At 44.8% G+C, this 66052-nt stretch overlaps 4 protein-coding genes across 5 annotated transcripts in view; all 4 read right to left on the bottom strand.

Moving 5' to 3' along the window:
* Positions 1-18339: 18339 nt before the first annotated feature.
* On the bottom strand, positions 18340-27783 carry FAM161A (FAM161 centrosomal protein A). Its single transcript, XM_041417274.1, has 7 exons — positions 27613-27783; positions 26208-26455; positions 24027-25205; positions 23411-23578; positions 20848-20947; positions 20271-20422; positions 18340-19676 (listed from the first exon to the last, which is right to left on the bottom strand). Exons 1-7 carry the CDS (start codon positions 27730-27732, stop codon positions 19082-19084), a joined length of 2562 nt encoding a protein of 853 aa, XP_041273208.1. The 5' UTR covers positions 27733-27783; the 3' UTR covers positions 18340-19081.
* A 2300-nt stretch (positions 27784-30083) lies between these two features.
* On the bottom strand, positions 30084-36066 carry CCT4 (chaperonin containing TCP1 subunit 4). Its single transcript, XM_041417254.1, has 14 exons — positions 35868-36066; positions 35398-35450; positions 35068-35157; positions 34386-34494; positions 33716-33858; positions 33318-33439; positions 33102-33234; positions 32619-32758; positions 32335-32431; positions 31914-32024; positions 31519-31649; positions 31201-31435; positions 30578-30691; positions 30084-30296 (listed from the first exon to the last, which is right to left on the bottom strand). The coding sequence occupies exons 1-14, from the start codon at positions 35983-35985 to the stop codon at positions 30279-30281; spliced, it is 1614 nt and encodes a 537-aa protein (XP_041273188.1). The 5' UTR covers positions 35986-36066; the 3' UTR covers positions 30084-30278.
* A 6843-nt stretch (positions 36067-42909) lies between these two features.
* On the bottom strand, positions 42910-51779 carry LRRN4 (leucine rich repeat neuronal 4). The gene is made up of 5 exons (XM_041417280.1): positions 51651-51779; positions 49468-50184; positions 48118-48322; positions 46895-47032; positions 42910-45792 (listed from the first exon to the last, which is right to left on the bottom strand). The coding sequence occupies exons 2-5, from the start codon at positions 50144-50146 to the stop codon at positions 44175-44177; spliced, it is 2640 nt and encodes an 879-aa protein (XP_041273214.1). The 5' UTR covers positions 50147-50184; positions 51651-51779; the 3' UTR covers positions 42910-44174.
* Positions 51780-57025: 5246 nt separating this feature from the next.
* FERMT1 (FERM domain containing kindlin 1) overlaps positions 57026-66052 on the bottom strand; it is a 19155-nt gene continuing 10128 nt past the window's right edge. For both annotated transcript variants that reach the window (XM_041417195.1, XM_041417194.1), the window contains 8 exons: positions 65715-65846; positions 65526-65575; positions 63308-63432; positions 62158-62264; positions 61366-61587; positions 60576-60700; positions 58734-58875; positions 57026-57627 (listed from right to left, as the gene is read on the bottom strand). In XM_041417195.1, coding sequence (XP_041273129.1) covers positions 57454-57627; positions 58734-58875; positions 60576-60700; positions 61366-61587; positions 62158-62264; positions 63308-63432; positions 65526-65575; positions 65715-65846 — 1077 coding nt within the window. In that variant the 3' untranslated portion in view covers positions 57026-57453. The remainder of the gene's footprint in view (positions 57628-58733; positions 58876-60575; positions 60701-61365; positions 61588-62157; positions 62265-63307; positions 63433-65525; positions 65576-65714; positions 65847-66052) is intronic.

Here is a 66052-nt window from a genome sequence, read left to right as displayed (position 1 = left end):
CAAATATAATATCATATTGGGAAGATTGAGGACAACCTGCAACTAAAGAGGCACAGACACCTTCTGGCCCTCTTCAGGAGGCTCAGTCTTGTCTGGTACAATTTGGCTTTTTGAAACATTTTTTCTGATACTTGTAGGTGAAAGGGATTTTGGTTGCCATATCTGGAAAACACTGGGATGAAAATTACCCTGGAAAGTCCTTCTAAGACCTTTGCAAGCAGAGTTTCCCTTTGTCATATCATCAGAAAATGCTGTGTAAGAGAATGTTTGCACCTGCTGTGTCTCCCATAGCTGTCCTGAGCTCAGCACTGGATTTTGTGTTCCTATTTTTAAAAGCCATCTTGCTAAATAGGTAGAGAGAATGTTCCCTCTGAAGGGGAAGGGAGCAGCAGTGCAGCGTGAGGGGAGCGCCATCGGTGAACTTGGCATGCCTTGTATCAGCTGAGGGAGTGAAAGGAGGCAGATAAGAGAGCTGAATAAATTAGCATGGGTTTTGTGTGCGCCATACTGACTTGCAACTCCGAGGAAAAACTCTTTTTAAGTCTTTCATGTAGCGTGAATCACCTGAGGGAGGGCTGGAATCGTCTCTGAAGGAATTTATCTTACCTGCTGCTTAAGATGGAGCAGATAAACCTAAGGAAAATGCCTGGCTTGGCTGGCAAGCGTTGGAGTTAAGTGTCTGCAGAAAGAGATGGCAAAGCAGGGAGCCTGCAAGCAGCCTTGTGCCTGCTGCCTGCCAGGCTTGGAGTCCCTTTATAGAAACCAGCAGCCTTGCCTGGAAAAGGAGCCAAGGAGTTGTTACAGCTTTCAGGAAGGCAGGGAAAACAAAGAGAAGGGAAAGCCACACAGAGCTCCTGTTTGGACAAACTGTGTGATTAGGCTGAGTGTGTTTGGGGGAAGAAGTGGGGAAAAGCAAAGCTACAGCTTAGTGCTTCCACCCCCTCCCCAGTCTTTTTTTAATATGTGTTTAGCAGCAATTCACTGCAGGGCTTGTCTGTGCTTAAACTTGCCTGCTTTAATTAAACTGATCATTTAAATTGATGTTAATACCTGAGTGTTTGCAAGCATTCAGTATTTTGAATGAGTTCTGTGTGCCTCTGTAAACTACAAAGCAGATTTAACCCGTTTTATGAATATTCCCAAATGTATTTGGAGAGTCTAAATTACCAGCAACCAGTTTTTCCCAATCTTTCACTTTGTGTGTGTGTAAATGTTCTGTTTTGGGAAGCGTGTTGTGCTGACAGTTCATTTGGGATTATTCGTGCTGCAGAGATTAATTCTAAAACTCTGTAAGTAATAGGAAGTCGTTTGGTGACTTGATCTTTGAGTCTTGTCTTGATTTATGGTGACTTCTGGGGACTGGGCAAAGATACAGGACTGGAATTCCAGGGAAAAGTAATTGCTTGCTTACTTTTGTCTGACATTTTGTAGTCTGTGTGCATATGAAGCATCTAGAATCTGTCATTGATTTCTCTTCCAGCATGAGACTGGCAGAACTGCAGCTTGCTGCTTGGCAAAATGCTGATCATGGTGCCAGAGCACACAGCCATCCCATTTATGTATGTATTGAAAAATGGAAGTGGTAGCTGCATTAAATGAAGTGGCTTTTAAGGGAGAAAAGCAATAATGAATCTAAATAAATGATACAGAACTCCTCTAAAAGGATCATAAAAATATAAGAGGGTAGAAGCGTGGGCTGTTTCAGTGGTGTGATTTAAGAGTGAGAATCCATAGGAGATGAAATATTTAGAGAGAGATGGAAACTTGCAGTGGCAGTGAATATTATCAGGTGAGAGCAAATGTGGAGAATGTGAAAAAGTTCTCACCACTTGTATTTGTAATAACCTGGGTGAGTTTTATGCCTGTTTGTACTGACACATGTTCATGTATCCAGTGTTAACTACCAGAAGTACATAAAAGTACTTTATAAAGTTCAGATGCACAACAGAGAAGGAGAAAAGGAGCAGTGGTAGGAAATTCTGGGTGGTATGAGTGGAATCATTCCAAAGTGAGGTGAGAAACATCTTCATCTCCTCTATTAATTTGACTGGAGGCTGTTATTTGCTTTTGTTTGTTGTACATTTAGTGAGCATTTCTGGAGGGAAATTGAGAGGAAGGCAGCTGTGAAAACTATTTTGTTTTTTAATATGAACTAACCTAAGTTGTAGTCTGGGTTAGTCTGCCACCACCATCAAAAATTATTTTTTTTATGACTAAAGAAAATCCCCAGTAGAGCTGTGTCCCACAGGAGCGGTCTCATCCAGTGAAAAAAGCTTTGGAAAAGATCTCCACGTTTTACATCCACACGAGGTGACTCGAACATGCAGGGCTGGGAGCAGACCTCAGCCTGGATCACGGAATGCACAAAGCAGCTGTTTTGCCTATAAATAAACCAAGAGGCTCTTCTCCAGCGAGGCTTTTTTTCCCAGATATGCCATGGAAATGAGATGCCACTTTAACTGTTGGTGTTTAGAGTTAAAGCATGTGGTAGTGGCAGGATTCACATTCTGATGTGTGAAAGTCAGGCTGGCATCAGGTTTCAGCCTTATCGTGGTGGAACCGCTGTGCTGCAGGAGTTAAATCTGTCAGCCCTTCTCTTCCTAACCCCCCCGGTGCCGCAGGTTTGTGTCTTAGCCAGAAAGCAAAACTCCGCTGCACTTGGTCAAAAACATCTCCATGCACCACTGATTATTTTGTTTCCATCTCTCTGTAAATGCCTACATATTTTTAATATTTTAACAGAGAATTTTACTGGGGGAATATCTACTTGATCTCCTGGGCTGGTTGGCTTGCTTGCTTTTTTTTTTTCCCTCCTTGGATTTGTGCCTTGGTTTTGTGGTTTTGTTTTGTGTGGCTTTTTTCCTCTCGTTTTTCATGTGGATCCAGGGAGAAGCAGCAGTAGGAATCGCACGGATCTTGCGGGCTGGCTCAGTGCCTGGGGACAGCATCTCAGTGACCGGCTGGTTGTGCTCCTCTGAGCAGAGCCACTCGCTGTCACCAGGAGCTCAGCTTCTTGTACCAATTACAAATTTACTGTCTGGGAATCAGCCCTTTGCTTACCCCAAAGCAGCAGCGCTCCCCTCTCTCCCATCACCTGTCCCGGGCAGGTAGCAGCCCACAGCTGCTGATCCTGCAGGTGCGAAACCGGCAGCGCTCCCCATCTGGGAATAAAGCTCCGCACGGAAACAGCTTCATCTCCACTGGGCCGAGCCAGCCGGGGCAGGAGGAGAGGCAGGCAAGGCACGGATGGAGCTCGATCCCGCTGGGGGAGAGCAGCAGCTCCCGCTCCCGGCTCCTGCGGGGGAGAGCAGGGCAGGGACGGGCGGCCCCGGCAGCGCTCTCGGCCGGGCTCCCGCTGCCCTCCCCAGGGCCGGCCGGGCTCCCGCTGCCCTCCCCGGGGCCGGCCGGGCTCCCGCTGCCCTTCCCAGGGCCGGCCGGGCCCCGCTGCCCTCCCCGGGGCCGGCCGGGCTCCCGCTGCCCTTCCCAGGGCCGGCCGGGCTCCTGCTGCCTTCCCAGGGCCGGCCGGGCTCCCGCTGCCCTTCCCAGGGCCGGCCGGGCTCCTGCTGCCTTCCCAGGGCCGGCCGGGCTCCCGCTGCCCTTCCCAGGGCCGGCCGGGCTCCTGCTGCCTTCCCAGGGCCGGCCGGGCTCCCGCTGCCCTTCCCAGGGCTGCAGCTCCCAGTGCTCGGCCGGGAGGGAGGGGAAAAACCGGCACCCTTGTCCTGAGTGGACACCAAGGACAGCACAGCGCCTTTGAAAGGGGCTCTTAGCCAGTTTTGGGCACAAGGCACAGCTCTTCCTCAGAGGAGCTCTGTACCCATTCACCCTCTCTTCGTCTCTTCACCCCTCGTCTCAGCAGGATAGCCAATTAAAAAAAAAACAACCAAAAACCCATTAGTTCTACTTAATAGGTCTTATTCTTTTATTTCCTTTGTGGCTTCTGAGATGTTGCACTCACTTGGAGAAAAATTTGAGGGGTTGGCCGTAGGTGGTCTTTGAGGTTCCTTCCAACCCAAAGCATTGTATGATTATATTTCTGTGATTTCTCTATCCAAACTGGTAATCCAGTTCTTCCTTCTCTACCTTAAGAAAACCAACCAAAGAAAAAAAATCCGTAGTTGATGTTTTTCTCGATTAAAAACCCCCAAACAACAACCAAACAAAAATAAAAACACTCTCCCAAACTACATTAAAATACTTTACCCATAGTGGCTGTTCACACAGGCAGTTCTAGCCAGGTATTAGTTCTAAACTGTATTATATTGGCCCAAAGACAGTTCTTTCAGCTTTTCTTCTCAGTTTAGACACTCAGGTCTCAGAGTGCAGCTTCCATGCTGGCAGCCCTGTCCTCAAAGGAGCGATTTGTTAATAGAATATTCAGTCTGTTATTTCTCTGCCACAAGAACCCCCCTTGTCTGCCACAACCTCTTTTGTCAGAGGTGTTACTGTTAATGACAGCACTTTTCCCATTACAGTTCTGCTTTGGTTACAAGGGTCTTTCAAATAAGTCTGATCTCCTCCACAAAGGAAAGGATGCAATGGGCCAGATTTCTGCCAGGGCATTTTGCTGGGAAAAGAGGATTTCTTCATTCTCTGTGTCCGGCCAGGCCCCTCTCCAGGCCAGGTTTGCTGTGGCTTGTCTTGCTGGCCAGGCAGAGGACATGGAATGTTCTCCCTGCAGAGGGTGTGCCCAGGGAAACAGGCAGGGCCCAGCCTGGGGCTCAGGGCAGGAAGGATGCTCTGTGGATAAGGTAATGGGGTCTGCAGCCTCCAGGGAAACCTGCCAAAACCTTTCTCTAGTAGCTGCGGGGATTAGCCAGAAATCAATAATCAAGGCAGTCACCAGGGGAAGGAAAATACATCTTCAAGGGAAGCCAAATTCTGTGAATGCTCCATGAGAGCAATCATGGCAGGATTTAGGGTAATTGTGAGGCAAACCGGATTGGGGGAAGTTGTTTTAAAAAAGACCCTGAGCTGGCAATAAGGACCACATGTTCTTTCTTATCTCTGCAGAAATGGCCATCTTTTTTAGCATAGTGACCCGTGTGAGTGGCTGCCACAGACTTGATTTTTAACTTCTACAAACACACTTGTAGTGAATATAGTAAATTGCCCTAAATGAATATGTTGCATCAGTTTTTGTGGCTTTAGCCTTGTTTCACCTCTACTAGGCTGTGAAGTGTGTTATTGTAATCTGCAATGTGCAGGAACACTGGGATAGATTTCCTGAAGTCAGGGAGCTCTCCTTTTGTGGCAGGAGTGATTTTGGCTCATCTGTTGTTCCATGTTCTTCCTCCCAGGTGGGCTGGAGTGATGATATCTTCTCTTTTAAACACCAATTTGTCTGTGTTTGTCTATGCTTTAACACTTTGTCCTTGCAGAAAAGCAGTGATTGCTCTGAGCACTGAAATCTCCCTTTGGCTGCAGAGCTGTTACAATCAGGAATATCAGCTATTGAAGGGAGCTCCTTAATTATGCCATTTAACACTGCCTTAATATAACTGGACCTGGATAGGCCTTCAGAAACACTGACTTTTGTTTCATTTCCAGGGGCAGGATTTGTACTCAAGTTGCTTCATTGTAGTGTCCAGGAGCATCAGCCTCCAGGCTGCCATGTGTTTGGATTCACCATGAAAATGATAAGAAATAAATCTACCTCATAACTGTGACCTGTCAGGCATTTTTGTGGCTTTTAAAATGTCTGCTTCCACACAATGAGAGGGAATTTGTAGCAAGTTAGGCTTGGTGTTTTGGCAGACATCTACATGCTGTTAAAACCCTGTCAATTCATCTCAGAAGCAGCAAGGAATTGTGGTTTATTTTATTTTGTCATGACTTTGTTCTGGCAACTGTATCAAATCCAGAAGAATTAGCAGCCAGCAGTGTGAAGAGCAGCTGCTGCCATCCAGCTCTGAGTCTTCCCAGGCCTGTGCCATTAGCACTCCTTCTTTCCTTTGCCTTTCCTCCCTCTCTCCAGTGTTCATTTCAAAGGTTATTAAATGAAATCAATTTCAGCCTTCCTTTACCCTAATGCTTTCCAATTTTTCTCTTCCCTGGCTCATGTGTCTCATCCTACAGGGATATTCTTGTCTCCATTTTAACCAGCTCCTCGTTTGGAGTGCTTTCCTGAAGTCCAGACTGATGAGAAAAGTGATTCTTCTAAATACAGGTAATAAAATAAATCTAATCAAAGGCACGTGCCTGGTTAGCTGAGAACTGGCCTTTTACAAATTAGAGTTATATTATATTGGATTAAGATTCAATATTCATTTGCCTGGGACACTTACCTACATTTTTGTTCTGGTTTTTTTGAGGGTGCAAGCTTGAGAGAGTTAGGAATTTTTATTCAAGGAAATTCCAAGCTTTCTACTTCTGACTGTAGGAATTCTTTATGTTATATTATAAATATTAGGTGCATTAATTTCCTTTTTAATTGTGAAACTGTACCTCATGTACCTTAATTTAATTTATTAGGATTACTTAATTTCACATAGGCCTAAATTACACCTGGATCTTGGCAGCCAGACAAAAAATTACTGATACAATTTTAACACCTCAGTGTTTGAAAGAGGATATTGCTGGCCCAAAGGATGTATTTTTTGATTATATTAAAAGAAAATTGAAAATGCTTGTTTGTTTACTCAAAGCCATAAAGGAGACCTGCGGGTAAGGTGTGAATCTGGGCTCTGCCATTTCCCTAATAGCAGCAGTTTTAATAAAACATTAAAGCATTGATTAAGAGGTACTGTTTCTATTGAAAGGGACTGCTCTTAATTCTTTTTCCCTGGAGGAATTAGTCACACTGTAGTATTTTTCTGAAGTAGAAGGTAAAAACACTGATAAAATCAGTTTGAAATCAAGGCTAGGTCATTATTTATGAATATGATTGTGTGCCTATAAGGCTTATTTTTAATAAGATTGTAGTTTTTTCTGCCTTAACCACTTAGATTATCAACTCCTGGGAACTATTTTTGCACTGTAACTCTGAGCACAGCCTCGGGCTCAGTGGTCATGAGGTGCTTCTGCTCTGTGCTGTGATTAATCCTGGTGATTTTATCATATGCATACCTCTTCCATGCAGCAAGGAGAATTTGGATTAAGGTTCCAGAAACCTTTCATGTGGCATCTTTTCTGGACAGAAGTGAGCAGAAGCCTGTCCTGCTCAGGGTGCTGTCAGGAGCAGTCCCATGGAAGTACAGGAACATTTGGGATTTCTTAATTAAGGAAGCAGAACTTGGTGCTTGGGTAATGATCCACTTAATGATCCTGACAAAACACTCTCCTTTATTGAAGTGCTCTATTCCTTGGGCTGCCTAAGGCTTTTCTAGGAAGTGCTGTAGAAATAATAAGATACTTTCTACCTCTCCATATACTGCAGCATTCTCAGCTCCAGGTGGTTTTCCTTGTGTACTAATCCTGGCATTTCTGGTGTGACCACTGCTGCTGACACTGGGGTGTTTTCATGTGAGACAGACCCGTGGAAGGGATGTGAAAAGAGTGCAGGTGTCTCACTCTGTATTCCCTGAAATGATGTTGAACAGCCTTTGTCAGTACCAAAACCCACACCTCTGTTTTTTCAGCTCCCCTGGAACTTTCTTTTTATCACTCCTTCTGGGTGCAAAGGTGTGTCAGTAAAGTGAGGTGCATCAAAAATCAAACTTCCTATTTCAAGGTAGTGCTTGTCAAGCATAATGTTTTGGGGTTATTTCCTGTGGTCCTGGCAATGTTTTTATGGCAAATTGTGAAAACTCAGAGGTTTGTGATGGACAGGTGACTTTTCCAGGTGAGTTCACCCAATTCCCAACTGAAACTTATTCATTAAGAAAGTCTTAGTGACTTTACCAATAGAAAATCACCTCTGTGGAGAGTATAAATTATGGTTCCATGACACAGATTGGATTTTGTTGTTATTATGATGAAAACCTGTATTGATCTTCTGCTATTTCTGTTTCAACTGAAAAAAAGCTATGCACTTTATGCTCAGAAATCTCCAAGAGGAAAAAAAGGGATTACTTGGAAATTCAAATGAAAGAAAGGTAATAAAGTCAAAGTTTTTGCCATTACATTAATTGTAATTGAATTGTGGTTGGAAATTCTGCCTTTAGTTTTTCCTGGAAATAGCAAGCAGGGGCATGTGCTGACATGCAGCTTGTGCTGCATCTGAAGAGTGAAATTCTGTTCATTTCAAACTGCTGTTCCTAACTTTAAATAGTGCAAAATGGGATTTGTAACAGCTCTGTAACCCCAAAGTAAACTTAAGGCTGTTTGTTACTTGTGAGGAACAAGACTACATCAAAATTCACCTTCATTCTTCTGGTGCTTATTATTTTGATTTTGTTTTGCTTCTGGGGCCCATGTTCATCTGTTATAAAAATCCTAATGTTTCCTTCATCTTCTCTTCAAAATTAAGAGTTATATTTCCTTTTCAACTTTTATACCTGCTATCTGTTGATATATAAAACAAAAAAAAAAATCATTGTTTCTTCTGTTACTCTGTGAATGCTTCTCAGAGAAGCAGGTTTACTGCAAAAGTGAAGAGCTGTAAAATTGTGTGTTTAGAAGTTTAACTTTTGATAATATTAGAGAGAGTAAGCTGGAAAAAAACCCCCTAATTAGTTACCCATTTCAAAAATCCCACTTTTAAATTATTTTTGAGATGAGGTGAAGGGCTAAGAGAATATAGTATTGATGGTATGGATTATATCTGCTAGGTATCTTTTGCTTTTTAATAGATGCTCTCAGAGAATTAAACATGGCAGCTTGCCAACATTTTCAATTCTTAATGGCATCAGTGGTAATAAAAGGCTCATGGTTCATTATTTATTTGACCTGCTGAGAAAACTGATTACTTGGAATAATACCACTGAGTTTGTCTCGTGCTGTGAATCCCATCTTAATGAAATATCTCTTCAAGGAATAGGTGAAGTGAAATGTAGGTGTTCCTTCTTGGAATATTTGTGAGCTTTTACATCCTTAAGAAAACATTTTCTCCATCACACCAAGTCTCTCTGCACAGTTGGTGCCACCTTTGGACTTCTCAAAAAAGGGAATAACAAGTAAGCATTTTGATCCCCACTGTGTGTTCCTCTTCAGCACTGTGCTGTGCCTGTTCCCTGCTCCTCCTTCAGTGTGCCAGTCAGGAGAGGGGAGCTCTCAGTGCCACAGGCTCAGGTCTGTCCACTTTTCATGGGATTTACGTTGGAATAGCCCTTTAGTCCTTGGGACCAGCTTCCCCCTAGTGGTTGGGATGCGTCTCTTGGTGGGCTTGATCCCAAAGAAATCCAGTTTGCATTTTTCCAGAGTACTCTGCATGTGCAAGGCCTGTCTGCCCAGCAGCCTCAGTGAGTATTGGGAATGTGGATGGATATTATTTCTACTTTAGGATGGAGAAGCACAAGGTCACTGACCTGCTACCCGACAGAGGGTCAGAAAGGGAAGCCTGAATCCTGTTTTCCTGCTCAATGGATTCTGAGTAGCCACTGTATCCACCACCTAAACTGTGTATACCAGTCCCCTGCTCATTATAGAGGAAATTCCTAACTCTTTTCCATGTCTCCTCTTTCCCCCATAGAGGTTAGACCCATTCTTGAGAAGGAATCAGCAAAATAAAGGAATGTTTAAAATCCTAAACACTCTAGATGTCTGGCAGTGAGACAATATCAATTACACATAGCTGTGTGTTTAGAAACTCAATAAAACTCTGCCATTTCTCAATGATCCAGAAGAACAGCTTGTTCTAACTATAGACAGGTATCAATTCCTTTATTGACTGGATTGATTCCTTCCTCTGCTAATGCATCTGCTGTCCTGATAAGGTGACTCTGACCTGTAATTTCCCTTCTTTGCTGGAAGGGGTGAAGGAAAGAGGTGTTTGTTCCCAGTGCTGTCAGTGCACAGCCCCTGCTCGTGTGTGCTTTGAAACACCAGTTGTGAGAGCAGCTGATCATCCCCAAAGTGCCCTCACTTCTGGTCACTTAAGCAGCACACCACTCTATTCTGATTTCTTCCATCACCCAAATGCATTAAAATAATGAAAGCAGTCACTCTTGGGTACTCCCTGATGTTATTTTTGTCCCTGACCACAAATGCCATTTGTTCAAAAGCTGATGAGTTTTATGTCTTTGTAGGGATCCCCATGCTGGAATGAACTCCAGGCTCCCCTGCCTGGGAAGCATTTGCCAGAGCTGCTGATGTGATTAAGCAGCTGGGAAGAACTCCAGTGCAGGTGAATTCCAACCTTTGGAATTCCTTAAGGGAGTGGTTGGAGTGAGTGTGAAGTCAGTCTTGGGTTTTTTAAACATAGCTTTAAGTTTTTTTAATTTTAAAGGATTCCAGAGGTTTGAAGATGCTTGTAAATCATCCCAGCAGATAGACCAAGCATCATAGTCTTCAGAGCATTCTCCTGGCCAGAATATTCCCCTACAGCTCTGGGGAAGAGGGAATCTGGGAAGGAATCCTAATGCAGAGACCAGAAGTGAAGAGCTACAGTCTCCTCAGCTGAGAGGTACTGAGAGCCCTGAGCATGAAACTTTGCTGCAGCTCTGGAGAAAGAACAGATCCATCTTTCTCCCACACAGCTGGGGAAGGCTGAGTGCTGTGGCTGCCAGCAGCCTGCTGCCTCAGAATGGAATCAGCACTGCACTTGGGCAGGGGAAGCACAGAGGGGATTTCATTAACAGTAATGGACTGGCTAAGGAAGAGCTCTGCATGCTGACAAGATAATGTACAGCTTTAATATAGCAAATTTCTACTGCTGGTGGGGACTGCCCAGCTGTAACATTTATTTTCACTGTTTAAAATAAGTCCTGAGGAAGATGTGGGTGAGATGCTGTTCCCTGTTTCCATCAAAGCACCCACTTCTCTGACAAGGACCAGACTTCCCACCTCACTTTTTCAAATGGTTGCTCAGACTCCTGATTTTGAGCAGAAAACATTTAGGCTGTTTTTCAAAATGAACAGTTATCAGGGGGTGTCCTGCCCCCTTCCCAAGGCAGGGTATTAATTAAATTGGAGGACTCAAGAGCCTGTCTGGAAGGGATTCTGGATGGAGAGGAGGTGCAAACCCAGAGGACCAACATGAAATGCAGGCAGATGTTCTTCTAAAATGGAAGAGTTAAAAATCCAAACTCAAAAGGACAAAGAAAGGGAAAAAAGGAGAAATCTTGATTCTGGAAAATGAGAAGCTGCTTATCAGAGGAAATGTGGATGTGTGATACCAGGGTGGGGTGGTTTTCTCTCCAGTTCCTGTGCTTCCTCTGAGGTGGTTTGACTTTAGAAATATATAAAAGAAAGGTGACTTGTGGTTTGTGTCCTGTGCTGGCAAAGATGGAATGGGAAGAGGGGGCAGATTTTGTACCACTAATGTTGCAGGAGTAGAGGCATTTCCTTACTGTCTGTTGATATTGAAAAAAGCCTGAAATGGCTTTTTAGCTTTTTCCTGGGGAAAATAACAGGAATATCCAAAGATCATATTAGTTAGAAAAGAAGCAAACAACCTCAACATGAATTTTGTGTTTGCTGTGGTGTGAAGAGAAGTACTGTAGTGGTGATGGCAGTGAAGATGAATTCTGGGGATGCAGGTAAGATATCCTAATGCTTCCATGTTCTCCAGGGATGGCAGTTTGCAGGTCACAACCCTGGACTGGGGCTAAAGGGAATGGATAGATTAAAAGAAATCCCAATCTCTTAGAGGTCAGAGCTTGAGAACTGAGTTATGATTCCTGCAAAGTCAATGGTAGGGATCTCCCTGGCAATAAATGCTTGGAAATGTGCAGTTCAGTGCTTTCCTGCCACACATCCCTGCTTTATGAGGCTGGGATCCAGGCCTGACCAGCAGCTGGTCACTGAGCACCTGCCCCAGTGCAAAATGGCCAAGTTTATCCAGAGAGGTGAGAAACTGCAACAAGCCACCCTCACTATCCTGACTGCAGGGTTTCCAGTGCTCTGGACTGGAATATGGTTGGAATTGTGCTCCAGGAAAAATGTCACCCCTGGAACAGCTCTGTTAACCTCTAGCAAATCACTTGAAACCTGCAGTGCTGGCCCAGGCATTCGGTGCAAACAAAGCACAAGCTGCTGTAGCACATTTGTGCCAGGGTTTCCTGATTCCAAGTGCAGTCAGATATGGCCTAAAATGAACCATTGTTGTAACAATGACAGGAGAGACTGGGGTGAAAATCATGTTATTTCCTTTGGAAAGAAAAGAGTTCTATTTTTAACTATTTTCCCCTTAATCTTACTATTTTGTTCTACCAGTGTTTATAGCAGAGAGCACAATACTTCTTGTTGTGATTGTTCTTTGTGTGGCTGGGATATAAGTAGATGTTCTGCAGTAAATTCTCTGTCTGGGATACAGAGTCCAAAGAGATTATGCTGCAGGAAGTTCTAAAAAAAACCCCAAACCCTTACACAATCCCCCACTCACTCCCTCCAAAAAGCCATAACCCAAACAAATAAAAACCCTGAAAGACTGTCATAGTTCCAAAATAACCACAAAAAATGTGTGCTAGGCTTAAAACAGAAGTCTGGGGGAAATGATTGTCAGATCCCTGGGTGCATTTGAGAACTGATTTATGTACATGAAACAGAAAATAAGAAACACACACTTGGGCTGTGCTTGTGTGTTCTCACTGAGATAAATGAACAGCTCTTCTCATTCTTTGCTTTCCCATCTTTATTAGCAGTCATCTGATCTTCCCTTCCCTTCTGCATCCACTAATCCTCACCAAAATGGCTGGAAAGAACTTCTCTTGTTCTCTGGAGCGTTTTCCTGAGATTATTTCTACTACTTCAGCAAGCTCAGGAGAGTTACTGGATGCTCAGAAGGAGTTTTTGGTCTCAACTTGACAAACCTTGGACCCTGTTCAACAGTAAGTAGCCAGGAGAGAGGAGAGGGACTGCTCCCTGTCCTCTGCAACAAACTTTTAATTCATTTCAAACAGTTCTTTGGGAGCAGACATTGGTAAAGGATAAAAAAATTCACAGGTGCTTTATCAAGATGTCCTTCTGCCTCAGCCCTTGCTGTCATTTATGTATCCACAGCCATCTATGCACAAATTACAGATAATTTATCAGGCTATGATTATCTCCATTCTTTTGCAGGATGCTGCCTGAAGGAAAGAGCAGAGCTGGAGGCTTGTGTTGAGTGGGTGGTGTATGAAAGGGGCTTGTGGCAGTGAATTTGGATGGAGCACAACTCACAAATGAAAGGGAAGCAGATTTTTCAGCATCTCTGTGCCATTGTTTACACAATGTGTTTTACTGAGGTTTTGATAAAACTGGTATTTAAAGGAAAATCCCCAAATCTAACTCCATCATGGGAACTACCTGATGATTTGTGTAAGTGGACAAATTGGGAAGTACAGCTTCTTTGGATAATTTTGTACTTTGATCTGAGAATCCTTCAGGCATCTCATCTACAGACTAGGTTCTTTTATCCTAATATTTAGCCCTTCCAGAATTTCTTTTGCCTGAGGAGTTCAAAGCTTTTTGCAGACTCTGTAGAGTTTTCTTTGTGAAGACACAGGGCTTGTGAGAAGGTGGTGGAAAGCAGGGAGAGTGCTGGAAGGTCCTGGGTGTTCCCCTCTTGGTTTCCCTGCCCCTTCGGCTGCCAGCAGCAGCAGGAAATGAAAATTCTTTTGGGATGTGGCAACTCTGACTCAAGAAGAAGAGTTCTATTCCACAAAACCATCTTCCAGGGTGAATTTTATTTTCATTTAGTGTTGAATAGAGTGCAGTCACAGGTAAGCAGTGCAAAGTTCAACTGGGTGTCCTCAAATGGGATTTTGGGATTTTCCACAATTTGGAATTGCTGGCTCTGTGTGAGGGTGGGAGGGCAGAGAGCTGAGCTGGGTGTGGTGCTGCCTGTGAGGTGTCTGAGGGAGAATTGACTGCTGCATAAACCTGAACAGCTTTTTCCCAGTTAGCCTTTGCACAAAGCTGAATGTTACCCAGGAGTTGTGTGGCTGGCTGGAAACAGAGGGCTTTTTCTGGGCACCACTGAGCTGCCTTCCAGTGGGAAAGGGAGGAGAGGGAGCTGTGGGAACAGGAGGGGCTCTGTGCCAGTTCTCAGGGTCAGGAACAAGCTGGAGCAGGCAAACAGGTACCCAGCCAGCTCCACCAGCAGAGCTCAACTCAGCCTTGCTAGGCCTGAATTAAATCAGCATTAACAGAGCACAGGAGAAAGAAGGTTTTCACAGGGATAAACTGTGAGTCTGCTTAACAAGCAAGGGATACAGGAGCTCTCGCTGCCCTGGGAAGTCTCCCAGCTCTGCAGTATCACAGATTTTATGGACACATTGCTAGGTGTGTGTTAGGAGTGGATATTTTGCAGTGGCACCTTGAGCAGCCCCTGTGTGTCAGTCAGATGAACTGCTGCGCTTTGGGCTGGAATTCTGCTGTGCAATGTCTGCAGTCCCATTTTTGGTTAGAAAATTCAGAGTTCAAAGATATCCTAAATGCTTCCATGTTCTCTAGGGATGGCAGTTTGCAGGTCACAATTCTGGTCTGGGGCTAAGGGGAATGGATAGATTAAAAAACCCAATCTCCAACAGGTCAGATCCTGAGAACTGTGAAAAGGACCCAAGGTCCTGAGAACTGTGAAAAGGACCCAAGGTCCTGAGAACTGTGAAAAGGACCCCAGGCTGGTCCTCTCCAAGTGCTCTTGGCTCACACTCAGCTGTTTGTGTGGCTGATCTGAGAGCTCCTTGCTGGAGGAGCTGGGATGGTGTCCCTGGCAATTCCAGCCTTGGGGATAAAGGTGTTACAGGATGGAGCTCCCCAGGGCACAGCTGAATCAGAATGACACACACCAAAAGCTGATTTTTGATTTTTTTTAAAACTTTTGCTACTTATTGCAAGCATGCTTTGTGTGTCTTTCACCCATCTTAGAAAAATGTGGGATGGCATGGAAGACAAAGTACAGCAAGTTCACCTGAGAACCAGGTACACCTACAAGTGTGGAAAGCTGTCTGAAATCATCTGAATAACGTGGTTTGTACTCATTATCCTGGCAAGCAGAATTTCCTGCCTGTGTTGGTAGCCTGCTTGCTACAGTTAATCAGCAACCTGCCTAATCTCACTAACCTTCTTTTGGTAGCCTGCCTAACTATTGTGTAATCTGCTTATGGCACCCAGCCCTGACTATTAGTAGCAAGTTTGGAGCTGTGCAGGTGCAAATATTCCTATTTTCAGTCCTGGTGACAGCTGCCTTTCATGGTGCTTGTGCTCATGAAATTCAGCCCGGTCTCATGGTGGTAATGATGAGAAAATAAGGGTATTTCTGACCTGCTAACATCTGCCTCCTCTGTGCCACAGCCCCTGAGCTGTGGGGGATTGTCCCAGGGGCTAATCCTGGGATGCAGCTCCATGGGACACGGATCATGGCTGGCCACAGCTGCTGGGGACATCCTGCTGGCCCTGTCACCTGCTGCCCTTCACCCCTGGGACTCTCTTCATCATGCCCTGGCACCCCTGATTTCTCTGCTCCAGCTGATTGCTGTTGTTTTAGCAGACAGGAGAAGCAGGAATTTGTCTGATACTGATTGTAAGTCTTTGTTAATTCCTCAAATTCCTGGAATTCCTATTGAAGAAAGAAGCAATTTTGAGTTTTGCTGGAGTATGCAAGGGTTTTTGTTTTTTGTTTTCCTAAAGCCAAGTAATTACCAAAAGAGATGTAAATCTATAATTCCACTGAAGGGTGAGGAGGACAGACACCAAACTATTTAAAATTTTATCTCATTTTATCTAATTTTTCTGATTAGTTTCATGTTTGTAAGCCAGCAGCTGCCATATCTTGTAATAATGGACTAAACAGTATTCCTGGACAAATGTATTCTGTACATAAACTCATGTTAGACTTCAGCTCGTGGGCAATGGGGCAGACACACTGTTAGAAATAATTCTTAATAATATATTTTGATCTTTAGAGTGCCTATTACCTGCCAAGCTCAGGCAAATGTTTTGCTTGCTGCCATGAGAGAAGCCTTGAGGATTCCACGTGAGACCAGAATGAATTCCAAACCAGGGATGGGTTTAAACATTTCCTTCAAGAATTTGAATTCTTTTGTTATTCTCTTCATCTGGAGCAGCTGTAAAAGGTCATGATGCAATAATTTTTTCCTCAGAGGAAAAGGGAACATAACCTGCTTGGTGTTGTGATAACTCTGGACAGGAGGGGATGGTTTCTGGAGGAAGCAATATTGCAAATACAAAAAATGCTTCAAAAAGCACAATATCCCACACTTCTGGCTTGTTATGTCAGAATATAAATATAATTGTTATACAGAAACACTATTCTTGCACTACAAAATTTTTTCATACTACAGTTCACATGCAGTTACCCCCTTCTTCCCATGTGGTAGTTTAAATCCTTTTTTTCAGATACACCTTCCTCATTTTCTTTGCAAATTTTTGAACATGTTCCTACTTTTGTGCTGTGGCCATTAATTAAAATACTAAAGACAGAATATTCAATAATCTGTGAGAAACTTTTCTATTCCTCTCCCTCCTGCTAGGTGGCTTCCCTGAAAGCATAACTCATCAGTATTTCTCCTCTAATGAGCTTTGTGCCTTAAAATGCTTCTATTACATCACCTTTAGATTTTGATTTTGACCATGTTGAAGTTATTGTTTTTTTTTTTTTAAAATAGTTTTGGGAGTTTTTTACCAGTACTCTCATCTTATTAGTTATTCTGGTTTCTCTACATTTAAATCATCCCTTAAAATGCTTCTATTACATCACCTTTAGATTTTGATTTTCACCATGTTGAAGTTATTGGGGTTTTTTCTTTAAATACAGTTTTGGGGTTTTTTTCCAGTGCTCTCATCTTATTAATTATTCTAGATTCTCTACATTTAAATCATCTTCTTTGGGGGAAAAAAAAAGAAGAAACAAAAGAGGTCAAATCATGACTTGGTTTTTAGGCCAGACTCTTTTCATCTCCTGACAGGTGTACATGGCTCTTCTTTGCTTAAAATATTTTTTACTGCTGTGCTTTGCTTCATGAGGTTTAATTCACCCTGACCTGTGTGTCTCCATGTCTCTTCTGTCATCTCTGATTTTTCTTTGCTTTTTAATTCCTAACTGGAATGTTTATCCCTTTATGTTTGTAATGCAATTTCTGAACAGCTTTTTTGACTTAAATCTCATTATCCTCCCTGACAGAGTCTGAAAACTCTGCTGCTCCAAGTGATTTCCATAAGTGGTTCCTTTAATACCTCGAGGTTTGCTCACCCATTCATGAGGATCTTTCTTTTCCTAAAAAAGTTTGGTTTCTTTCAAATATTTTGTTGGCACTTTATATCCTAGAAATGCTTCCTGGAAATCTTGGGAAACCATAATCAGTTGGATCTCCTTAGTCCACACAATTCTGTTTTCCTTTTCCAGAAATGCTAACAAAAGCTGAGGCATAGCCTCCAAAAGCTGTCCTAACTCTTCCTGGTTATATCTTATTTATCATATTTATTTTGTAATTATTAAGGTTTATATTTAAAATATTGAAAAGTTCAGTGACAAACTCAATCTAAATTTTACACAGGTTCCCAACTCCTCCTAAAACCTTAAAAAAGCATTGGCTTTGCTACTTTCTCTACATTCAGAGGAATTTTAGTAGTATTTTCAATCCCTGTCTTAGTAGTTCAATAATTACATATTTGTTCTTTTAGAACACTAAGGTGAGTGCTGTCAAATCTCAGAAACACATTTGACTTTTTTCCTTTGAAATCACTTCAAATAATCTGAGAAAAAACTCATAATTTAGAGCTGCTCTGCCTTCTTTCAGAAAAGGATTTGGTTTCCTAAAGGAACAAGTACCATCATTCATTTGTGATTGGTAATTGTAGAACTCCTCAGACTTACAGAATATTGACAACCACAAGCAAAAATCCTTGTGAAGCAAGGATTAGTCATTTCACAGATATTTTATTCAAGTTTTAAAAAAGTTTCAAATTCACATTAGTTATGTTCACACTTGAAAAATAAATAAAAGTAAGAATGCTCAAAAAAATTTCCAAACACACAGAAACTGTGTAACAAAACAAGGAGGAAAAAAATGACAGATTTTTTAGCAAGAAAGTCAGTAATAGTAGGGGAAGGTAGTACTGATGTAAGAAAAAAATCCAAATCCCAAACATTGTTTTTGAGAGTTTTTTTGTGGAGTAGCTGAAGTCCTGAGTAGCCAGTGTGTAAGAAGAGGTATTAAAGCACTCCCCTGCATGGTTTCATACAACTGGAGTTACCTGAGGTAAAAAGATCCCCCTTTTCCAGGGATAAAATGGCAATTGCTGCTCCAAAATCTGCCCTGGCTTTGCCTGGAGCCTCAGCACTTGCACAGCACCGGTAAAAAGATCCCCCTTTTCCAGGGATAAAATGGCAATTGCTGCTCCAAAATCTGCCCTGGCTTTGCCAGCCCATGGGAGGAGCTGGACTGGAGCTTCAGCACTTGCACAGCACCCTGTGTAATTTATTATTTATTATTATCAAACAGTGAGGCTGCAGCTCACTTTAGGAACAGAGGTGCACCAATGTCACAGAAGAGTGCAACAAAGAAGAGTAATACAAAAGTAAATGATTTTCTTGGTGAATAGTAGCAGCTTGAGCTTTCTTACTGGAAAACAAACAGAATTCCTGCAGGGGCAGGTCTCCTAAACTGAGAGGTACAAATTCACAGAATTTTGGGTGTGTAGCAAAGCACCAAGTTCTTCTCTGGTGTCTGATAAAGTTTTTACCAATATACCTTGATCTTTAGAGTGCCTATTACCTGCCAAGCTCAGGCAAATGTTTTGCTTGCTGCCATGAGAGAAGCCTTGAGGATTCAAGAACAGAATGAATTCCAAACCAGGGATGGGTTTAAACATTTCCTTCAAGAATTTGAATTCTTTTGTTATTCTCTTCATCTGGAGCAGCTGTAAAAGGTCATGATGCAATAATTTTTTCCTCAGAGGAAAAGGGAACATAACCTGCTTGGTGTTGTGGTAATTCTGGACAGGAGGGGATGGTTTCTGGAGGAAGCAATACTGTTAATACAAAAAGTGCTTCAAAAAGCACAGCCAGCAGTGGAAGAGGTTCCTGAGCCCCAGCCCTTCCTCAGTGTCCTTCCTCATCACTGGCCTCCTCCTCAGAATCATCACTCTCATACTCCTCATCCTCATACTGGAAAGCACCCTCAGTTTCAGGGTCAGACTGAGCTTCCTCTTCATGGGACCCATCTGACCTGGGTCTGCACTCATCCTCCTCCTCCTCCTGGGAATGACCACGGGATGGGCCTGCCTTGGCTTCCTCCTCCTCTTCCTCCTCCTGGGAATGGTCCAGACATGGGCCTGCTTTTGCTTCTTCCTCCTCCTCTTCCTCCTGGGAATGACCATATGATGGGCCTGCCTTTGCTTCCTCTTCCTCCTCCTCTTCCTCTTCCTCCTGGGAATGGCCAAGTGACAGGTCTGCCTTGGCTTCCTCCTCCTCCTCCTGGTCACTGTGCCAGCTGGATTCAGGCTCAAGGACACCAGGGCTGCCTCTGGCCTCACCCCCATCCTCCAGGTCACTGCCCTGCTCATCTGGGGTGGAGGTTTTGACACCTTTACCCTCCTCTTCCTCCTCCTCCTCCTCCCAGGACTGCTCAGACTGGGAACGGCCACCAGCTGCTTCCTCAAATAATTCCATCTTTTTCATTTTAACCTTGGTGACTCTGTAAAGACAAATTGCATGTGGGGTTTTATTCTCTGGGAAGATGCTTTCCACCTTTATGTAACCCAGGACAAAGCCTGGTAGCCTTGGCTGGGGTGGAACTGGAGAAGGAAAAGGGAAGGGGGGACACAAGAGTCTCTTTTTATGCTAGAAAGTAACAGTATTACTTATATATTCCTTTTTTTAAAAAATTATTTCTGCTTCCAATTAAATCATAACACCTAACAGATACTATAAAAACTATTTTTAATAAGGTTCACTTTAAAAATCTAAAATTTTAAGGTAGTGACTTATAGCAACCTGCCAGAATTTTGGATGAAAGGAACAAACAAGGAATGTTTTTCTTCTTTTTTTCCTTTGAAGTGCATTACATAACTAACCAGTTTGGTTAAGCAGCTCTCCTCTGTTTCACAAAATAATATTTAATTCAGGAAAACCAATCAAAAATACATACTAATGCTAACATACCACATAGTCAAACAGTTCCCTGGAAAATACTGAAAATCATTAAAAAACCCCTAAATCTACACATGGAAAAATTTCTAATTATTACATACATAGTGGGTAAAAAGTAAAAGCCTTCAGTCATCTGTACCTTGCTCTGCCAGCAATGGAGGTGACATCTCCAGCAGTGGAGAACTGCAGTGATTTGGCTGCTCCTCCTTTCTTTGAAACAAACTCTGGGCAGATCCCCAGTGCTCTCAGTCTGTTTGAATAATACTTTTCTGCAGCTATTCTGGCATTTCTCTGTGGAAAAACCACAATGGTTAAATGTTATCTAATGCATTAAATGCCTGGCTTTTGATACTTTAATTTATATCAATCCTCTGATTCATTAATTGCTGCTGACAACTGGAAATGATTATTCACTGCAGGTAAGAATAGCAAAATACTTGAAAATTTTATCCCAGATTTTACTCTGCTGTACCAGCAATGCTTGGTTGTGGTCAGAGTTACTCATGTTGGAACTGAACCATTTACAACAGTTCTCTGTTCCCTGTGCAAGCACATCTCAAAAATCACTGACATTTACATGGAGATGAGGCAGCAGAGATTGAATGGAGAAACACTGCCCTGAAAAGTGCTTTTGAAGTATCTTCTCAAAATGTCAGACCACAAATTTCTTATTCAGTATCAGTCAAGATTAATTAGTAATTCAGAAACAAGGCAACCTGAGTGACTCTTTCAAAAAGCAGTGGCATTTGTTTTACTCTTTCTTCCATTTCTTGCAATTCTTGCAAATATTCCTGCCTTCTCTGCTTCTCGTTGTTCCTACGGGGAGCAGAGTACAAGAGAAATCATTATTAATTTATTGTACAAGGAGTCATTTTCTACAGCAGTTAAATTGCTCATAACAAATTAAATGTTGTTGTACTTCAAGATACATTAGAGGTACTGAACAACTCATCTCTGAAGGAGTCACCTTGGCTAAGCAGAGGCAGGTCCTGGCTACTGGACTTAAATAAAGGCTGAGTTTGGATTCTTGGAGTTTTTGGTAAAAAAAAATTTGGATGTTTAGGGGCTTTTTACATGCTTATCATACAGATCTTCCAGTTGTTCTAAGCAAAATGAAACAGAACACACCCCAGGAAATTAAGAGCATTAAATAAAAATCAGTACGTGTAATTTTTCCTTGATTACTGTGCAGTTCTAAAAATGCCTTTATTTACAAGCAAACAGAACCTTCTCTGCCTCCTAGTTCCATAACCACTCTAAAAATAAATCATTAGAGATGTGATGCGTAAATCTTTATGCCATTTCCATAACTTACTGTGAAATGACAGGGATTCAGTCATTTTCTACAGCAGTTAAATTGCTCATAACAAATTAAATGTTGTTGTACTTCAAGATACATTAGAGGTACTGAACAACTCATCTCTGAAGGAGTCACCTTGGCTAAGCAGAGGCAGGTCCTGGCTACTGGACTTAAATAAAGGCTGAGTTTGGATTCTTGGAGTTTTTGGTAAAAAAAAATTTGGATGTTTAGGGGCTTTTTACATGCTTATCATACAGATCTTCCAGTTGTTCTAAGCAAAATGAAACAGAACACACCCCAGGAAATTAAGAGCATTAAATAAAAATCAGTACTTTTCAGGTCTGAAGGAGAGAATCTTGCTACTTTAGCAGCTGATCTCCTGAGAGAGGTGGCCACGGTCTGGATCATGGAACACTTGTTTCCTGAGCTGGTTTGTCAAGGGCCCAGTCAATAGAGCAGGATAATGAAACTGGATTCATAACTGAAATGATCCCTGGGATCACAGGGAGCATTGGATAATCCAGGTGGAATGGGTTGTGACCCTTCCTCAGAGTGGGACAGTGCCTCTGAACTGGGCACATCTGCCACTGCAGGTCAGGCACTTCAGGGCAAGGATGAGATCAAGGGGGGCCTTTTACACCTCTGCTTCCTCCAGCTCTCCCCCTGACCACCTCTGAACTCCTCACCATGCTGGGAAGTGAACTTCCATTCCTTGCTCTGAATGTCTGTCTGTCTGCCTCTGACAGGGAGTGTCAGAGTGACACATTCCAGCTGGGCTGAAATGGGCAATATCAGCTTCACCAGGAAGTGATCTTCCTTTGCAACAGCAGCATTTTACACCCAGACCCCCAGCATTTTACTCTCCTGACATCTGATTAAGCTGAACACTGTAGTGTGAAATTTGCTGCTGAATAAACCCAAATCACATCCACAGTCACCTATGTGTCTCTTAACTCTCTGTCCCAGAGTCAGCAGATCCTGTGCTTGAGGACACATGGATTATCAAGCTCCTGTTATTAACAGTGTGCCAGGTTACTGGAAATTAGGATTTGTGCTTGCTGCCCCAGAATCCTGCCCAGGCATGAAGCAACAGGGGCAGAGCAGTCAGTGCCTCTCACCCTCCCCACACAACAGCACCTTCAACTGACAATACTGCAGCAGTCCCACCGTGCCAGGCCAGATCACAAACCCACTAAAGACTTGTGCACACAGGATTTATTTTTCTTAGGATTAGAAAAGCAGAAAGGGTTAAATTAGCCCCAGACAGGAGGCCAAGCAGCAGTCATGGGGTTAGAGCTGTGTCAGAGCTGGAGCCATCTGGAGTGGCAGCTTACAGCACTCCGAGAAGGCTCTCGTGTTCTTCTCTGTGTCATACACAAAGAGTCTTTGCACTGCATCTCTACTCCAGGGAACCTGGGATCCCATTCCTGAGCTCCAGCAGCTTCCTCACTCACTGCTCTTACACTGTGAAGTTAAAATATTCCTGCTTTTATTGCCCTCTTCAGTGGGCACCTGCTGGGACAAAAGTGAATTGTGAAAGGTTTGCTGCTGCACTCAAGCTGTACCAACACCAGTGCAGTATCCAGGTCTGGAATAATATTCTGTATCCACACTGTCCCCTTTCCTTCTCATTTTTACAACCTTTTCCTGTTTTGATACATCAATGGAGAAAACACAGGACTCTCCTGTTACTGAATCTATAATAATCTCATGTGGAATATATATCTATTTCTATATGCTATATATTTCTATACTCTGAGTTCAATATAGGTTGGCAACAATTTCCCAGTTGAGATGCTAATTTTGACCACTTTTTCACCAGCTGCCTGCACCATGTTTAATTTACCACATGTAAGTATCTAAACTTAGACTATGCTATTTTTTTACACACTGTATGTTTAACATACAGTGCAATCCCAAACCTCTCCTTCTCATTGTTGAATGAGGTGTTTGGGATTCTGGGGAATGCTACTAAATACCTGAATGTTTTTAATCTGGGTTTAGACATCTGAGCTAGGCTCTGATGTGGGTCATTGGCCTCAGCCCGAGCCATCACAATTTTCTGGAATTTTTTCGTTCTTTGTTTCTGCTTGTTTCTGTTCCTTTTTTGTTGTTCTTCCAGCTTTCTTTTTTCCTCGAGGGAATTCCTGGTGGGGAAAATAAACTAAGGCTGAATTAATTTTAAACCTAGAGCAAGGCTTCAAAGGAAGCTTTGGCAAAGAGAACAACAGGGTGAAAACAGGGTTGCTGTGAGAGGACACAATGTATGTGCCATTTCAAGGGATTCAGGATATCCTGGGAAACCAAAGTCATTTGTCTTCTTCTTAGGGACATGCTGACAAAAATCCAATAGTGTTCCTTTAACAATAACAAATACTAATTAAATCCTATATTTAAATATTTTGAGATTTATACTGTAAGCTCTTATATTAACAAATTAATCCTATATTCACTGCATGGAAGAATTAACTATAGATGTAGAAATACCAAAAATAACACCAAATAAAATACCAAATATATGCTAATAATAAAAAAAAAAAATAAAAAAATCTACTTTTCAAACATACATAAAGTAGAGCATCTCCAAGCAGTCACCTTAGGGCTTGCAGCCGTCGTCTGGTGGATTCTGTGGTTTTGGGAGCTCTGGATTTTCCTTCTGCCAGGAGAGGTGGCTTTACCCCTGACTGCCCCATCTGAGGCTTCCGTCTCGGAGAGGCAAAGGGCCACCGTGTTTCCTTCAACTTCTCCTCATCCTCTTGCATGTCCTTCAAGATCTTGTCCTTTTTTGAGGGAATGTACGAAGTACAAAGGTCGAAAGGCTCACAGACCGTGAGGGGTTTCACTTTTTTTTGGCGCAGGAGGCGTTTCTGGAATTTCTCATGTAGGAGTTCAAAATCGGGAACGCTCGATTTGATCTTGAGTTTGTGCTCCGTTTGCTTTGGTTCAGTGCTCTTGTGTTTCTTCTTTTTGTTGGTCTCTTTTGAGGCCAGTCTGCTGTTGGGTACAGACGAATTTTGTAGCAGCTCCTCAGCTCTCATCCTGATCCTGATTTCCCTGCAGAGCTCCTCCTCCTTTACCTTGTCATGGAAATCTGGACTATAAACACATCTGGGGACTGGTTTCGCTCTGAACACTTTGGTTTTATTGTCAGGTGGGGAAAGGTCTTTTAACTGCATTTTCCTGGCTTCACGCCTTTGCCTCTCTCGCTCAATGAACTTAAAGGGCTTTTGGGTGGCCAGGAGCCTGAGCTTGCTCCTCTCCCTCACAGTCCTCCTGCGCTCCTCGTTCCGCCGCACGATGTCCCGGTAGAGCGGCAGGAACACGGTGGCGGGCACGGGATTGGCTCGGAACTTTTTCTGACACTCTGCTTCCTCCTCCAGCTGCTTCTTCAGCAAGTGGTTTTCCAGCTCAATCTGTGACTTGGATTTGACGTTCTGCTCTTTCTTCTGAGCTTCTCTGATGGTCATCTGGAAGGGCTTGGGCACGGTGACTCTGGGGGACCACGCTTTCACTTTCGCTTTCCTGCAGGCTGGCGAGCTGGGCAGGCTGTGCTTGGCACGGGACATGTAGTCTTCCAGGCAGAACCCATCCCACATTTTTTCAATCTGCTGTTTGGCAAAGGAGGATGAGCCAGCTTCGCTGCCGTTCTCTTCAAACACTAATTCTTCATCAGACACGTCCGACACGCTCGAGCCCAAGGGATCGCTTAAGTCTGAGTCTGAAAAGGATTTGTGCAGGTTAAGAGGCTGATATGAACTCTTGTCCCAAGTTGGCCTTGAAAATAAAGGAGGGGGAAAAAAAAACTTGGTTTGAGCCAGTCCAACACTGATGCAAAACTGGTGACTTCCACTCTAAGGAATCATCACTAGAGACAAAAACGAGTGGCTGAGTGGGGAGAGAAGGGAAAAGAGCAGCACACAGGGTACTCAAAGCAGCCCCTGGTTTTAGTGCTGATCACCAAGTCAGCACCTCCTGACTTGGGAAAAGGCCTGTGCTTTCCTAAATGTGCTGCCCAACCCCTGCTGCACACCCACCTCTAAACCTCACAGACCATTAGCAAGGTAATGAGCCTTTCTATCACTAAAACTGGCTTTTCTCTGATTATCTGGTTAGGAGAGGTGGGGAGCGGAACACTTTCCAGCCCAGAAACACACCCTGCTGTTTTACAGCTGCCTGCAAAGCATTTGGGAATCTTCAAATAAAAAGTGCCCCCAAACTTACCTACAGCACTTTGGAGAAGTGTCATTTGTCTTATCCAAGGCTTGTACTCCTTTTAAATACAGCTTGTTCTGATACATACTTTCCAGTTTTGCCATGGTCTCCATGTGGGCATTCTTCAACTCTTCCAGCTTCAAGTAATACTCCTGATTTGAATTGTGCATTTTGGAAAAGTCTGTCCACTTGTCACAGTCTCTCTTTGGAGGGGAGGCCTGCTCTCTCTTGGTATTTGAATCCAAGTCAAAGCCATCCTAGAAGAGATGTTTGTAATTTTTTTTCTGCTAGAAGGAAGGGGAACAAGGTTCTTAATATTGCTTTAGCCTAATTAAGTCTAAGGAATAGTAAAGTAACACAAATAGAGATACCTGTATACAAATGTTAATGCAGAAGTACACAGAATTGCATATTAATTTTTATCCTAAGGGTCCTATTTAAAGCCTGTAAAAATTCCCAAGTCTGCCCTGTAATCAATATGTTTCTAAGAGGAAATATGATCATAAGGACTTAGCAAAAGAAAAAAAACAACTATTTTGTAAAGAAAAGTGCCCCCAAACTTACCTACAGCACTTTGGAGAAGTGTCATTTGTCTTATCCAAGGCTTGTACTCCTTTTAAATACAGCTTGTTCTGATACATACTTTCCAGTTTTGCCATGGTCTCCATGTGGGCATTCTTCAACTCTTCCAACTTCAAGTAATACTCCTGATTTGAATTGTGCATTTTGGAAAAGTCTGTCCACTTGTCACAGTCTCTCTTTGGAGGGGAGGCCTGCTCTCTCTTGGTATTTGAATCCAAGTCAAAGCCATCCTAGAAGAGATGTTCGTAATTTTTTTTCTGCTAGAAGGAAGGGGAACAAGGTTCTTAATATTGCTTTAGCCTAATTAAGTCTAAGGAATAGTAAAGTAACACAAATAGAGATACCTGTATACAAATGTTAATGCAGAAGTACACAGAATTGCATATTAATTTTTATCCTAAGGGTCCTATTTAAAGCCTGTAAAAATTCCCAAGTCTGCCCTGTAATCAATATGTTTCTAAGAGGAAATATGATCAAAAGGACTTACCAAAAGAAAAAAAGTAACTATTTTGTAACTATTTTGTATTTTGTAACTATTTTGTCCAGATGTAATTTTTCCTTGATTACTGTGCAGTTCTAAAAATGCCTTTATTTACAAGCAAACAGAACCTTCTCTGCCTCCTAGTTCCATAACCACTCTAAAAATAAATCATTAGAGATGTGATGCGTAAATCTTTATGCCATTTCCATAACTTACTGTGAAATGACAGGGATTCTGCACGGCTTATATTTCCAATACTTACATTTCCAATACTGCTTGTCCCTTTGCAGCTGTGTGCAGTTAATTTTCTTTAAGCACTTTTGAAGCTTACACTAGTCAGAGAAGTTATTAAAGCGTCACAAAAGCTTCATTTTGTTCTAGGCAGCACGTTTTAAAAAGTTATGGGCTAGTTTCTACATTAAAAAGAAAATTGAGTACTACTTTTACACGCAGGGGTATTTTAATAAGCTTTGACACTCCAACAACAACAAGAAAAAAAATTTTGCCTATGTTTTCTCAGGTTTTCACTGCAAAAATCATTAAGTGTTGGAGAATTCCCTGATGCAGTGGGACTTTGGGGATCGAAGCAGCGAGTTTGAAGCGCCCACAGCGAACCTCCTGCAGCGGTGTGTACAAACGCAGCCCCGCGGAGCCGCCGCGGCCCTTCCCGGCCCTTCCCTTCCCGGCCCTTCCCTTCCCTTCCCGGCCAGGCCGGGCCAGGCCAGGCCAGGCCAGGCCGGGCAGCTCCATCTGCTCCGCAGCCGCCTCCACAAGCGCATTAAGGGATCGGCGCCGCGGCCGGGCCATCTGCCGGCTGTCCCCCGCCCGTGTGCGTGTCCCCGGTGCCCCGGCGGTGAGCCCTCGGCAGAGCGGGCTCGGGGGAAGCCCGGGCCGTGCCCGCGGTACCTGCGCGGCGGCGGGCGGCGGTCCCCGCTCGTAGAGCGCGGCGGGCGCCCGTGTGCGCGGGTCGAGCGGCGTGCGGAGGCAGGAGGCGGCCAGGCGGGCGGCCCGGTGCGCGTCCTCCATGCCCAGAGCAGCCGGGAGGCGGCTCCGCTCCGCTCCGTTCCGCTCCGTTCCGCTCCGCTCCGCCTCGCGGAGGCGGCCCCGGGGCGGAGCGCGGCGCGTTAACGCCCGGCCCGAGCGCCGCCGCCGGACACGGGCGGGGCCGGGCCGGGCTTCGCCCGCTCGCCGCCGCTGCCCGTGCGGATTCTAGGCGGCTTCTCACCAGGATTTTAGTGGGAACATGCAATGCTCGCTGGCGAGCCCGCGCTTTTCGCGCCCTCAGCTTATTAAAGAAGGTTTTTCCATCTTGAAGTTTGTACTTCAGGTAAGCAGTATCAGGGTAAGCTTAAACCAGGCTAAGCAGGAGCATTCTGTCCTAGGAATAGTCTATCCTAAACCAGGATAAACAGGAATATTCTGTGCTAGGAATATTCTATCCTAAACCAGGATAAACAGGAATATTCTGTGCTAGGAATATTCTATCCTAAACCAGGAATATTCTGCCCTAAGAATATTCTATCCTCTACAGGACAAGCAGGAGCATTCTGTCCTAGGAATAGTCTATCCTAAACCAGGAGAAGCAGGAATATTCTGTCCTAGGAATATTCTATTCTAAACCAGGCTAAGCAGGAGCATTCTGTCCTAGGAATAGTCTATCCTAAACCAGGAACATTCTGCCCTAGGAATAGTCTATCCTAAACCAGGATAACCAAGAATATTCTGTGCTAGGAATATTCTATCCTAAACCAGGATAAACAGGAATATTCTGTGCTAGGAATATTCTATCCTAAACCAGGATAAACAGGAATATTCTGTGCTAGGAATATTCTATCCTAAACCAGGAATATTCTGCCCTAAGAATATTCTATCCTCTATAGGTCAAGCAGGAGCATTCTGCCCTAGGAATAGTCTATCCTAAACCAGGATAACCAAGAATATTCTGTGCTAGGAATATTCTATCCTAAACCAGGATAAACAAGAATATTCTGTGCTAGGAATATTCTATCCTAAACCAGGATAAACAAGAATATTCTGTGCTAGGAATATTCTATCCTAAACCAGGATAAACAGGAATATTCTGTGCTAGGAATATTCTATCCTAAACCAGGAATATTCTGCCCTAAGAATATTCTATCCTCTACAGGACAAGCAGGAGCATTCTGTCCTAGGAATAGTCTATCCTAAACCAGGAGAAGCAGGAATATTCTGTCCTAGGAATATTCTATTCTAAACCAGGCTAAGCAGGAGCATTCTGTCCTAGGAATAGTCTATCCTAAACCAGGAACATTCTGTCCTAGGAATAGTCTATCCTAAACCAGGATAAACAGGAATATTCTGTCCTAGGAGTATTCTATTCTAAACCAGGAGAAGCAGGAATATTGTCCTAGGAATATTCTATCCTAAACCAGGAACATTCTGCCCTAGGAATAGTCTATCCTCTATCAGGACAAGCAGGAACATTGTTCCTCTACAAAGAAGAATTAATGCTGGATGGACCTGTTTAATGTAGTGTAATCACAAATACTTTTTGTAATGAAATCACAGACAATTGCTGTAATTCTTGTCAAGAATTGTAACTCTGTGATAAAGGGGGATGAAAGCTTTAATCATAGTACCTAAACTAAGATCATTGTTGGATGTGACCCTGTGGGGTAAGGCACTATTTGCAATTTTAAACACACAATGAATAATTAATGCAGAGCATTAATGCCTAAATCAATTGTCTAATTTATTAATTAGTAGTTGAATTATTCTATTTGTTCTACTTGGCACAACAGCAGATCAACACCACGCTGGAAATTCACTCAAAAGCTCCAGTTCCAACCCACCATGAATGGAAATGAGAGAAGAAATGGAACACTCTCCTTTAAACACCAAGAGGAATCAGGTTGTTTCAATATAGCAACAATGGAGATGAAAGGGTTAATTCAGTATGTCAGGCTAAGAATTAGAAGTTGGAAAGCCAATTTGCATTATTAATAGAACAGTGTACTTTTAACCTCTCAGCCAGCTTTGGGAAAGGCAATTAGGCAGGGGAGGGAACCGTGTGAAGAACACCCTGGGCAGGGCTCTGGCTCATGGGATGGCAGCAGGAATCAGCGCAGGGCTCGGGAGAGCAAGGAAGGGGAGGTGCTCCCACTGCAAAGATCCTCCTAGAGGCACCACTGAGGGCAGAACCACCACTGCCTCAGGGAAAGCTTTGGGAGAGGCAGCTCTAAGGTAGCTAAGTGTTACTAGAGCGCGCTGCAGGGGGGTTTTTAGAATATGTCACAAAAAGAGATCGGTCACCTTAAAAGTTTCAGCCCTAAAGAGGAGCAGAGAAAAGCAAATGTAACCAAATGTAACAAACTCCAACAAAATTATACAGCAAAGAGTCAGGTAGACTACTGTGTGTTTATTGACAAAACAGCATTTTCTTTCTGAAAACCAACTGTTACTTAAGTTAAACCTGATCAAAGTACATCAGTCTTGGAGTTTAAGCCAATTCACACAGGCGCTTTTGGTGAGGAGTCCATATTCCAGCTACAGGGCAGGAGCTCGAGACCATGGTCCCCACATCTCTGCTCAGCTCATCCTCGAGTGTTCACCTGCAGGAGGACACACAGTCAGGCAGAAGAAAGCACAGGATACATCACAATTCCTTCTTTGATAAAGATCCTGGCCTTTTAGGGACTCTAATTCCTTGCTTTATGGTGCAGTATTTATAATTCATTAGCTGCAGTTATTAAAAGGCTGAATGGTCTTAAGCAGCACACAAACTGAGAATACTCCACACAGTAACTCCATTTTGAGGCCCAGCAGATGAATGACAACATGCTGGTGCCTGTGGAGGAAGGATAACCCAAACCAAGCTGCCAGCACCACTCACCACATCATCAATCTTGAGAATGCTGCGCACGGTTTCTGTGGCCAGGGTCAGTGCACTCAAAGACACCAGCAGAGGCTGCACCACCAGCTCCTCCAGGATGTTGGAAATGCCACCCTAGGGGAACAAGGAGCCTTCACTTTGTGCAAGACACACTACAGTCACATTTAGCACTTTTTCTTTTAGCAGAATCCTGAGGGCAATCAACTCCTGGACTATCACAGGGCTTTCAGTTGCAACAGGGGCATTACAGCACACATCTTCTCTCCCCAAGCACTTGACACATCCAGTCAAAATTAGCCAACAACAAAGGTCAACAGTGCCAATTGAGAAAGAGCTGTGGTGCTACTCCCAACTTATGACACCTTCCACTGCAGATCCTACTGATGGATCATTCTAAATGGATCTTTTGCTGTAGCTAAAACGCTTTTGTGGAGACGTGAGATGATTCCTGTCACGTGCATAAAGCATTTAATATCTGCTATTACCAACGCTCAGGGTGAGCTCCTGAGAGAACAAGCTGTAATTTCCCTCTGCTCATTTTAGGGAGGCTACCACCTTGCCCTCTCCCTAGTCCAGCCCTTAGGAGGTTAAGCATGTCTCCTGCTACTCCAACCCCTCCTCACCTTCCTGACGTTAATGCCAGCTGTCTTCTCTCCTTGGGCATGTCTGTTTCGGAGCTCTGTCACCGTGGAGATGGGGTTGAGCCCCGCGTTCTCAGCCAGGGTGGAGGGGATGACCTCGAGTGCATCCCCGTAGGCACGGACGCAGTAGGAGTCCATCCCCTTCAGCGTCCGCGCGTACTCGTTCAGCCGCAGCGCCAGCTCGATCTCCGGGGCTCCACCGCCAGCAATCAAAGCCCTGAGGCACAGGAATGCCCATCAAACCTCACCTCACACAAGAGCACACACTACCAGGCTTTGTGAGTTACTAATTAACGTTACCTTTTCTTCACCAAGCACCTTATGACACACAGGGCATCGTGAATGGAGCGCTCGGCTTCCTCCAGCACGAGTTTGTTGGATCCGCGGACCACGATGCTCACGGTTCTCCCAGGGTTTGTGCAGCCTGTAATCTAAAACATAAAGCCAGATACTGGCACTGGGGAAGAAATAAAAACTTGGCACAAGAAGACACTGCCACTGGCACTTTCAAATTCTGTAACAGCACTGATGTCTGGCCAAGCAAAACCACTGCACTGCTGAAGTCAGTGGCTACTCAGAGCTTAGAAATAGCTACTTAAATGTAATAAATTCCACAGTAAAAAACATCAAAGCCACCAGTTCTTAAAACAACAGACAGATGGCAAGTAGTTATTAACATTTTGTCCCTCACTCACCTTTATTAGTTTCCCAGAACCGTTCAAGTTGACCTCCTCTGCCAGCTCAGCAGAGCCCAGCATGTCAGGGGTGAACTGGTCAATGTGAGCCACAGGCTTAGTTCCAATTGTCTGGAAAAATAATGGGGAAAAAAATTAATCCAGAGGCTGACTGCAGAGTCAGCAAGTACACTGCATGTTCTTCTTCTGCATATGACAGTAAAAAACAGAAGGGACTGCAGCTTTTACATCTGTCCTGAATCCTTCTACAGAAGTGTGGCTGCTCAGCAGAGCAGGAATGTTTTTTAGGGCAATGTCTGCTCTTCCATTACAGTCACAACATGTAACTTTTGAAAATGTCACAATAAACTGGCCCTGGCTGGGCAGTTAGTTTTGGGGTAGATTTTAAAGCACTGCTGCTCATTTATATGACCCACCTTACCTTACATATAAACTCAATGTCCTCTCTTTCAATGTCTTTAACCACCATGATCTTAACTTTGTTCAGAAAGTGGAGGGCCAGGTCACTGAGAGCATCCCTAAAAACAAGAGGGAAGGAGTCAGGTCCCAGGGCTCAAAATCTTCAGAGTACAAAGCAAGGATGCCATCAAACTCAAAATACAGACAGTGCTGGTGCTTTCTAAAGGCACAGCCACTGTTACTCTGCCAAGTGTGTTTGGCTTCAGTTTTCCAAACAATTCCAACGGTGCCTGGGTATTAAGGTACCTCAGGATGGACTTCTGAATGAGCAGCACATTGCAGCCAGCCTTCTTGATCTGCTTCACCAGGTTCAGGATGTAGGCTCTCTCCTCACGCAGCACTCTGTCCATTTGAGCATAATCAGAAACAACAATCTGGTTGTCCATCTGTTTCAAATAAAAAAACAGAAAAGCAAGTGTCAAAGTGTGCCACATTCTTTAATGGAAGATGCTGTAATTCTAAACAAATAAGCATAACAGTAAAAAATAACTAGAGACAGTTCAGGTAACACTGAATTTAAGTTTAAGCAATTTTAAACATAATTTAAACATAATTTATCATTTAAACAATTTTTTTATACCAACTGTAATTTTTCAGGACCCAGCAGCCCTTCACTCTAGCTGTGGCATAGAGTTCACACCATAAAATCTTAAAAAAACATTTGTTATTCCACTTGCTTGTCCCAAGTCCTAGAGAATGAGGATTTGCTCTAGCCACAGTGTGACTTACATCTGTCTTTGGAGCAGACAAGCAGAACTGAATGAGGCCAATTTTGGCTTTTTCCACTCTGGTTACGCCGGTGTTTGCCACCTTCTGAGTCAGGACGAGTCCCTCAACCAGTTCACAATCATCAATTGTGCCCCTGGAAACAAACAAATGGCTGGAGCACTCAGGGAAACTGAGGTCACAGAGACAAAATTTGTCTAGTAACAAATTGTTTCTTACCCCAGCTTCTTCACAATTTTAATATCTCTGAGGTCCACACTATTGGCTGTAGTTGGGTCAATCACCTTCATCACTGCATCCACACTCATTGGAGAAAGTAAACTGGAATACTGACACACAACCTAAGGGATTCAGCAGTACAGAAACCATGGTGAGAGGCTTCACGCTGATGAACAGCAGTTTCACAATACTGTTTCAATATCTGATGCCAGAATTTTGAAGCAAAGATGTCTTAACAAGGAATCTCCTTCATGGCTGCTCCATGGCACGGACAGAGCAGCAATTCTGGGGGAAAACCCACACCCAGGGAGGTACAGAAAATGGAACTGCTCTGCCTTAGACCTGGAATCTGCAGGGCCTGGCTGGGCTGGAGCTGCCAGTGGCAAGTGCAGCTGTACCTTGGAGTTGAGGGAAGTGGTTGCACTGTTCAGCAGGGTCTCCCTGTCACTGAGCTCCACGGGCTGGGCCATGTTGGTCAGCACCTCGATTCCCTTCTCCAGAGCCTTCTGGAATGACTCCGAAATGATGGTGGGGTGAATTCCTGTGCAGAGCACAAAACATGCCTGTTAGACACTCCACCCTTCCAAACACAGGTCTTTTTGGTTTTTTTTCACCATCTCTTTCCATTTTAAAACCCAAGATGCTCAGAATAAATTGCAGGCATTTCAGCAGAATGCTCTTCACTGGTGTATGACCTCCCTTATTTCCTGCTATTAAACCTGAGGGAAAAGCTGCAACATTCCAAGTGATCTGTCCTCACAGACAAGTCCCCTGCAACCCCTGACATCCCAGAAACACTTTCTCCAAGTTCTCTTGGCATTCCTAAAGCTGCTGCTGTTCAGCTGATGCCTGACAGGAGGCTGACACTGATTGAACTTCAGATTGTCAAAAACTGCTTTCCCATGGTCCTGCATGAAACTCCCCAATTTCCCTGGAATGTGGGATACACCCTTTATCCTTCCAACTGATTTCAGCTACTTTAAGCTCCATCCCATAAAAATGGCAAAAAAAAAAGGGGGAAATGACTGCAGTACCTACAGTCTGTGCATGTTAAATGCATTTATTTACCTTTCTGAAGGAGTCTGGAACAGGCATCCAAGAGAGCTCCAGCAATGACCACAACAGAGGTCGTGCCATCACCAGCCTCAATGTCTTGTGCTTTTGACAGCTCTACCAACTAAAGGAGAAATTATGGCAAAAAAATAAATATACAGAGAGCTGTTCACCATACCCATACCCTTCTTTGGCCAAAATACAGCTAGGCTACAGTAAGTCACTTCCAGAAGCAGAGCTTTTTTCCCCAAATTCAAAACTAAACACACCCATCTAGCAGATTTACCCTTTCCTTCCCTGGAGGAGAGCCACAGGAAGCTCACCTCCAACCACAACCAAATCCATGAACACTGAACATCTCAAGGGACCAGCTACTGGATCCTCAGACCACCTGGTCATGCCTTCCCTTCTGTCCTAATGGTTTGGGACATGAGTTCTTCCTTCTCAAATAACACATGAAGGTTTGGGCTACATTTTCTTAAAATTCTTTCTCAGGATTTCGTTTTCCTTATGTTTTAAAACATGTCCAGAGAGACTGTGCATAAGGCACATGGGTAATAAATAATGGTTTGCAACTCTTAAGCTCATGCCACAATCAAAATAAATGTTCCTGGAGCACAAGGCACAAAATCTCCTGCTCTGTCACTATCCTGGGTAATGCTCCTCAAATCCTCAAAACGGAAAAGAAGGCACTCACCATTTTGGCTGCAGGGTGCAGAACCTGCATTTGCTTCAGGATGGTGGCACCATCGTTAGTGATTGTCACATCTCCCTTAGCATCCTGAATCTGGGAAGAAAGGGCAGGAACACAGCTCTGATCAGCAGCTGCAAGCCTCTCGTTTGAGGCTTAAAATATTTTTAAACTTCGTTTTCAAAACCAAGATGTCCATTCAGTTCCCACTTTCCCTTAAATACCTGGAACATGGGAAAGAATTGAGGCAAAAGGAGGCGTCCTCTAAAGGACATGTTGAATTTACAGTATCTCCAGTAAGCTCAATATTTTGAGAATTTAAAACGCAAAGTTTACCATTTTATCCATTCCCTTTGGTCCAAGGCTCGTTCTAATTGCATCGGCAACAGCTGGGAAGAGAAGAAAACGTTTCCAAGCTGATTTCAAGAACTACAAACATTCCACCATTCCTTTGTTTTTTCTAAAGACAAAATTCCTGCCCCTTTTAAGTTCCCAGGCAGACTACAGGATCCCAAAGAGCGCAACGATGCAGAATGCTGCAGCCTCAGGCCTGATTTCCACATTTTTTCCCCTTTTTTTAACCCGTTATTATCCGACCACTTGAGTGCAGCCATTTTAGGTCTGGGCAATCACAAAGGAACAGAAAGCAGCGCCCAGTGCCGCATCCCGGGCAGCTCCCAGCCACGGCACCCGCGGAACTCCCGCTCGCAGCCCCGGGATCCATCGCCCCCCGCCCCAACCGCGGCCCACGCGGGCCCGGCCCGGCTCCCCCGGCCCCGGGGCGGCTCCCCCCGCGGCCGCCGCACCTTTGCCGGCGGCGATGTTGCTGAAGCGGATCTGGGCGGGCTTGTCGCGGTCCTGGTAGGCGCCCTTGGCCCTGCCGGCGGCCCCGGCGGGGGCTCTGCCGGGCGCGCTCTCGGGCATGGCCGGGCCGAGCGGGACGGGAGCGGAGCGGGCCCGGGATGCTTCCAGAACGGGGCCTTCCGCCGCGCGTCACCACGGGCTGCCCGGCGCGCGCCTGCGCGCTGCTCCACGGCCCAGAGAAACGCCCCCTTCCACCTGACTGCCGGCGAACGGCGCGGACGCCTATAGAGGAGCGGCGCGCTCGCTAGGGGGCTTTGGGGAGGTTTTCCCGCCTGGGCCCTGCCGGGCTTGTCTCGCGCTGCGCTCGTGGCCGCTGGGGGGCGCCAGGGCGCGGCCGGGGGGTCCCGCCCTCAGCCCTGAGGGAGCCGGGAGCTGAGGGAGGGATGGAGCGGGATGGGGCTGACAGCCCGGGGAATGCCGCCCTCAGCCCTGAGGGAGCCGGGAGCTGAGGGAGGGATGGAGCGGGATGGGGCTCACAGCCCGGGGAATGCCGCCATCCTCCCACAGGGAGCCGGGAGCTGAGGGATGGGGCTCACAGCCCAAGGGATCCCGCTGTCATCCCTCAGGGAGCCGGGAGCCACGGGAGGGATTGTTTGACCCATCACCCGACAGCCATAGCCTTTCCCTTTTATAAATCTCGGTGCAGCACCTTGCAGCTTTTCCCTCCCAAGCTCAGGACCTGCTGTGCCATCCCGCCTGTCCTGAGTAGGTTTTGAAGATCTGTGTTTTACAGAAACAGTTGCCAAAAAGGGGTTTAAGCAGCAGCTTTGTCGCAGGTGAGCTTAGGCAGGATTGACTTGCAGGAAAAAAACAGATACAAAGTATGTTTTTTGTAACAGCCTGATCTTCCCACAAAGTGAATTCTTTCTGTATTGTGTTCACAGTAAAACACAGCAGCCCAAAAAAGACCTCTGACTGAAAGGAAAATGCCCACATAATACCTAAACCCTATAATTTTTATAGCATATCTGGCTGGGTGTGAAAAGCCAGAGTTAAAAGTTCTCCTGTGTAAAGGAAATGATCCAAGAAATGTTGCCCTGCACCAGCAACCAGGTGGAGAATGGGAGCTCTTGAGCTTGTCCATTTTCAAGCACCTGCACCTATATCAGGAGCTCGTTGCAAGTCAAACACATCCTCATGGTGAGCAGCTTTCCAGTGCCTGCAACAGCTTTGTATGGTGAGACATCAAAACCCAGCGTCTGGGCAGTTGTCAAAATGGAGAAATAGGGAAAACATTATCTTTCAACCATTTTTAGCAGTTGTTTTTGATTTTATTTCTTTGCTGGATTTATGCACCTTTGAAACAGATTACTGAGAAAAGGGTTTGGAAGTGGATGATTTTTGCCTTTTTATATTCAATTTTTAGCAGGCAGAGAGGAGACCAGTTTTCTTATAAAGGTAGAGAAATGCACACCTAGGTCATATACAGGGAAAAGTAATAGTCTGGATATATCTGGATTTATATCACCTCTAAAATGATCCAAACACGCCCTAAGTGACCAAAATCACTGTGAACTCTGACCCTGCTCTTCAATTACACCGAGCAAGGAGGGCAGCAGTACCACATCCTGGATATTTAGCACTAATACAGCTGGATAACATCTGGATAATGGAATGTTACAGCTGGACACAGCTTAATAAAGAGCCAAGCTTTTAAAGGAGCTGTTGGGGAAGGTTTGGGTTGTAGTCACCTCCTTGTTACCTCAGGTTAGGGATCATTTAGGGTTTGTTATGGTGTCCCAGGAAGTCTCCTGGTTTCTCCTCTGTGTGTGTAGTCTGTGGCATGGCTACACCTGAGGATATTGTGTAAATTTGGGTGGTGGCAGATGTCATTTCTCTGCTGCTGAGCTGGGCTTTGGCTTTGGTTTTGCCTCAGCATGCCACAAAGGCCCTGAGAGGAAAACACAGAGGGATTGTGTGCTGCCAGCAGCAGTTACCACGCGCTGCTCAGTGGTGCCCTAGGGCTGGGAGCAAGGATGCTCCAGGATTTGGAAGGAAATTTGGAAGGTTAGAGCTGGTGCTGTCCCAGCCACCTAGTTACATGGCCCTGTGCTTGGCAAGAGCAGCTCCTGCAGTTTGGAGTCAGTGTGTTCCATTGCTGGCTGGAGCCTGGGTTTTGAGTGGGTGTGTAGCAAGCTGCTGAGCTAAGTTTGGAGCTGCTGTGGTCAGTGGGTGCCTTACTAACAATTTTGGTCTGGCGTGGTTCCTTCCCTGGGGCTGGGTTTCAGGGCAGATGAAAGGGTTCATCAGCCCTCAGGGAGATCCTGGATTATACTGGATTTAAGATGAGTTGTCAGGCTGATTTAGGGGGTTTGTTATCCACTTTTGTCATCCCTGTCATCCTCATCTGCCTCGTTCTGTGTCCAGTATGAACTCCTGGCCACGGCTGGGTTTCATCCAAGGCCCTTGCAGGTGTGAAGGTGGCACCAGCTGGGGACTGACCCAGAGCAGGCTCTGTGGTTTAGGACTTGCCATGTCAGGGTGAAGGCTGAGCTTTCAGCCAGGGCACCCAAGGACCAAATGTGTCACTAGGTCACGTTTAAAGCCAGCACTCCCTGAAGCCTTTTGGATTTGTCTTAAGAGCTGGGTTTAGACTTGGAGTTACCTGCACTTTCTATTGTTCTCCTTGCCTGCTTATCATCATTTCTGGCTATTCTGACCTTTTCCAGCATCTCCAAGAAGCAATGAGAGAATACAAATCCCACAATAAACACCCCAATACAAGATCCTGAGGTTGTAATGGAGTTTTTTAGCTTAGTTCCTTGGGGGGGAAAAAAAAAAAAAAAAAAAGAAAAAAAGACAGGTTTGTGTGCTTAGTACTCTGTTCTTCAAATAGAACCTGGACCTAATTTTGGCTATAGAAACTGCATTTTCTGGCTTGGTGTGAATAAGCAGCTTCATGAAGAAGAGAGGTTTTTAGTTAGAGCTGCACTGAGGGCAGAGCTCAGTCCTCTGGGGATGTGTGTTGCTGAACAATGTTCCTGAAATGGAGGGTAATCTTCCAGGGGGTCTTTTTTGCTTCTGCCTGGAGATAACTCACCAAGAATCCTTGAGGCAGCAGTGATGACAGCAGAAGGAATTACTGCCACAAGCAGGATGACATCATTTCACCCCATGGCCTTAGATAAGTTATTAAGTACCGTTCCTTAATCAGGCTCTGATAAGAGTGAGTAGCTTCTAAACATTGAATAAATGCAATACCCAAGTCTTCCCAGCATGAAGTTTTTTGTACAAGTAAATTTTAGTTTTTCAGAGAAGAAGAAAGTCTTTACCTAGAGAATATTGTTTTTTCTTCTGTCTTGAGTTTCACTCCAGAAGTTTTGGCTCGTGGTGCCTGAGGCTGAGCCCTGCAGGAGCTGCCAGTCCTGCCTGCATGGGATGGCTGCATGGCTACTTCCACCTCCTGGAGAAGACAATGAATGATTCTGGATTTTATGGATTTTCTTGGATTCTTTTATTTGATTTCTTCTGGGTTTTTGTTTTTGTTTTTTTGTTTTTTCCTTCCTGCTCTGGAATATGTATGGTGAAGAGCTTTCGTCCCTTTCCTATCCCTCCATTTCTTGTTAATATTTTCTGAGGGCTTTTTCTCCCTTAAGTTCCTTTAAAAAAATCTGATTTCACACCCATAGAGCAAAAGGCTGCTCACACAGTTTTTCCAGCAAGGGACCTAGGAAAATTGAGGACACATACTGTGGGACTGTGTCAGGAAATGCATGCAGTGCCATACAAGCCTTACCTTATTACATGTACTTGTAGGTAACCCAGCACAGGAGGGTGAGGGTTCTGCAGCAGCTCAAAATACAGGGCTGCACTGTGGTTTGATCACTCTATCAATAGTGATTTTGTTCTGCTAAGACATCAGTGTAAACATTGCTATTTATTTATCCTCTAAGTAATGTATTTATCCTCTAAGTAATGTATTTATCCTCTAAGTAATTTATTTACTCTAAGCAATTAATGTGATCTGATCTCTGCTTCTAAATCCACAATAGTTAAAAAAAATCTTACTGCACTTGTAGATTTTCCAGTTTTTCCAGTATTCTCTCCTTGCTCTTAGAAAAAAAAAAAAAAAAAATCAGTGGCAACCTGGCAGAGAAGTTCCTGGTCATAAGGCTACAAAAGGAATGAGAGGCAGGGACAGACAAACTGCTGAATAAGTTTGTGGGACTGGGTCTGTTGCTGCTGTTAATTCTCAGCACTTCTTTCTCTTCACACAAGAGTGAGTGAGGACACACAGGAGCACACGGGGAGTGTAAGCCAGTGACCCTTGGTCTGCAGGGTGCAGGCTGAAGCTCTTTGGTGAAAGAATGAGTATTCCTTTGTGGGAATGCCTGGGGAGATGATTCCCCCCTCTCCCTCTAGATGCCAGCAGAGCACTAGCCCTGCTGCGAGGCATTGCCTCCTGGATGTATTTCAGAAGAACAGTGCTGATTTGTAATGCTGCTTGATTACTTTTTAGAGAGGTTGGGATTAACGGATTGTCCTGTTCAGAACAAAGTCTGCATCCTTTGGAGAGCTGATGAAAAGAAAAAGCACCGGAGTTTAAACATGTTGTTTTATGAATCTGTTTCTGCAAATACAAAACATGTTCTCACCTGTGATGTATCTCTCTGTGTTTCCCAGGTAAAGAACAAATCAGAGGCTTCTTGGCAAACAACATCCTGAGCCCTCAGAGGCATCCTTGTTTGTACCTCCATACAAACGTGTTGTTCCAGAGATCCCTGGGGAGGAGTATGGCTGTTCCAGGGCCGTGCTTGCTGATGGAGCATCGTGGTTGAACTTGTGCATCCTTCCAGGAACAGGATGTGGTGTGAGCTCCCTGCCTTGGGCTGTGTCACCTCCCAGCTGGCCCATTGAGTGCCTGTCACCCCTCTGGCCTGGGACAACTGGAAAGTGGAATCCCTTCTGGTGCTGACATGGATCAGGCTGAAGCACCTTGTCCTGCTGCTCTGGGCTTTCCCACATGCCTGCTTACAGGGCTCTCAGGGACTGCTTCTCTAATGGCATTTGTTGCACCAGAAGCAAGGTGTCCCTCCCTGCTCCCTCACAGCCAGCAAGAGTTCTGGCCCTTAAAGAGCCTTTTTTGTCCTGTATGGAGTGCTTCAGCTCCATTTCCCAGAGTGTTTCTGCTGGGAGAGACTGTGAGACTCAGTGACTGATTTGCAAGTGCTGTTAGAGATGGAGCATTGTGCACTTCTGCTGTGACACAGGCACTGTTGGCTGCTGTGGACTCTCTTTGCTTGGACTTGGTTTTTGGAAAGAAGACTAACACAAGTGAATGGAGAGGGATCTTGATAAGACTTTTCTGAGAAAGAAAGGACACACAAGAAGCTACACAAGCTTCAAAAACTCTATTTCAGTGCTCTCTGCACTTGCCCCAAGTGATCTTCCTCTCAGAGAAACAGAACAAGTGGAACTGCACAACAGTAAGTGAAGTTTTAGTTATATTTTTTAATATGTTGGCTTTGATAGCTATTAAAAATTGTTTCAGAGATGTTTGGGTATTCCAGTCACGCTGCCAAAGGTTGGTGTCTTGAAGCTGGAGGTACAAACAGGATTTGTTGTTGGGTGCAATCAGGAAAAGGGGGAGGAACAAGCGGGCGGAGCAAAGCGGGGCAGCTCTGTAACACGAGTTTCCGTGCAGCCCTGGGTTGCTTTGCTCCCCTCATTGCCTCAGTCCAGAGCTGCTCTCTGACAGCTCCCTCCACTGGGAAAAGAGTTCAGTTGGTCATTACTAAAATGAATCCTGGTGAAAATACAAAGAGGTAGTAGCATAAAAAAAAAAAAAAAAAATCTGCATTTGAAGCACTGATACTTCTCAGAGGTGTTGATAAATACAAATCCCATGTTTTTAACCCTACTGCTACATCTCATCCATTCCCCTTTCCACTTGTGGAAGGGTTGAGTGCTACTGGGCAAAAGAGAGGCACTGCCCCTGGCTGGGGCATCTGTGCTTCAGGATGGTTCATCAGCTCAGATGGAATGGGGCTGTTTAAGTGGGAACGAGTGTGGATTGTGGGAGCAGGACTTGTATATTTGTGTGGGTCCCAGAAAGGGAACTTTAAAAGAATGGGAGGGTCTGATGTGTTCCCTTGGCGGTGAAATTCAGGAGAGGCTGGTGTGAGAACTGGTTGGAGAAATCAATTGTGATGAACTTCCTAGTTCAGTGATTATGGGCTGCAGTGTGGTACAGGGTAGTAAGATATGTCCTCCCAATACCTCACTTTAAATGGTGTCCTCTTGCTTTGGAATAACTCATATTTAAGTTGAAGCAATCTTTATTTTCAGTTGCAGTATGTTTTTTTCCTGCCCTTCTCTGGAGCTAATCTTCGAGACAATATAAATTGCTATTCACAAATCTCTTATTTTGCTTTGTTTCTGGTAAAACCAAACAACCCAGTCAAGGTCTCCTAGAGCTATGCTGTGCAAACACAAGGGGATGGATGATCTCTGCCCCAGTTTGGGATAATGAACCTTTGGCTCACTTGCTGACTTTGAATGACAATCATATGTATCCATTCACTAAATCCTTGAGAAAACACAGGAAAAGCCAGGCCAGAAATAAGTATACAAACCTGGGTCCAAAGAGGGAAAACTCTGAACTACCAGAATGTGAAAATAAGAGATTTTCAAAGTGAGAGGTCACACCATCCTGTCTTCATTTGCATTTCACTTCTATTACAAATTTGAGTCATGGTGCTCAGCCAAACTTGAGACACACAGGGCAGGAATCTGTATCTGTCCAGTGATGGGGTCATTCCCAGTGCAGTCCTGGGGGGAGGGCACATTCCCAGGAAAGGACTGGAAGCCCATAGTGGTGACAAGGAGCAAGCCTCCTTCTGCCACATACAAAATGAAAGCTCCTGGGACATCAGAAAACACAAATCTAACATCATAAAACCGTTTCTTTACTACATGTTGAAAGTACATTCCAAAACAACAAATGGAGTTAATTTCTCAGGCTAAACATTGTAGATGGTAAAGACAACACCAAGATCCATGTCTTTAATAAAAAAACCAGAACGTAGCTCTGTGGCTTTTATTTCAGTAATACTGAAAACATTAAAAACCCCAAGAGAATGGAACAGAGATTTTTACACACTACAGCACCTTCCCCTGAGATTTCAGGGGGTTTTATGCACTGTGTCTGTACAGCACTGTACAGCAGCAGGAACAGGCAGCTCCTGGAACTGAAGCCTATGGGGAAACATCAGACTGGGACACCTCTTTGGATTCCAATGGCAAGCTCAAAGTTGGGATTGTCAGCATTTCTTACTATTATTGTACAGAAATTGGCACCCAAGGGTTCATTTGAAAGGTGTCTGCAGAACTGTCTGCTAGTGCAGGGGATTTGGGTTTTTCAAGCCTCAGCAGCACACACATTAAATTGCTTCATTACTTGGCTTTTTGCCTCTGTATGAGGTAAATCATCAGCTGCTAAATCTGTAGATGGGACGGAACATCCTCTCTGCTTAAAATCCACTGGGAAGCAAATGTTAACGTGCTCCCCTCCCCACTTTCTGTGTGTCACTGCTGTACTGCAAACCCCCCACTGCCTGTGACCTCGTTTTGGGGAAGCACTTGGGAGGCTCAGTTGTGGACAACCTCATAAAAAGTCAGAAGAAAACAATTACCCCTGCCCTAAGGATCCTGCACAATCTGTGACTACAATTAAATTTAACGTTTTATTTTCCTGAACTGAAGTTAGGTTGATCATCTGCATCCACTGCATTTACTTAGAGGAGTTAGATCTGCACAACACCTTGTCACTGAGCCCACTCACTCCTTTCAGCTGTACTCTATGGATAATACCTTTAAAAAATTGAATCCCCAGCTTTGCTCTGTGAATAAAAGCAGAGTACATCTTGCTAAGCCTAATGCACCTTGGATTGCAGCTCTCGTCTGACTGTGATCATGGGAGATACTGGAGGCAGACAGCTGGCCAGGCAGCCTCTCACTGTGTGAAATTTATGCTACTCTATTTGTAGGTGATTACAAAAACAACTTTTAGTGTCCAGGCTTGCTGCTGCTTAGCACAGGAACAGGAGTCCAAAGACTTTTTCTGGTTGACTGCCTTCATTATTAGTTTTTCTCTTTTTTTTTTTTGTGGTTTTCTCTCCCTTAGAAACGTCAGGGTTATGGAATCTGATGGTTCATAGTTTTGCTGAAGGACGTTTTCAGAGTCTCACAAAAACACACCAAGGTGATGGAGATAGTGAACTTTGAATGCATACAACAATCACCCAGAGCTAATTAGTGGTTTGTAGTTTTAAGGGATAATCAAATGCTGGGTTCTTGTAGGAGACTAAGTGTGTGCCATACTGCTCACTCTGAGGCTTTTTACATGCCTTACACAGACATACAGATAAAATAATTGTAGTAATGAGAAAGAGTCCACTTGCTGCAGACAGACCAGCAAAAACATATTTGTAGCTGGGTTTTGTTTTAAAGCTGGTGCACGAATTACCTGGAATTTCCTGGCCTGTTGTCTGGCTTGACCCTGCTTTGTTGGAGGCAGTCACACAGATCTGGTAAGTGGTGAATGGCAGCAGGTTGTACAGAGTGTACTGCCTGGCCGTGGGGTAGATGTTGTCCATGACAAACTGCCTGTCCTCGTCGTCTTGGGCGTGAAGCATCAGCTCATAGCTGTGAACAACCGAATATGGGGCACACCAGCGTATCTGTGCAGAGCTGTCAGTAATTTCAACCACCTCTCTGAGCCTGGGTGGGTCTGGAATCTCATCTTCCCTCGTTGTGCCAGGGCATGAACACTGGGATATGTTCTGGAGTTCCCTGCACGGCTTCTGCAGGTGCCTGCAAGGATTGTAGTCACAGGCGGCCTGGGCCGTTTGCACCGGGGCTCCCTCCTTTGCTTGTTCTTCGTAGTCGTAGTCGTCGGTGTAATGCGGTGATGGCGTGCTGGGCGCAGGCTCTGAGTGGGCACTGCTCCTTGTGGAGTCCAGCTGTGGGGGGCTCGTTTTGGGGGCACCTTCCCTGGCATGGGTGGCAAAGGAGTGAGTGTGGTGGATGGTGGTGTGGGGGACTCCTGTTCCTCCAGTGGAATAATCACTGGTGGTCTGGTTTAATGGCCCTTCCCGGGGCAATGTCGTGCTGGTGGTTCTGAGCCCTCTCTGTAGCTGTTCTGTTCCAGCTGGACTTGTGGAGCTGTGGTCTGGGGACTGAGCAAAGAGCTCTTGGAGAAAAACTGGGAAGGAGGTTACAGACGCCAAGGGAGGGGGACTGCTTGTGGATTCAGAAACTGCCTCCTCCTCATGGGAGGAACTGTTGGCCTTTGTAAGGATGGGCTCCGTTGGGTTGGATGCTGCCGTGCTCCTTCCATCCCTCTGGATTAGGGAGGTGGTATAGGTTTCTTTGGTTAGCATTGGATTGGATGTTGCTGTGCTCCTTGCATCCCTCTGAATTAGGGAGCTGGTATAGGTGTCTTTGGTTAGCATTGGATTAGATGTTGCCATGCTCCTTACATCCCTCTGGATTAGGGAGCTGGTATAGGTGTCTTTGGTTAGCATTGGATTAGATGTTGCCATGCTCCTTACATCCCTCTGGATTAGGGAGCTGGTATAGATGTCTTTGGTTAGCATTGGCTTGGATGATGCAGTGCTCCATGCATCCCTCTGGATTAGGGAGTTGGTGTGAGTCACATCTGTGGTCAGCAGAGCTGAGTCTGTCACTACAGCAGAGGCATCATCGCTGGTGAAGCTGAAAGCACCACGATCAGGAAGGGCTGTGTTTGACGTGGGCTGTGTAATGTTGCTCTCTGACTGGCATTTATCGTAGAGCTCCAGCAGTGAAAAAGATGTCGAAGGTCTGCCTGAATCTTCCTGGGGTGTGCAAAAAGTCTCCCAAGCCCTGCAGAGGGAAAACAGAATCGTCAAGATCCAGAAGAACATTACAGGTTTCTGTAGGCTGCCTGGATTGGAATTGGTGACCTGGTGTCAAAACCATCTTTATGTTAGTGAGAATGTGAAACCTAGACCAAAGCTAGATTGCCTTAACAACAGTCCAGGCAGCTTTCCACAGCACTGACTGTGGAATTTAGTTTTTAGTTTGCGCTCTTTAGATTTGTAAGGTGCAGGGATATCTTATGCCCGAGGGGAAGTGTCCTTTGATACAACAATGGCTGTGAACTTAAACAAAGGGCATCGGGATTCAGCTTGTCTTAAAGGGTCAGACTTTACTGCAGCAGTAACAGGAGAACACATGCAGCCAGCTGTAACAGGATTCCCCGGATTCTTAATCCATCTGGTTTAGGCAGCTGGAGGTGGGTTGACCCGGGACTTTTAAATGACTAAGATCGAATACTTTATTTACTCAGACACTGAAATTCTGGTAAAGAATGCAACTGCTAAACCCATCCCGATGAAAAACTGTCTAATTTCAACAATCTACTTCCCTGCTCTCTGAGAGATTTGATGACAAATCTTCTTGGTGGCCTTTGAAAAGGAAGAGAGACCATTTATATGCAAATACTTCCTTTAACTGCAGCTTACTGTAATTAGTCCGTAAAACTGTAGGGGAGCATGAAAACAATAGGTGAGAAATGGTGCTATTTGCGAGGGGTTTTGTTGACTGCCGGTGCTGATGTAAGCTTTGCAAGTAGCAGGGTGAGGAGAAAATAATTTGTTAAAGATCTTTCAAAGTTTCCCACTTGCTGTTCCCAGCGCTGGCACATCAAGACAGCTCATTTTCTATCCTCGGCTAATATGGAAATATGTGAAATATGGTCCAAAACAGTAAGAAAATATTCTCACCTTAAAGCAGAATCTACAACTAATAACACTTTATGCTTTGTCCCTGAAAGGGACATTATTTTGCACTTCTACCTCTTGTGGAAGGGAAGAACACACAAGGAATTTGAATAACTGAGTGAATGGTGGTGAATGTCTGGTCACAGACAACTTGCACACTGAAGTGTCTGAAGAGCATTTCTTGATCTCTTGAGCTCACTTACTTTTGCAGAACAACTTTCTCGGGCTTGGACAGCAGCCAGGAGAGCTGGCAGCTGCACAGCAGAGGATTCCCGTACAAGCTGATGGTGATGCCATCCGATGAGCTGGTGTTCCAAGGATTAAAGGAACTCAGGTTACAGCTACAAGAAGACAAATACAATAATTAAAAACCACTGAGCTACCTTCCAACGACTGGAGCTTGCTTAGTATCCCTTACCCTTAGTGTGTGTCAGGCACAAAGCAATATTCCCAGTTGCTGTGGCAGTAAGCAGTTATTATACCCACCATCCTGCACTCTGCATGCTCAGAAGATGCTCTCTTCTTTCTAGGACTTGAATTCCTTAAAGTTTGGGCATTATTTTTAGCACTTTGAACTGGTATTTCTGCAAGTGTTGGAAAGTGCTGTGTAAATTCAGTAGGGCAATCAAGGGGGAAGGAATCCATAGGATTTTTGCTTTGTATGGGTTTATTTTCCTGAAACTGGTTTCTAGGCACAGCCAGTGCTCTAGTGTTTGTTTTCTGATATGCTTCTATCTGGGTCGCTATTATAAAAATGTTTCAAAGTGCTCTCCAGATTTTTTCCTTTATGCTGACTCCTCTGTGTGCACTTCACCTGCTCTTATTTTGATAATCAGTTTCAGACTTTTGTCCCTCTTAGTATTTCAGGTATGTGACGTACCAAGAGGTGCTACCCCTAGAATGAGAACTAAAACATTGCTTTTATTAATGATGAACAAGGAACCATATTAAACTCTCACACTAAAAATGGAAAGGACAGGATTTTTGTCTGCTTCTGAGATGCAGGTTTTGGGGAACTGTCAGCACTCATCCTTGCAGAGCAGGGAACCCTCAGTGACCTGCTTCTCCTCTGATGGGATATTGCCCTTGGAAGCCTGGTCTTTATCACAAGCAGGGCTCAGTGGATCTGTGCTGATCTAAACAGCGCTGGGTGAATTCATCCATGGGACAGGGAGATAATGCAGAGGAGTGGGAACACAATGGATGCAACCTCAAGCAAACAGTTAATTGTGCTGTGAGCCCCATGCTGCCTCCTTGGGTTGTATCAGCTCTATCAGGCCAGATCACAGATTTTACATGGCAAAGACAGCAAGACCACACCTCCTTCCTAAATCTGATAACAAACTGTTCAATTCAGCTCCCAGGCACCACAGGCTGTGAGGCAAAGGCAGCATTATGTGAGGAAGGACAAAAAAACCCAACTCACTTCTCAAATGAGAGATGGCTCAGATGAGGAGCACTGCCAAACATCTCTGTCTGCACGAAAGCCAGGGAATGGGAGTCCTGACAGTGCAGCTCTCGGAGACCAGGCAGAGACTTGAAGAAGCCGCTGTCGAGGCTTCTTAACCGTGGCATGTTTGTCAGGTGAAGTGAACTGAGGTTGGCCAAATCTCTGGCCCACTCTGGTTGAACTGAAACAGAAAAATATTTACAGCTATTGCCTGAACAGAGCATTCCTGTGGATTTCTGCCTAGAAAAAGGGTTTAAATTCATAGATATAAAGTATACCTTCTACAGCTGTTCTCTTTGGGAAGGGAATAGAACAAAAGACAATACATCAGCATGTAAACACTCATGCAGCTGCATTTTTGTAATAGTCCCTGCAGGTCAGGCTGTCATAGGGCAGGGGAAAAGAGGGGAAAATAGGACAACAAAGCTGATAAGAGATATGGAGTAGACTTCTTGTTGGGTGAGATTAAATGAAGAAGGATTTCTCTGCTCAGGAAAGTGGTCTACAAGGTCCTGACTGCTGCAAGAAAGGCAAATCACTTCTTTCTCCTAGCACAGGAAAAAGAGCCAAGAGGCATGAAACTGAAAGGATAGGTCTTGTACAAAAAGGGCCTTTCTGTCCCATGACTCACAAGACAGATTAGGCAAATTTATGGAGGAAATTTGGTGGTGCAGCTGTTCAATGTGAGTTGAACTGAAGCCTCTAGCTTGAGGAGGCCCTGGCCCTGCCCCAGGCTGAGAGCAGCTGGGCAAGGCATCTCACATCTGTGTGTGTCAGTACCTCAGGTATAAACTGAGGCTGGCAGAGGAGGCCAGCAAAAGGGAAAAAGCCTCCTGTGCATCGCTCGGGGCAGGGATTGTCTCCCAACTCAGCGGAACTATTTGGCCGGGCCAGGGATGGCACAAAAAGCCTCTCTGTGCTACTTCAATGCAGCTCTAAAAGCTGAGTGTAGCTGTGGGGACAAAGAAAGATTTCAACAGCCTGTCTGGAAAGAGAAACTAATTTCCTCCTGTGCTTCCCAAAACTAATCCCGGGGCTGACAGGGAGGTGACTGTCAGTAGCAGACAGTGGGATTAGGATGGAGGTGGGTGACTGCTCTGGGACAAATCGTCCTGTCTCATGGTGTTTGGTCTCTGCCCTTCCTCTGGGAGGCTGCTTCTCGTGACAGCGCCTTGCACGCCTGGAGCAGCTGTTTGCAGCTTTCAGTGTGGGGTGTTCCCCCTGCACTCCAGGCTCAGCCAGGATGGCAGCCATCGTCCCAGCAAGGCTTCTGCTCCCCCGGTCTGACCAAGCCCTGTGTTTACAGTGGGAAATCCAGAAACTTACTTTTCTCAAAAAAGGTCCCGCTCAGATCAAGCACACTGATGGAGTTTCCAGGCCCGTTCTTGGCCTCGTTGGGATCTGTGCTGACGGCAAAAGCAGAGTCCCTAATTCCTCTGCTGTCATCCTGCCCGAGCAGCGTTGCAGAGAGGTTCAGGACCTGCAGCTGAGGGTAGCAGGAAAAAGCCAGTGGCTGGATTTCAATCAGGGGATTTCCAGCCAAGGACAACCACCTGAGGTTAGGCAGGGCTGAGCCGTGGCAGGATGGCACAGATGACAGCTTATTAAAGCTCAAGTCCAGCTTGAGGAGGCTGCTGAGGGCTTCAGATCCCCACCTCACTGACCAGAGGCGGTTGTGCCTCAGCGAGAGGACACGCAGCTGTGGGAGGTTCGCTATCTCTGTGCCATTCACCTCTTCCAAGAGGTTATTGCTGAGATCCAGGGTCTCCAGGGCCTCCGGAAGGCAGACTGGGAAAGCTGTCAGGCTGCTGTTGGTCAGCTGCAGGGTGATCCAGGTCCTGTTCTTCTGATCCTCACAGGACATGCTGGTGAGATTAACATTCTCCCAAGAGTCCTCCTGAGCCAGCTGGAAAAAGGTGGTGACATCCCTGGATGCTGCTCTGCTCACCAGGCCATGTGCTGTGGTCCCCAGCAGCAGAGGGAGGATGAGCAAGGGTGACAACATCCTTCTCAGAGGTGCTTGTAGTTTGCAAGATCTGTTTCCTTTGTGTATCAGGGAGAGGAAAACAAAACAACAACATTTAGAGCTAAATTAAAATCCCTCCAGTCATCTAAAAACTATTTAAAAGAGAAACAGTTTATAAGCCCTTTCCTATTATTTCCAGATAGTGATAAGTGATAATTAATAGCTCTTCTGTAATTAAGCCTAAGTAAACATAAATTCTTAGGGACAGAAGTGTCATGCAGTCCTAGTCTAAATGTGCCTACAGTCGTTCATGCAGGAAGCATGAACCAAGTTGTATCCCACACCAGGACCCTCAGGGCCAGCAGGTTGTCCTGCAGTGTCCAGTTTGGCCAGCCCAGTGGGAAGAGTTTTCCAGTGGGGTGATGCCCCAACAACCGGGTCCAATGTGCCTGTGGCAGGGGACTGTTTTCTGTGAGGTTGTGTAAAGCAAATGAAGAGATCCGAGGACAGAGGAGAGTTGCCGAACTTTACAGCCCAGGACCCCAAACTGGACTGAGTTGTGTTGGAATAGGCAGGTAAAAGTGCCTTTCCTGTACCAGGAAGGACTTTCTTTTCCTTAGCAGGAGCTGGAACAGAAAATCCAGGGACTTGTGTGGGCTCTGCCACGGCAGTTCTGCCCCATTCTGAGGACGGTTCCAGTGGGGACCCCACCGGGAGTTTTGGGCTCCTGAGCAGCTGGCAGTGCCCCCCAGCCTGTGTGCCAGGCACAGGGGCTGGGCTCTGCTGCAGATGAGAGCCACAGGCAGGCTGCACGGCCCAGCTGCTGGGAAAGGATGCACTGAAAATGCAGCTCCCGAACCACATTTCAGTGGAAGTGGTCAGAAACTGAGTATGCTCCTGGATCGGGGCCCCAAAGGCCTGAGCGCCAAGAAACATGTTCTTTAGTGTTACAGCTCCCGCCGTGCTCCCTCCTCCTCCCACCCCCGGTTTGGTCTCTGTAAAAAAAAAAAGTCCTTAGTGACTTGTGCGAGGTCCCCACAGGTGAGGTGTGTCAGAGGAAGGAATTAACCCCAGCCCCAAACTCGTGCTTTTCTTGTTGAGCTGTCTTTTGTGCTTCCCGGCAACAAAATGATGTTTCCTCGCCCAGAAATATATTACAGTGTAGGGTGGTAACCGAAACCCCACGTCCTATGAAATATCTCTGACTTATTCCAAAGTTTAATTGCTCCTTGCCCTTCCCTGAATGACGCCAGGACTTGCCCAGACCGTTATCCTTTGCTGCCATCCCAGGTTTGAAGTAGGGAGCAGCAAAATAGCATACACCGGAGCACCAAAATAATGTGTTGTGTTTGCCTGTGTCCTTCTCGTCAGAAGGAACCGTGCAAGATCCGAGCAGCCTCAGGGCTTCCCGGTCACCGGAGCCGCTGGATCTCCTGCTCAGCAGCACACTGGCAGGGAGAGGATGGGAAGAATTGGGCTGCTGTATTCCAATCTTAGATTTAATCTTAATCTTTGCCTCTAAACCGCATCCGCTTGCACGTACCTGTCCCAAAGTCCCGGTGCCTCGTGCCTGCGCTCGGAGTGGCTCCGACTGCTTGGCCTTGGTTTTATACGCTCGGGGTGACTCAGCCGGCGTGAACTGACTGCCTCTCTCTGTTCCCAGCTTTCCCTGCTCCCGGCTCTGCCCACAGGCTCAGGCGAGGTTTGTTCCAGGCTCGCTCCCCCGCGTGCAGCTTTGAGAGGGGGCGGCTCCGGGCAGCTTTCCCCGCTCTCTCGGCCCTAGCAGGAGGTGGGTGGGAGGGCTCTTATTTCCCAACACTCAGGCAGGGCTGCTCCTGTCTGTCTTTGTCTAAGCAGAGGGGGGTAAAGGGAAAAGATCAGTGTCAATAGTCCCGACTCTCACGTCTTCCACCAACGGGGGGAGGGAGGGGAATTGTTGTGCTCCTTTGTTGGCAGGTCAGGATGATGTAAAGCTGAGGCTCTGCCTGCTGACATGAGCTTTGGTCTCTCTTTAGGCGCCAATGAGGGGCTTCAAGTGTTTAAATTTCTAAGACTCTTGCTCTTGAGGAGTAAATCCTGCAAAAGTTCACGCAGGACAAATTACTTTTTTTAAGGAGGCTCTTAGGATATGTCAGAAGTGAAACTCTCACCTGCTCCTCTCGCAGAGAGGAATTCTCTCTGCCATGGAGAGGGCAGGGCGTAGGGCATCTCACTCCCCGTGCCACGGCCTTTGGGAGGCCTCTGCTGGTCCCGCTGTGCGTGGGCTGCGTTCTCCGTTCGCATCTGTGTACCACATGGCTTGGGACAGTTCCCTTCGTGCTACTTCTCTCATCCTTTGCTGGATAAGTAAAACTGACAACATAAACCATCTCCCACTGAGGGACCTGCCCCGAGCTGGGTTTTTCAGCATTCCCACAATTCAGACAGTAATTAGGTCGAGAGCAGAGAATAAAGTCAGGGAAGCGATCACATAAAGGGATGAGTTGATGGAGATTGTTCCAAAGTAAAAGCAAATGGGTGGTTGTTCTGTTGCTACTGTAGGACAATTAATTGTTAAAATTTCCAAGGAGAACAGTAGTCAGTGCTTTTCCTTTATCGGGGCAACAAAACAGATCCCCGACATGAAGGCAGCACCGACCTGTAAACTTCGGTGCTAAAGAGCAGATAAAGGTCTTGCTTGCCCAAAAACGTTGAGTCTGCAAGTACGCATTAGGCAGACCTTATCTACTGACCGTGTGGGCCATTATGTGCGTGGGGAGAGAGCCTTGAAAAACACCAGAACGTCCACAGAACAGAGATAGGGGCTTCCAGCAGGACTCCCTGGAGCCTCCGCCGTCCCCTCGGAGGCTGGGCGAGCCGCACGTGTTGTTGCCCTGCGGAATGGCTCTAGGGCCAGACCGATGGTTTCCTAAATGAGGGGCTAATCCCCGCGTTGACCCTGGTGGGCAGGCGGAGCGGGGCAGCCGGGCCGCACGTGCGCGCCCGCAGGTACCTCCGGAGCTCCGCGGTTCAAAGGGTAAAGTGGGGCAGGTTACAAAAATCTGAAGAATTTGGGATAAGGGGTGGAAAGCTCAGCTCCACACAGGCCGGTGGAAACCCTGCCTTCCCTCAGGCTTGGCAGAGCTGCCGGCTGCGGCGCTCCTCTTTGGGAAGCCGAGAGGTGGCCTGGCTTTGCCCTGGACTATTAAATACTTGTGTTTGCTGCCCTTAGCTCAGTATTTACAGACAGGGAATTTTATTTGCTTGTTTTAGGGTTATTTGTAATCCTATTGATTTTAATATCTTACAGAAAATACTCTGGGAAACTCGGTGAGCCAAAAGCTGCCTTGGTTTTAATGAGTTCATCCTTACTGATTTAATTTTGGAGACTGAGTCGAGCAGACTGTCAGACTGGGAAAGAGGCTGCTCGTTTTGGTGAAGGTGGAAGGGAGATGGAGGTTTTCTTTGCCCAGAGGCCCTTGATTTCTGAGTGATACAGAGAACCTGTTGCAAGAGGCAGAGCGCCCTTGGAAAATGAGCTTTGGTTATTTTTATTTTCCGTCTTTGTTTCTGCTTTTTTCGTTGGCCAGTTTTTGTGGCAGTTATTGTATTTTCCCATTGTATGACATGGTATTTCTTTGCTTAGCTGCAAACTCTCATCATCTGAAATATTTCTGCTATGGTGCTACATCTCAGGCAGCTGCCCAGGTACTGCTGGAGGTTTCCCAGAGCAGGCAGCAGCCTTCGTTCACAAGTTTCTTTGAAATATCTGCTAACAGCAGGCAGAGATTTCTCCTTTGTGATTCACTTTGGCTTGTTCTCATGTCGCCTTTTATTCTTTATTCCTCTTTTCTGAGAGTTTCGGTGACAACCTGAGGGAGCAGTTAGCAAAGGCAGGCGTTCCTGTCAGCCTTTTCACACGCGTGATGCAAAGAGAGCTGAAGCAGACGCCCCTTCCCCGGGGGCGATTCAGGGCTGCACAAAGCCCCTCTGCCCGCAGGAATTCTCGGGCTGAGCCCTGCATTCCTTAGTGACACCAAGATAAGCAGAGCAGGAGAAGGTGAGGATGGTACCAGGCTGTAAAGTTTAAGAGGTGAATGTTTTTTACTGGCCGTGATCCAAGTGATGGTTAAGAATGAAAATATCCCGAAGAAAGGCTTTTAAAGCGAACAAAAGAACTGTTTCACAGGTCTGTCCACAGAGCAAGCACAAGCAAGACGTTTTCCTACAGAGAAAGGGGAGAGAATGGAAGAACAGGATTATTTAGCCTGAGGTTTCAGAAAACGATGGGGTGTGTGTCTCCTAACCCAGGCTGAAGGCAGTGGTGAAATCCCTTATGGAATTTGATGTAAGAACAGCAGGATCCTCTGACATCGGCAATGCTTTACCCTGACCTGGCTTGGGTTTAATTAAGCACCGTGTAGAGAATAGGGTTGCAGCTGAGCTGAGGTGTAAGTTTCCTAAAGGTTTGTTTTCATCTAATAACATTCCTGTCTAGGATTTAATCTCTGTATTGCAAAACTTCAGGGCAGACGCCCCTGTCCTGCTTTCACTCATTCTGGGAAACCTCTCCCACATCTGGCACTGTGCAATTAATAACGTGGTTTCTGCAGCCCGCTGAGCCCGTGGTCTTAACCCTGTGTATAAATAGGTGTGATGAGCTCATGAGAGCCAAGGGTGATCAGCTTATTGCACAAATTAGGGAGGGTGTGGAACTCCACGTGCATTGAGGGAATGTCCGGAGCCTGGTGGGACGTGCTGGGTGACATGGGGTGGGATGAAAGATGATTCCAAGCTGTGGCTGGTGCAGGTGTCAGGCAGGGCAGGTTGGGGCAGGCCTCCTCTCAGGTGCTGCCCACCATATCCAGCCTGGAATTGTGGAAGTGCAGGAATGCCCTGCGTCCTGCCTTCCCACTCCAGCCTCTCCAGGAAGGAGTCTTCCCACTGAAACCTCTCCTCTGTGTAGGAAGAGGAGCTGCAGTCACACGCAGCACTCAAAGCAGCTGGATAAAACCAGTTTCCTTTCCCACCTATTCCCCACCTGTTGTGAAAAAGCCTTGCATAGTGAGCGAGGCAAGGAAAAGATACAGCTGAATGACCTGAGGAAATACAGAGAGAGGGCATCAGCAGGGGATCACTCTCTGAAACCTAAAATGGCAAAGGATAGGGCTTACAGCCAGCCGGGATGAGGTGGCAGAACCCCTCCTTGAAAGCAGCAGTGAAGGATTTAGTCGAAAGGCAGTGACACATTGGGTAAGATTGAAGGAGGGGCAGGAAAGAAAATGGAAATATTTGCTAGTTTCTCTGAAATCCCAGCAGAGACAGCTTGAACTGCAAGTGAACGTGCTTGTTTAGCAACGAAATGAGCCACACTCTGCTAATGAGAGCTATGCTCGGATTTCCCCTGTCTCTGCATTCCTGTGCTCAGGTCACGTAGGCAAGTGACAACTACAGGGCCTCCATGCAGCACTCTGGGACAGGCTCTGCTCCGAGAGGGGCAGCATGGGCTGTGCTTCCCAGGGAGCAATCCACAGGAGGATTTGCTCCTTGCCAAACGAGGGGCTCCGTGCAGGCACGGTCAGGATCCTCACTGCAAAGCCTAAGTGGAGACTGATCTGGAAGGCAGCTGTCTGTGGAAGAGATGCTGGCACTAATATGAGCATTTAGCTCTCCCACGGCACCCTTAGGCAGGCTTTAAATATGGCCAGTGTTCGGCCTTGGGGAGGAAAATACTTGGCTTGTGTCAAGCAGGTGACAAGTGGGTAAGTTCTCTTCTGAAGGAAAACTGGATGGTCCCTCAGCCCATGCAAGAAGTGCTGAGGAGGGAGAAGAACAGAGGGCTGGGAAGCAGGCTGTAATTTTTTTATTTTTTCAAAATATTGAGCCATAGTTTAAACTGTACAAACTGTGAGTGATTCCACTGACGTCCATTGGCAGGGGCTAGGGAAAGGGAGAGCACATGGCATGAAAATCAGGCCCAGTGAAGTTTATGAATTTATGCTGATTTCTGCAGCATCCCTTTACGATATGACAACACCTATCCATTGTATTTATTTAGATATGTGAAACGAGTTTTGGTTTGTCCAGTAGTTTCATGAATTCTCCTGGTTTCACTCTGTCCTTGCTTTACAGGGTAGTATCAAATTTCATTCACTTCGGTGGATGTGTGTGGCTCTTTCCAGCAGGCAGAGCTGCTGGCTTCAGATCTGGTTCCTCAGAGACATCCACAGTTCCTCTGGGAAACCTGTGCCAAGGCCTTTCCACCCTCACATAGAAGAATTTCTCCCCAAGATCTGATCCAGCCCTGCCCTCTGTCAGAGGGAAGCCATTTCCCCTTGTCCCATCACTGTGTGCCCTTGGCAGAAGTCCCTCTCCAGCTCTCTTGTAGCCCTCCCAGGGGCTCTAAGATCTCCCCAGAGCCTTCTCTGCAGGTTGAACACCCCCATCTCTCAGCCTCTCTCCAGAGCAGAGGGGCTCCAGCCCTCTGAGCACCACTCTCTGCATTTTGCAGCACACATGTAAAATCATCATTTCTACAGGCTTTTCAGATCCTCACATGAACAGCTTAGTTCAGTGAGATGTCACAGTGAAACAGAGTAACAGGGACAGAAATAGAAACGCACTCAGAGGCCTCTTCAATAGTTTTAGATAGTTCCTAAAGCACATTTTTCAACCAGGTAAGTAACAATGTTTCTCAAAAGATGAACCTTTTGGATCCAGTCTTGCCAAGACGAATGCTCTGTGTCTTCTCTGGCTTTCAGGAAACCACTTCAGTGGATGAAGGTGGACATGGGTTCCACATTTTTGCACAACTGAGTAACCACTACAGGAGTTTCAATAGCTTAGTCTGCAGGACTTTGGAATGTTTTGTGTTCTCAGGGCAAGTGTTAGACAAACCGTGGAGCTTTAAAATACATATTTATTCAGCTTTAGTTCTGATAAATGCTGGGCTCTTTAACAATGGCCAGTTTAACAATGGAAGTTGCCTGGCTGTAACAGAGAAGAAAATTCACTGTACCATATCTTCAAGTTACTTGTTCTGGATGCTTAAACCGATTACTGTAATTAAAAATACTAGATTTAAAAATTGTCCAGTGGCTAGACACTGTTTATTAAAAAAAAAATTGAGCTGTACAAAAGGAAGTCAAAGATGATTAGATTTTCTCAAGTATTGGAGTTGTCATACTGTATCCAGTGACTTTAGCTTCAGTATTTAACAAAAACTGTAAACCATTCCAGTCATAGTACAAGACTGACACATACACTAATTAGTAGCCACCAATTAACAATCAGAGATATTTTTGTTTCATCTCTGGTAGTCTTAGCTCTAAGAAGAAGCAGGCAGTGGGAAGAGAGTTTACTTCATCTCATTCCTGACCTCCAGTTAATTTGTGGAACAGTTCTTCATCCAGCGTCTCATTGTGGTCCTTGGAACGCGTTGACAAGAAGATGTAGCCCCCAATATACTCATGGATGATTTTGCAGTCTGCACTCAGGCACGTGAAAGCGATGGACACATTCTGGTCAAACTCGATGGCAACCTAAGGACAACAGATGTGGCAAAATCAGACAGATAAGCCGGGAAAAAAGAGAAGTGTGGGAACACTGCTGGATCACAAATGCTGTGATGAAACATCACCTGCCTCTGCTAACCAATAGTTCCCGGTCTGCTGGATGCTCAGGGTGTTCGGCTGATTGGGTTTGGATTTGCTGCTACACCAGGGCCCTCTTGTGGTGAAATACTTTTGCTTGCTCAAGCAGGCAAAATCTTTACGCTTTTTCCCAACAGCATATAAAGTGAACACTGGGAGGAGCAGGAATGGCACTCCTGACTCTTTGTCTAATGAATAATGTTTAATCTGTCCATTGTTATATGCTGACCTTAAATCTGCCTTTCGGGTCCCGGTTTTGGTTTCCAGCTACTGTTAGTTCTAAAATGCAGCTAACTGAGCTTAGTTGATCACTGTGGATTCTGCCTTTTTTGAGAGGGATTTAATGTAAAACCAGCAACCTGACCCAGAATTACAAGCTCTGGTGCAGGGAGTACTGCAGGAGAGAAGCAGGGAGTTTGTCTGATCTCTGCTGGTTCCTGCAAAACTCCATAAGCAGCAACAGTTTCCAGGCTGCTTCAATTTACATCAGGTCACACCAGTTCCACCCCAGAAATCTACAATTTATACAGTTGGATTTAAGCTTTGAAGCCCCAAATAATGGACCACACATGGACAGAGTTACAGGGCTTGCAATATCAGTTTGGGATTCGAAAGACAAACTGGGTTCCTGTATCCTCAGTCTGTAATGGAGACTGAACCACCACAATGTAGAGGATGATGCATAAGAGTTAAAATGAGATTTTTACTGACAGAGCAGTAAACACAACATGCTGGAATTCACCTTGGAGTCTCTATTTCATCCCATCAAAATCAAGAGCAACTTGTCAAGAACAAGGTAGGAACCTTTAAAACTGGTGATCTTTTAGTTTCTGATTTTTGACTACAGACTCCACTAAGAAAAACTGCAAACAGCTTATTTAATAACATGTCACAACATGTTCAAAATCTTTTCAGTGAGGTTTGAAAATATTTTCTGAAAGCATCCTTGAGTGTGTGAAATGCAAGGGCTGAAGGCAGAGCCGTTCCAGGTTTACCTGGCGGATTTCCCAGTTCACATTCCACTGCTTCATGTTGGAGAACCTCCACGTTGTGATAGGATCTCCTGTGGCCATGTCTATCCGTATCAGCCTGTTATAGGACACCCCAAGCACATCATCCTTCTTGCTTCCTTTAAACCTGAAAAGAACCCAAAGCCTTTGAGCAGATCTGCTTTGCAATGATTTCTGGCTGGAGAAACATTTCAGCTGCTCTCCCCTGAAAGTGCAAAAAAACGTGGGAAAAGTCACAACAGCCTGGGAGTGAGGAGAGCTTGGACCCATCTTTAGAACAGGATTTGTTATAAAGCAAAAGTGCAGGCTGGTGAGCCATGGTGTAAGGTGGAAAATAAGGAAGGTAGATCTGGCTGAAATCTTTCCATTTCATCGTTTCCTGCTAAAAAATACTGTTCTTCCCAAATGCATGAATGGATTATATTTTTACTGGAAAAAATGCCAACAATAATTTTTGTTGCTTAATATCTCTAATGTTGAAACTTGTTCCTCTAGTTATATTAACCTATATTTACCTAAATGATATCATCAAAACAACTGATATATACATGTTTTTTGAGTATATCACATTACAAAATTACTGAGGCATTTTAACATTTCAACTTTCATCTGATTAGAGATGAAAAAAAAATATGAAAGTGTCAAAATCTTTGGGGGACAAAATTTTTTGAGTTGGGAATAGCTAGGAGCAGATTATTCTGGTAAAGAAACAACCTTCCTCTACCTTTCTGATAAAAGCTGGAAGAAATCTCATCTGCCTGCTGTGAGTATTTTCAATATTTCTGATCCTGTTTGTGAACCTTCTCTCTTTAGATGCAGCTGGACCTTAGGGACAAAATGTGACCTGGACACAATTTGTGCTTTGCTTAACGCCCCACTGAGATACTGTCCAGCAGTTTGCAGCAATTCACCACTACAAAACACAGTTTAGGTGTTGGATTTGTTTGTGCTTTTAACAGGATTAATGGTGACAGATGGGGCAAAAAACCTGTGCCTGTGGCAGTAAATTCAACAGCATCAGGGACCATTTTTGGGCATGGAATTCAAGGAGAATTCTGGCTCCAAACAAGCAGTGCTCTCTCAGGTGACTCCCAGGCACAGTCTGGAACCTGGGACATGCAAGGACTGGCACAATCTCACAGTTCACATGAGGCTACTGGATTTTGGGAAGTCACAGTTCAATAGTGCAGATCAGTCTGTACCACAGATGATTCCTAGCCAGCCCTGGAAGGAGTGTTAAGCATAAATTAAGGAAGGTGCCTCCAAGTATGGTTGTGTCAGTAATTTTCAGCTTTTTGGTGTTTTGTCAAGAGAAAAGGCTGCAGGTCAGACCTCTGCTGTGGAAGGAAGCTGCTGTGAATGCAATGGGACCTTTCTAGTGCTCACTGCTCTTCCAGATTAGCCTTAAAAAGGGATAATTTGCTGTTTTCTTAATGAAGTACAAAAGAAGTTAGCATTTTATCATATTGCAATGAACAAGGGTCAGAGTGAACACATCCTGCAAACCTGAGCACACCAATTAGACATGCATTTTATACATTTTGGAGAGTTTATGACAGTAAGATTTTAATGCTAGTGAGAGGTTACTTCAGGCTGAACCCAAGAAGTCTGTACCAAGGCAGATGTAATGAGAGTCTCACTGCAGGAATGGGGCTGCTGGGTGCTACTCCTATAGAAAAAACCAGCAGGATGGAACTCACAAAAATTAAAAGAAGGCTGTGGGGAGAAAACCAGAAAATGTTCTTGGAACAGGGTGTCAAAGAACTTCCTGTAAATCACTGAGCATGAACTCTTGCAGCCGCTTGACGTGAGTGAGAGTGCACTTACCTTACAATGTAGTAGGATAAACCAAACTCAGGGAGAGACTGCCAGGCTTGGATAAAACGCAGCTTGGCTTCCACCAGGGACATCTGGGATACATTTTGGTGGGCTTCCAGAATACGGGCAGTCAGCTGGGAAACACAGGAAGGGAGAAAGTTTTCAGCTGACTGGAGAACAAAAACCCTGTTGCTTTCACTAAATCAGAAATCATGAGGTCTGATGCCGTGTTCAGACAGTTGTCACTGTTTGTACAGATGCAGCACAGAGGGCACTTGGGGACACATCCCATGTGCAAAGGGCAGAATGCACAGCAAGGTCTCAGGTCTGGGTTTGGGAGGCACTGCCCTGGCTTCATACACTGCTCTGGGGACCCTCCTCAGGATGGGCAGGCTGAGCTCTTGCACAGCAAAAGCAGGACAAGGAAGTAGGTGGAGAGCAAGGAAAGGCTTGAAGGGCAAAAGGACCCGAAGACCCTGTTGATTCAGATGGAAACAGTGGCTTGCAGTCCTTAAAATGCTTTCTTTGTTACTCTGAAGAGACTTTCAGGAACAGTGTTATCAGGAGCAGAACACCATGGATGATTTAAGCCAGGATATAGATGTAGGAAAGGTGCTTGGAGGAGGTGCCAAAACACCTGTCCCTGTGTTCAGTTTGAAGAAAAGGCCTCTTGTCAAGGGACAAATGACTATTGCAGGGAGTTGTGCTGCTTGGCTTCCAAATGCTGCTTTGATCCAGCCTCATCCCTAAGCAACCCCTGGGATCGCCCACGCCCAGCCATCAGCCGTACTCAGGATACCTGCTTGGACTTGAATTTTTTGGTATAGCGTGGTGAGACGAAGCATTCGGGTTTCATATCTACATTCTCTGGCTCAGAGGCAGCCTGGGAACACATGGTCCAGTTCTTCATCTGGAGGAAGGAAAGGATCTTTTGGACCTCGGGCTGGTAGGAGCTGTCGGCCATCGTTCTGCCCTTGGAGGCCAAAACACAAGCAGCCATCCACCGAGCGTACTGATCCTCCTGAAACAGACAATTGTGTGTTACTGTTCTTCCTTCCTGACTGGACTAGTTCCAACTACACCTGGCTTTTACATTTTCTAAGAAATCCAATACCTTGAAATAGATTCTCTGGGAAATTTTATTGCATGACTGGTTTTCACCTACTGAACACTTTTTACACAATTTGATCTGATACGTTTCAATAAACTGAAAACTAATGTAAGATCCTTATCATGCTCTCCTCATCTGGATGGGAAGAGTTCTAATTAAGAAAAAAGAAAACAAAATCCAAAGTTCAATTCTCTGACAACATTGGAACAAAATACTGTAACTTCTTTTTTTTTTTTTTTGATAGTTCGTTCTGTCTTTTTTCCTATTAGCTTTACTTGGCAACTGGTGGTAAGCACAAGATGACTTACTGCTCTTATTATGTATTTAACAATTATGTATTTGTTAGGCCACAACATCATTCTTGAATTTTCTAAAGATTTAGACAATAAACTCTCTGCAGCATCCTCATTTTTCTATAGAAATTCTGGAGCAGGACAATCTGCCATAAATCTTGAATTCAAATTTTCTCTTATTACTCACATTATCACATCTTAAATATACTTCATTCATGCCATCCGCAACAGGAATTAGTAATTTGATTCCAAACTTCTTTGCTGCAACATTTACATCTGGTACAACTTCACATCCTAGACCACAGGGAATCAGAAGGAAATTAATTTATTTCATTACTATATCAGTAACTTTAATTACTGCTTTAACACTAAGGAACAGCACTTTGTGGTTTTTCTTTGTGAGTAAGGGCCAGGACTTTTGAAGCTTAGGCCCTACTGAAAGGTTTTGTTCCAGCTCACTGCCTGGTCTGGCTTGCCAGGGTGATGAATGCTCTGAGCTCAGGGAGCACGTGAGTCAGCATGGAAGTGAAAGGATGGGAGTGCTCCCAAAACTTCAGCCTGATCTTAGGAAACACTCAGCACTTGAAATGGAGAGAGGAACTGGAGGGAGAGGCTACTTGGTGAGGTTCCAGCCACCCTGGCTCTTTTTCCAGGCATTCTCTGACCTATTGAGGATATGCAGACTGGGATGCAGAGCCATTTGCTCACAGGGGTCAATCTTGTATTTCAAAGGTTTCTTCTAGGATGGGTACTGGGCACCACTGGTTCCCTGACGCTGAACAAAGGGTGTCCCTGCAGGAGCAGAGGTAGATGGAGGCTACAAGGGTGCACAGCCAGGGCTCCTCCTCCAGCAGCTGGCTGTAGCCATGGGAATCCCCATGCACACACAAACAAGGCCCAGAGAAGGTCCTGGAGCTGTCCCTGCACAGCAGAATGCAGGGACAGCCTCTGCCATTCCTGCCCATGGCACCATCCCTAATCCTCTGCTGCCACTGTGTGTTTGCCAAGGACACAGGGGAACACTCTTTAATGTAGAGTGAAAGCATTTGGAAATAAAGCATCCCACAAGTCACATTCCCTACCTGACTCGGCTTGAAGAATTCAGCAGTACAGGGGATTTTACAAATCAGGCTCTGATAATCCCAGTTTGGGTTAAACTATTGAATCCTTTCTGTTTAAGCCTCTTCTGCAGGTGCAATCTGCCTGCTCAGGAGTCTCAGGAACTGAAAAAGCTTCCAGACTAAATGCTGCTGTGCTTGCCTTCCTGACTCCAGCAGGGATTTGTTCTATTCAGTTCACAGATGCAAAAGCAAAATCAAAGAAAGGAGAATTCTTACCTTTCAGGTTTAGTTTCTCAATAGGTTCTCCCTGTGCAGATTCCTTGTTTTTAAAATAAGATACTGAAGTGTCTCTGAAGACAAACCAATATGTCTTGATAGCTTTAAGTGCCAGCTTCTTGGGCCTACCAGAAAAAAAAGAAATCCCATTTGTTTAGATCAACACATACAAACTGCTGAGTCCCTCACAAATATTACAGAGCCTCTGAAATTCAAGGCCATACCCATGGCTTTGGTTGGGTGTGACACCTCTGTGTCAGTGAGGGGGTGGGAAATGCCTGGATCCAGTGCAGGTTATCCCAGGTATGGACATGGTTTTTACCCCAGATTTTAGCTGAATCCCATCTATGATTTTTTCCTCATTTTTTTCTTCCATTACTAATCAAAGCCATTCCCTTCTAACAGACTAATTTTCCCCATGAACTCAGTAACACAAATAACCCCTGATTTATTATGATGAATTTGCATCAGTTTTTCACAGTGCCTTATCTTGAATATCTGCACCCATAAAACCAACTCGTATTCATTGGAAGGAAGCAGAGATCAGCTTTTCTGCCTTAATCTGAATCATATCTAACACAACAAAATTCTATTTCTTCACTGAGTTTACAGAAGCTTTGTAGCCTTTCAGGAGAGAAAACCAGAGGTATTAGCATTTGAGTAGAGAAAATGTGAGTGGAGAAATACTTCACAGCTAGTGACAAAGGTCATCAATGAAGTGAAAAAGAAGAAAAAAGAAAAAAAAATCCAGTATTTCCCTTTAATTCTCAGAGGATGGTACAAAGAGTATAGAACTAGCTGGAAAACAGTGATGTACTATATATACTCTTATTATATATACCTCCAGACCCTCTCTAAAAATCCTAGTTTAGAATCCTTTCTAGAAAATGACAATTTTTATGTTTAAATTAAAAAACCTTGGATTTTCAAAACTACCAAATAATTTGACTTTTAGTTTTCCAATACAGCGACATTCTTCAAAAATAAGGAACTAGATTTTTTTTTAGACAGATAAAATTATTTTTCTGTCTCTGAAAAAGTTGCTGAAAACTTTTTAGAAAGCTTTTTCTTGTTATTATTGAAAAAAATGCTGCAATTCTCCACAATACTGACCCCACGTGAAAGCAGCATTTACTGTGGTGCATACTGTCAATAAACAGGAATAAAAGTTCACACAGGAACACTAAGCAGTGGGACATGCACAGGTTTGCATTCAGCTTTACAATTAATCAAATAATTATAGCCACAAAGTGTTGCTGTTTGAAGAAAAGTTTTACACCCTACCTGGATTCTACAATGTCTTAGGCTTGCTAAGTGATTTATCATTTATATAGGAACTTTTTCATGATGATAAATAACAGCTGAATGCTTATAAAAGCAAACTGTTCTACTGCTGGGGAAAAACAAATAACCCATTGTTAAAAGCTTTAATTCCCTTTAATCTTAAGCCATCTTCACAATAACAATGTCAAATAAAATTCCAAATTGGAAATTAATAATTAACAATAGTTAGCAGTTAACAACAGTTAAAATTTTTCAGGTGCAGTTTTCAGTTCCCAGATTAAAAATACCATCTGTCAACGGATGAATCTGATAAATACTTGTACAACAGAACACTTTATCTTTCTAAAACACAAAGACTGTTTTGTGATAAAAGGCATTACAGACTTGAGGTCTCTACAGTCATTTAAATCACCCATAAAACAAGAGACTACAATGGGATCACAGAAACCCGTTTTGATGTTAGAAAAAACAGACTCCATGTTTGGTAAGAAAGGGGTAATTTGGATGTTCCTTTTGTTTAAAAACTTCATTCCCTGGGGTTACTTTCAGAAATTCTTCTCAGGGAGAACTGCAAGTTTCTTCTGTTCTTTTACTGGCAAAAAAAAAAAAGTAAATATGATTGAAAATAAAACTTAGGCTCTTTTTTTAGAGATGATGACTGATGAGCACTAGGAAATACGGACAGCAGAGTCTTTAATAAGTACAAATACAGGTACCCAGCACCCCAGGAGTGGGAGAGATTTGCCAAGGAACATTGTCAGAAGCAGGAACAGAAAGACTGGAAGAGAACATTAGGCTGGTTAGACCCATCTGGGGTATTTGTCAATTTATAACTGTCAGATGTACTGTTAGATTAGAATGAAAAACTCAAGAGATCTCTCATAAGGTTAAGCTTTTGGTTTTGTATGTTTTATTGTTAATTTTAACAACTCACCTAACTAGCTTGAGATTATCAGCAAGTTTCGGGATGTCTGTGATGTCCTCCTAATAAGGAATAATTAGGAATAATTTTAGTACAATGCACTCTGTAATCAACTGTTAAAAAAATCAAGAACCAGGAAGACTCACGAGAGTCAACAGATTTGGCACAGCAAAGGAAATTCTGGGATCCCACAGGACATACCAAAATGTTACTTTTATTTCCACCTTCCAGTGTCACTTCCAGATTGGAAAGGGCGGCTTCTACTTCATCCACTTCCGATTCACAGGTGGAATCTTGTGTCTCTGATGATAATGATAACTTGCTTACATGGTACTAAAATAAAACATCAGTGTCCAACAGTCAATACATCAATTATCAACACACAATCACAGTGTTTGAAAACAGATCATTTGGTCTCCTGGGTCCTGGACAACTGTGTGAAGTTCTGCAGGAATCAGGGGGTTTTCCCAAGGTAACAGCCGTGCCCACTGTGACTCCTGTGCAATGGTCTCCTATTTTAATTATGAGTGTTTGTATTC

The sequence above is a fragment of the Onychostruthus taczanowskii genome, unplaced genomic scaffold, assembly GCF_017590055.1.
Source record: "Onychostruthus taczanowskii isolate IOZ18803 unplaced genomic scaffold, ASM1759005v1 scaffold55, whole genome shotgun sequence".
Lineage (NCBI taxonomy): Eukaryota > Metazoa > Chordata > Aves > Passeriformes > Passeridae > Onychostruthus > Onychostruthus taczanowskii.
The sequence above is the reverse complement of the archived record's forward strand: the minus strand, read 5'-3'. Positions and strand labels throughout refer to the sequence as shown.

Excerpts from the sequence above, each read along its gene's own strand:
- LRRN4 (XM_041417280.1), bottom strand. The coding sequence starts at position 50,146 with ATGTTGTCACCCTTGCTCATCCTCCCTCTGCTGCTGGGGACCACAGCA. Across the intron at positions 47,033-48,117 it reads AGCCATCTCTCATTTGAGAA|CTGTAACCTGAGTTCCTTTA; the intron begins GTGAGTTGGGTT and ends GTCTTCTTGTAG. Across the intron at positions 45,793-46,894 it reads GAGAAAGTTGTTCTGCAAAA|GGCTTGGGAGACTTTTTGCA; the intron begins GTAAGTGAGCTC and ends TTCCCTCTGCAG.
- FAM161A (XM_041417274.1), bottom strand. The coding sequence starts at position 27,732 with ATGGAGGACGCGCACCGGGCCGCCCGCCTGGCCGCCTCCTGCCTCCGC. Across the intron at positions 25,206-26,207 it reads ACTTCTCCAAAGTGCTGTAG|GCCAACTTGGGACAAGAGTT; the intron begins GTAAGTTTGGGG and ends TTTATTTTCAAG. Across the intron at positions 23,579-24,026 it reads CGACGGCTGCAAGCCCTAAG|GAATTCCCTCGAGGAAAAAA; the intron begins GTGACTGCTTGG and ends TTTCCCCACCAG.
- CCT4 (XM_041417254.1), bottom strand. The coding sequence starts at position 35,985 with ATGCCCGAGAGCGCGCCCGGCAGAGCCCCCGCCGGGGCCGCCGGCAGG. Across the intron at positions 35,158-35,397 it reads CAAAGGGAATGGATAAAATG|ATTCAGGATGCTAAGGGAGA; the intron begins GTAAACTTTGCG and ends CTTTCTTCCCAG. Across the intron at positions 32,759-33,101 it reads TGTCTGCTCCAAAGACAGAT|ATGGACAACCAGATTGTTGT; the intron begins GTAAGTCACACT and ends TATTTGAAACAG.